Genomic DNA, 56724 nt, shown 5'->3' with positions numbered 1-56724 from the left:
GCTCCGATGCGTGGAAATAGCCAATGGCTTTATAGGTTAGTTTTGTTTGCACTCATGTAAGCTCCGATGCATTTGCATCAGGTAGATACAAAATCTGCAGCTTGAGTTTTCTCATATTGGGGCTAAAGATGTCCCTTCACGTGGCTATTTGAAGTATGTTAGCACGCGAAGAAGCTATAGGTAATGTTTCGACACACACATTTGAGAGCTCTATCCACTAAAGTGTTGAAGAGAAGATTGAGAGAATTAACACCAAGCTTAGGGTTCGATTAGAAGTAGTTTGGACCGTTTAGTGTATCTCTCTAGGTGGTAATGTTAGATAAGGTTTGCATACTCTTCAATCTATGGCCAAGTTTGAATTTGAAAGGACCTCAAGATACCTAGAGGGGGGTGAATAGGCTAATCTGCAATTTTAAAATATTTTTCAAACAATCAGTAACCCAAATATCCGAATACTTTGGATATATGTCCGGATACTCCGGACTTGAGGTCGGAGTTTCTAGATATTATATCCAGAATGTCCGGGTATGAAAGTTCAGTGACAACAATACGGGAGCAGAAAATTTAGATCGAGTAAATTTGCAAGTACCAGGGGTTCATTCTAAGTATTTCTCACAAGCTGGTTCAAACTAGAAGCTTGTAAATAAGTAGATCAAGTTGAAATCCTAGAAAATTAGTCTCATAAGCAAATAGATAAAAACTTAACTAAAGAGTACATGGAGAGATAGAGATTTGTTTCCCGAAGTTCACTCCCAAACGAGCTACGTCTCCGTTGAGGAAGAGTTCAAGAGACGGTGCTCAAGAACTCCTAAGCTCCTCACCCAAGGGCGAGACCAATGCTCAAACCCAAGGTTACTTACTATGAGTTTCCCAAGATTATTTACTATGGGTTTCTTCAAGAAGAAAGATGATTACAAACTTCCCATGATGCTCATAACTTCAGCTGAGCATTCACGAGCACAACTAGCCGTCTAGGAGCTCAAAGCTCCAAGAGTAACAGACTTGAATCCACTGGCTTGACGAAGATTAAGTGCTCAAGAGAATGGAATGGCAGCTCACTAGCACGAATTATTCCTCTTGCAACACTCTCACTTGAATCCCTCAAAGAAATCTATCAAGAAATGAAGAGAGGGAGAGGAATCTATCAAAAAATGAAGAGAGGGAGTGAGAGAGCTCTCGAAAAGCTTATGAGACAGTTCAGCTTGAAACTAGGCAAGAGAGTGCTGGCTGAAGGGGTACGGGGTTATTTATACCCTCACTTATAAAAACTAGCCGTTGGTGAAAGGGTACCCGGATACTTCGGATATATGTCCGGATACTCCGAACATTGTCCCGGACATTCCGGATAGAGACCCAGAGATCTGCCATTGGTGAAAGGGTACCTGGATACTCCGGGTATATGATCGGACTCTCCGGACTATGTTTCCAGACATTCCGGACAGGAACCCGGAGATTCCGGTTTTGGCAGAGATACTCTCAGAATATCATTTTGAAGTGGTTTTTTTTGCTCACAGGTATTTGTATGGATTCTCTTGAGCACTAGTTCTAAGTCAAAACTTGCAGATCAAAGTCTCTTATGGGGTTTCTATACTCAAAAATAAAACAAAAGTCTTCTTCGAGTAAATTTCAACCACCGCTTTTTTCATTTCCTTTTGAGGGGTCGTACTTCATCATATGTTTTGCTTGTTCAACTTTAGCACCTGCACACATGCTAGATAACGAGATTAAATATATATGTGTTTTGTCATCTAAATACCAAAACCCACTTAAGGGTATGGATATCTTTCAGAATTGAATTAAACGGGTCAAGTGAATGAAGAATTGCACACATCAGAGCATTGATTCCAAGTGGCAATGAAATAAATAAGATAGCATAAAGTCCTCGAGAAAAGCTGTTAACATGGTTGGATCATCTGAGGTCGACGAAATCGAACTATTCATAATAAAAGTTTTGAGCTAGTATTTTACATATTTATGATAAGAGGCACACAGACATGGTTGTTAAATTTTACAAAAAGTATATTTTATTACTCCGAACAATTCACTTTGTTTCTTTGATTCTCTGAATAAAATTTTAACTCAATTTACTTTCTAAACTATTTTAATTAGTTTAATCCATGAGATTTCTGTTTTATTTTTTCTCCCCAAACAAGTCGAGTTTTGATTTCAAATTCTATAAGTTATAAAACGCCAAGTGTAACCATACAAATGATATTTCTTTCTAAAATCGAAAACGTTCCAATTGCACCACAACGGATGAGTTGATTTTGAGAACAAAAAATTAACAAGATGCAAAGCTAACCCAATCTTGAAAAAGTTGTTAATACGGATGTGACACACAACAAAATTGAACTCACCAGAATAAAGGTTTTGGAGCTAGTGATTGAGATATTTGCCATTCAAGGCATGTGGTTGTTAATTCTTAGAAAAGGGTTCATTTTATTACTCAAACAATTCACTTTGTTTATTTAATTCCCTAAATAAAATTCTAGCCAATTTAACTATCTCAATTGGTTTAATCTCCTCCTAATGAGGCTTGTTTTTTCTGTATCATTTTAATTTCAAATTTCGTGAGGTGATTAGCCCTTTGAAACATTTCTATCGGTAGATCCGAATATTCTACTTTCACTCACACCACGACGAGTGAGTTGATTTCGAGAACCCAAAAATTGACAAAGATGCCAGTCCAGCCCTAGCTTCCAGCCATGGCTTTCAGCCTTTGGCTTTCCTGACCCGGATCGCCGACGCCCAGCTGTAATCGAAATCCATCACAAACCGAGCCCAGTCAGGGTCAGGCCAGCCACAGTGCGCCGCGCACTCGTCCCACCCTTCTCCCCTTCCCTCCGAATGGAAGCGGAGCCCCACCCGCGGCAGCTCCACCGGCGGCGCCGGCACGCCTAAATGCGTCGCCCCCTCGCCGCCGCCGCCGCCCTCCGCCTCCTCTCTTCCTCCTCCTCCGCCTCCCGGGCCCGCCTCCTCTCACCCTCCGCTTTCCTCCCCTCCCGCCGCGACGGTGACGACGGCCGCGAGGGCCCCTCCTCCTCGCCGCCGTCGCCCCTGCCCCCGCCTGCTGCCTCTGCATTCTCTGCTCGCCTGCTCCTCACCTCCGCGTCCGGCGCCGCGGGCCTCCTCGGCCTCCGCGGCCGGTGGCGGCGGGGACCGGGGCTCCCTCCCGCGGCGTCGCGGCCCACCGGTGCAGTCGCCGACGCGCCTCCCGTGCGGCTCACCATCTTCCGCAGTAAGAAAGGGCGGATTGGCCGCCTCCCCTCTTTCGTTTCCTCTTTGACCCTGCCTCGTGATTTGTTTGGTTCTTACCGTGCGTTGGCTGCTGCTGCTTTCCCGGTGCAGGTTATTCTCTACGTGTGGCCAAGCCTAAGAAGAAGGCTCATTTTGACGATGAGCACAGGTTATTCCCATTTCTTAATTCTCTTTCTAAACATTGCGTATCCATTCCACCACTAGCGTCTTGTCAACAGATTTACGATGCTTTGGTTTTTGGCCATCCCTCTTTGAGGTTCATATGTGAAAGGAATATAAGTAGGGGACTTATATACAAAACCTTGGGATAAGAAGGTTTCCAAAATGATCTGGCACGCAATGTCAGCTAATTAGAAGAGGGTTACAGAAAATGTGCTTCTGTGCTATGGTGGTAGAAATGCTATTGCTTCTATGCTGTGTGAGGAGATAACTTATTCTGCTTACCAAATGAGGAACAGGGTAATGTAGGGAGTGGGAGCCTTGAGATAATGCAAGCTTTAGCGGAAAGGATCGGTTACCTTTGTTTTCTAGACTACTAGTTCAAACGGTCACTTTGATTGTTTTGGATTAGTGTGGAGTTAAGTCAAAATCATGATGCTTCCTGACAAACTTTTATTGCATATAACACTTTTATTCTTTCTCACTGCGATAAATAAAAGCAATTGCAAAGGATATCCAGCAGAATATCACCGTCACTACTTGTTTGGTTATTTGCTGATGTTCATTTTGTTTGGTTGATTTGCTACTGGAATGTGTCCTCAGCCATCGAGCGGTTAATACTGCACTGTGGTGTAACTTCCTCGTCTTCTCCCTAAAGTTTGGTGTGTGGATTTCGACTTCAAGTCATGTTATGCTTGCTGAGCTAGTGCATTCTGTTGCAGACTTCGCTAACCAGGTATGGTTATGCTTTGCCATCGCAGTTGATGTTTATACATTTCCTGTCTATTTCATGACAGGAACAAAGAACCTGTGACCTTACTGCTTATCTAATTTCAGGCTCTTCTTGCATATGGTTTGAGCAGCTCAAGACGTGCCCCGGATGCTCTACACCCGTATGTATCATCAGTTATTTTGGAATATAGGCTTTCTCAGAAAATAAATGGAACTTTCTTGTGTACTTTCTTTATTTGATAAATTCATTTCCCTCCTTTTTAATGAAAGAGAACCACTCCTTTTCTCTGAAGTAAAATATCATGGATTGAGAATTAGGAAAAGCCTGTTGTTAGTTATCACTCCAATTTTATACTAGTCGTTATCTAAACAGTGATGAGATTACATGTTGTATACCACAAGCTGAAATGATGCCTTGTGTCTTGACAGATGTTAATCATAGCTTTCTCTTTTGCAGCTATGGTTATTCAAAGGAAAGATTTGTATGGTCACTAATTTCTGCTGTTGGAATATTTTGCTTGGGTTCAGGTGCTACCATTGTGCATGGAGTTCAAAACTTATGGAGTTCTCAGGTACGATAGGGGAGTGTCGTTTGAGTTACTGGAACTTTATACACAACAGTCCATTTTATTGTCAAATCTACCCAAGTGCAATGGTCACATCCTTATACTTCTGTTTGACAGCCTCCGGAGAATATTCACTGGGCTGCACTAGTGATTGGTGGTTCCTTCCTAATTGAAGGTGTGGCTCGCTTGCTTCTACTTCTCTCATCCTTCTCTCTCTCTCTCTCTTTATCTCTCTCTGGTTTATTCTAGGTATACTTGTTGAGAAATCCTGTTTTCTGTTAGGTGCTTCACTGCTTGTTGCTATTAAGGCTGTTAGGAAAGGTGCAGAAGCAGAAGGAATGAGTTTCTGGGATTACATCTGGCGTGGTCATGATCCAACTTCTGTTGCTGTTATGACTGAAGTGAGCAATATTACTACCTAACATTTTTTTTCCCATTTAGTTCAATCACTGCATCATACTGATTTTCATTTCTTCCATTGTAACGGTTACTTTAGTCTTTGATGTCTGGTTCATTTATCATTCATCTCCTATTACTTTCCTGACTTGATTTCGTTCTCAACTTCTCATATCCAATATTGTCCTACAGGATGGTGCTGCTGTTACAGGCCTTGCTATTGCTGCAGCATCTTTGGTGGCTGTTCAAACAACAGGAAATGCTATGTACGATCCAATTGGCTCAATCATAGTCGGGAATTTACTGGGAATGGTATGCTATTTTTTGTTGGTTCATAATTCATACTTCTTTCAGTTATGTGGCTCATAGTTCTTTCTAATAGATGACTAATTGCTGTAAATCCAAAATCGATTATTTTTGTCTGTGCTTGTGTGTTAAACTACTTGGCGTGCCAGTCTCATAACCCTGACCAAATGCAAAGCAAATTTAGTGAGTATTTCTGATGTTTTATCAGTGAAGCAAAAAACTTGGTCAGAGTTAAAACTAAAACGGCTTACATTTTAAACAAAGGGAGCATGACATAAAGCTAGTATAGCAAGCGCAACTCCTGTCAAAATGGAAAATTACAGTTTTTCTTTTGTGAAGAAAGATCATGTTCTTCATTTTAAGAGAACTCAAAGTAGAAATAGTTGAATAACTAAAATCGAACTGCAGCCAAATCTTTCATTTCTGGTCAAGACTGAAACAAAAGCATCGTTCCACGAACTTTCTAAATGTTTTTCATTCTGGCAAGTGTTTGGACCTCTGTATGTCTGCTGATGATTTGATTCTTTATTTTTCTGTTTTTGTCGTTGTCTTGTTGGAAAGCAACTGTTCAGTAGCTCTGTTCTCTTTGCAGGTTGCTATTTTTCTCATTCAGAGGAACAGGCATGCTTTAATTGGCCGGGCCATTGATGATCATGACATGCAGCGTGTCCTTGAATTTCTTAAGTCTGATCCGGTGAGCTTTGGCGTCATAGTTTTGGAACTGCTTAGAAGCATTTTCATGAAGAGGATTTCATATTTTCTTGCAGGTTGTAGATGCTCTTTTTGATTGCAAAAGCGAGGTGATTGGACCTGGATTTTTTAGATTCAAGGCCGAAATTGGTATAGCCCTTATGTTCTGGCATTTCTCCATTTCTAAAGCAGTTACTTCATTGTCATCACTTTCAGTTAGTATGTGTGATGGCGTGGCCAGTTCTGCACGAGGTGGTATTGAAATTTGTACACATTTCTAATCCTGTGATGGCTCTTTTTTGGATTTGATCTGAGCTAGATTTCTTTTACTAATAATCAGACTGTAATACTGTCGGAAGAGTAGGAAAACCACGAGTCAAGCTTAATGATTAGTGTGTTTCATGATAAATGGGTGAAGTTATCTAGCATGCAGTAAGCTATGACAGTATTCTGTATGATATTGGTGTTACTACTGCTGGCAGATGGTGCCAACCACCAGCTATACTGGCATCCGAAGCCCTTTTAATCTGTTAAGGAGACGGGCATTTTGACTACCCTTTGGATAATCGTTGTTATTGAACACTTCAGATGGGTAATCTTGATTTTTCAATTTGCTGAAGTGGTTTTGGATTTGTAATAGGTCAAATCTATTTTCATTAATCGTTTAAATATAGGTGGTGTTTAGTTTAGAGACATTCTGCAGTCAGCTAATTTATTGTTTTGGTTCTAGTTTAGTTGAATTTGCTGTACACATTTACTTGAGATTGGGGATGTCTACATTTGGCATGAGCAGCTTCCATGTTGGTTTTCCCACTGGATCCGGCTTTTCTGAATGCATGGTTATGGCTGGCTCTGGTATAGCTTATGGTGTAGTGGTTAGGTGATAGCGCTTCATTTTCATCAGCATCCTAGGTTACTTATTGCTGTTATTGTCTTCTATTGAATGGTCTTATGACCCTGTTACGCATCATTTTCCAGTTCAATACCTGTTTCCTTTTCCTTTAGGAAAAGAAAAGGCTCAACTTTTTGACATTTATTGTTGTTTCTTTGGCCTAATCATCTCACAGAGTTCAATGGAGATGTTCTGGTGCAAAATTATTTGGAAAGGACTGGACGTGGAACATGGGCAAAACAGGTGCCTTTGACCCCTTGAAAATACTGTATCTGCAGGATTTGCTTTTTTGTAGTCCTATTCTTCTGTCGATAATGAGTCAAATAATCATTTTTATTTTGTTTAAATTCTAGGTGAGTTTTTGCCCTATTTCTAATATGATCAAATTGTGGCTAAAATTCCAGCTGTCGGTTTATTGATGTTTGATTGCTTTACACCAGGATTGCTCTGATACTTCCTGTTGCTAACTAGCAACAATAGAAAATATGAATGAAAATCATTTCATTCTTTTTAAATGAATGGGGAAATAGTTGCATGGACTTTGCATATAAATTGTCTCAATAATCTGGGAAAGAATGATGTCAAGAAGTAGGGTGTGTCCAAGTTTTATCATGTGACAGTTGCCTGGCATGTGACTGTGAGCTTTGGTCTTGTACCCTTCTTTTACTACACCTTCCACAAAGAGCACTAAGACTACTCCAAGTTCCCAACACATTAGGCAACTAGAACCACCGTTTTTTGTGACTGCCAATTTCTTGTAATAATATAGATAATGCTTTTTTTGCTCCGACTTTTCATTATTTTCCTTTACAGTTCCGGGAAGCTGCGACGTCCAAGGATGATAAGGAGTTACTACGGGTCATGGCTAACTATGGTATGTGAAATGTATGTTGCTGTATATTTTATAGACATATCTGTGCTTGCTACCTTGTCTGAAACCACACTGCTTCGACAGGTGAGGATGTAGTCCAAGCTCTAGGATATGAGGTGGATCGGCTGGAATCAGAGATCCAGAAGCTTGTGCCTGGTATCAAACATGTTGACATTGAAGCACACAACCCAGAAGAGCTTTCTCTTAGAGCAGGAGTTTTCGAGAGTACCTATATAGACAGCATTGATTGATCACACTTGCTGATCACTGCCAGTTTGATTTGTTTCCAAAGGCATTTGATATGTTTCCCCTTGGTTGCTTTTCAATTGTTGCCAATGCAAGAATCAGATGGCTATTATTTGTATCAAAGAAGGAAAAAAGAAAATAGTAGCCTTTTACTCAGACCCTGTGTGGCTGTGTGGCCAAGTTTAGGCTGTAGGGCATGGTTTTTGGAGAGGCTAAATAGTGCAGCAAATTTGTCTGACTTGTGTTGACTCCTGTGACTAATTGTAGCAAGATCTGCTGATGATTTTGGAGTGTTTGACCAAGCAGCCTGTGTGGCCAGAAAACAGGAATCGTTCAATAACTTCACTGGGAAAATATTGTTTGGTTTGGGCTTCTGTGGTCCAATTGATGTATGCTGATAAAAAATAACTTTAGCACCAGCCCGGAATAAATATATAAACAGATCTGGAGCTATTATGCATTTATGCTATTCTGACTGGATGGCGCATCATACATTATGATGGACAATTCATTAAGTAGTTACAATTCATTCAATAACACGCCAAACTCCATGAGAATAGACTTCCAATGAACCGTAACTGAAGCTGGAAAGTGAAAACAGCACACAAACAAAGCCACCCTATAGGCTATAGCCTCAGTAGGGTAGGAATAGTAGCAATTTTCTTTTCGTTTTTCCGATTCCTAAGTTGAATAGAACTATAATCTTTAAACAAAGAGAGAAAGAAACAGAAAATAGATACCATGCCTCGTTTAGTGCCACTCTCTGAATACACGCAAAAAAGAACATGTATACACATTTCATTCATTGTTCAAAATTTCATGAAGAAACTAGATAACAAGAGCATTTTCCTACAAGGACTGGAACCTTTTGTTCAGGCACCACTAAATAGGCTAGCCCCTTCCAGTCACAAACACAAATATATGTACCTCTCCTAAAAATTTTCTTTAGTTCGATTTGTATGACCAGTACTCTTTCAAGAGACCGTGGAAGAGAGATCCTTCGGCTTCCATGAGCTTTATAGGTTTATCATACTCGACTACTTTACCTGGAAGTAAGTTGAACTCATGAGTCTGGACTGTGGTACTATGTGCTGCAAACTACCCTAACACAGATTTTTTTTTCACAATACAGAACAATTGAACTAGAAAGATATAAAAACCTAAATTAATAACAATTGAGCAGGAAAATAGTATCATTCATGGTGTGGCAATGTACAATAAAGTTAGTAGGAAATTAGGAATAACTGACGCAAAAAAGGTTGAAGCGGTATAGTGGGGAAAGGATTGCCAGTTCGGCACTTGTACCAACGATATATTTAGTTTCTGGCACATGCTCCATTTTTAGTGGTGACCAACCATTTTTAATTGATTATAATAGCATCACTCTGTTTCTCATAAGATGGTGAGAAAAGAACCTTACCATCACTCATTGAAAGTACCATACCGCACTCCATAACTGTCGGTATACGGTGCGCAACAGTGATTACAGTGCAGTCTTTGAATTCTGTTCGGATGATTTTTTGAAGGATAGCATCAGTTGCATTGTCTATAGAGGCTGTGGCCTCATCGAGAACTAAGATACGGCATCTTCTCAAAAGTATTCGTCCAAGACAGATAAGCTGCCTCTCTCCCATGCTCATATTCGACCCATCTTCGACAACTGTGCAACAAGAGCATAGTTGATACAATAAGAGAATTCACGATATCATGCTAGCAGGTAAAACAAAAAATCAAGGATACTTTCAGTGAACATACTACCAATCACTTTTGCGAGGCACAGAGGTAAACCCCATATTTTCAAACAAGTAAAAGAAAATTGTGCTGTTGAAAACATTTTCATAATTTTTTAAGGTTAAAAAGAAACCAAAGAACAGACAGATGGAGCAAGTCAGCCTCCTTACCTGGTGAATCTAATCCCTGTACCTTCTCCTGGACCGAGGCAAGAAGTTGGCATTTGTGAAGAACCTGCACCAGATTAGCAGTTAATCAATTTATTGGTTCCTTTTTAGTTTGAAGATGTTTACCATAAAATAAATTGATCGAGAGGATTTTTTACATCTGACAAGCACCTAAATAAGTTTAGTCATCTCATTTTGATTGTGTTCCGATTATTTTCTTCTGAAATTGTTAAGCATTACATCATTGTAACTCCATGGTAATTTGAACTAACATGAACAATACAATCGCCATATCTTCTCATTGTTCCAACAACATAAATATTTAAAAAAAATCTGAACAATGAATAGGGTGAGAAAACCAAAAGTAATAGCTGTATATATTATAGGACATTATCTTACCTCCCAAATTTCTTCATCTGAGAATTTCCCCATAGGGTCAAGATTGTATCTTATGGTGCCCTGAAAAAGTGTCGGATCTTGTGGAATGATACCTAAACGTGAACGCAGGTCGTATAAGCCTATTGTGGTGATGTCTATGAAGTCTACCTGTTGGAGTGTATTGTGCCCATGGGGCATTGTGGCCCATTGGGCCCATGTGTATTACAATACCTATACCCTGTTAGGGTTTGTGTTCAATAGAATGTATCTCTTCTATATGGTATCAGATTAGCTTGCTCTCCTTCTCTCCTTCTGCCCGCCGCCGCCGCCGGCCACCATGGCCGGCCGCCGGCTGCCGGCCCTCTCCTCCTTCCCTCCCCTCTCCTCTTCCTCTCCCTCCTCTGCTCCCGCTCCGGCCGCTGTGGGCGCCTGGGCCGCCGGCGCCGGGCTGCCGCCGCCCGGTTTCCCCGCCGCCGTGCTGGTCCTCGCGGGGGGGCCGGCCGCGGGCGCCGCCGCGGGCGCCGCCGCTCCCCTGCTCCAGGACGCGGGGGGGGGGGGGGGGGGCAGGCCGCGGGCGCCGCCGCTCCCCTGCTCCAGGACGCGGGGGAGGGGGGGGGCAGGCCGCCGTGGGCGCCGCTCCTCCTCTGCTCCAGGGGCTGCCGGGGCTGCCGCCGGGTGCCGCGGCGGGCACCGCCGTGGGCGCCGCAGTGGGCGTCGGAGCTCCTCTGCTCCAGGCTGCTGGCGCCCTGGGCCCCCTGCAGCCCGTCACCACTGCTGCCGCAGCAACTGCTGGCGCAGGCGCCAGGGCTGCGGGACCCCAGCCGCGCGCCGCCGTCGATCCGGCCGCCCTGCGGGCCGCTGCACAGCTGCTGTAGGCCGTGGGCGCTGATCCGGTCGCCCTGCGGGCCGCTGTGCGGCTGCTGCCAGCCGTGGGCGCTGCGGGCACGCAGCCCGTCATCGATGCCGCGCCTAGTGCCGCTCAGTCTGGCCTCGGGATGGCGCCCGAGGATGCACCGTTCTCCGGCGCCTTCCGAGGACAGCAGGCCGACGCCGCTCGCGCCGCGGCCCTCCTCACCGCCAAGTCGGAGGCTTCAGCCGCCCAGGAGCGGGTCCGTGTGGCTGCCCTCGCCTGGGAGCGCGAGCGCGCCACGGCCGACGCCCTCGCTCTCCGGGTCGTCGAGGAGGAGCGCTACCTCCGCATCTCCTCCGGCCAGCCTGTCGACCCTGAGCCCGGCACCTCCTCCTCCTTTCAGGCCCCGTCCGCTGGATCTGGAGCCTGGTACGATCCGACCGACCCCTCGGTCGCCCAGCTCTACCTCCAGGCTGCTGGTGTCCAGAACATCAGGGCCCTGGTCTCCGTCCTCCTCGACCCCGTGTCCTCCTCCTACAGCCGCTGGCAGGACCAGGTCCTCCTCACCCTCCGCCGCTACGCTCTCGACAACCACGTCCTCGTCGACTCGCCGATCGAGGTGCAGGACGTGATGTGGCTGCGTCTCGACAGTGTCGCCATGTCCTGGATCTTCGGGACCATCTCCCTAGATCTTCAGGACCTCGTCAGGACCCACGGCGGCACTGCGCGACAGGCTTGGGTGGCGCTCGAGGGGCAGTTCCTCGGCAACGCCGAGTACCGCGCCCTCCAGCTCGATGCCACCTTCCGCACTTTCGTCCAGGGGGACCTCTCCGTCGGTGAGTACTGCCGGCGGATGAAGAGCATGGCTGATGCTCTTCACGACCTCGGGGATTCGGTGTCCGATCGGGTCTTGGTGCTCAATGTCCTACGGGGCCTGAGCAGCACCTACGACCACCTGAAGTGCTGGATGACCCGCCAGAGGCCCTTTCCCACCTTCCTGCAGGTCCGGGACGACCTCGCTCTTGAGGAGCTCACCAGGGGTCTTGCGCCCGGATCCTCCTCACCCTCCGCCGCGCTTGTTACCGCTCCACCGTCCTCCTCCGCTGCTCCTGCCACCTCCCTCCTTGGGGCTGCTCTCGCCGGGCAGACCGGAGGAGGGGGGGGGGGGGCGTGGACGTCGCCGGTGACGGGGTGGTGGTGGTGGCACTGGTGGCCCTGCTCCTGGGGATACCGGTACCGGTGGGGGCCGTCGGAGCGCGTCGACCTCGGCTCCTGCTCCTGCCCCTGCCCCTGGAGGTACGCCCTGGCCATCCTTCAGCAACCCGTGGTCAGGGCGCATCTCGATGTGGCCGCTCCAGGGTCAGGTGGGGGGCCTTCGTCCTCAGCTCCAGCTGGCGGCCATGTTCACTGGTGCTACTCCTTTTTTCGCGCCGTCCTGGACCCCGCCCACTCAGCCTAGCCAGCAGCCGACCTGGCGGGGGGGGGGGGGGAGGGGTGGGACCAGGCCGCTCTGGCGCAGTCCTTTAGCACCATGGGACTGGCACCGCCGGTCAGCACCGAGTGGATCGCCGACTCAGGTGCCTCGTTCCACACCACTCCTGATGCCGGTATCCTCTCTTCTGTCCGACCCCCACACCCCTCTTGTCCTTCTTCTATCATGGTTGGTGATGGGTCTTGCCTTTCTGTCACCGCCGTGGGTTCTGCTCCTCGTCTTCCTAATGTTCTTGTTGCTCCTCGAATGGTTCACAACCTTCTTTCCATTCGCCAGTTTACTGCTGACAACTCTTGTTCTATCGAATTTGACTCCTCTGGCCTTACTGTGAAGGATTCGGCTTCCCGGCATCCTCTTCTCCGATGTGATAGCCCGGGGCCCCTTTACACCCTTCGGCTTCCTGCTTCCGCTGCCTCGCCTTCGGCTTCTTCGTCTGCTGCCTTTGCCGTGACACCTTCTTCCACCACCTGGCACCGCCGGCTTGGTCACCCCAGCCGCGACGTTTTGGCTCAGCTCAGCCGTAGTACCGATGCTCCTTGTACTAAGGCCCCTGCTGAGCACCTCTGTCATGCGTGCCAGTTAGGTCGTCATGTTAGACTTCCGTTTTCTTCTTCTTCTTCGCATGCTGCGCATGCTTTTGATCTGATTCACTGTGACCTGTGGACATCTCCTGTACTCAGCATGTCTGGTTATAAATATTATCTGGTCATTGTTGATGATTTTTCTCATTACTCTTGGACTTTTCCTTTGCGCACCAAGTCTGAGACCTTCCCCACCCTCCTCCACTTCTTTGCCTGGGTGTCCACTCAGTTCGGCCTCACAGTTAAGGCCGTCCAGTGTGACAATGGGCGAGAGTTCGATAACTCCACCTCCTGGTCCTTCTTCCTGTCTCGGGGTGTTCAGCTGCGTATGTCTTGTCCGTATACCTCTCCTCAGAACGGCAAGGCTGAGCGGATGATTCGCACGACGAACGACGTCGTGCGCACCCTCCTGATCCAGGCCTCTCTGCCCAAACGCTTCTGGGCTGAGAGCCTCCACACCGCCACCTACTTGCTTAACCGTCTTCCGTCCACTGCTTCTCCCGCTGCCACTCCACACCACACTCTCTTCGGTACCCCTCCTCGCTACGACCACCTTCGGGTCTTCGGGTGTGCGTGTTACCCTAACACCTCCGCCACCGCTTCTCACAAGCTGGCGCCCCGATCGACTCGTTGTGTGTTCCTCGGGTACTCCCCTGACCACAAGGGGTACCGATGCCTTGACCTCACCTCTCGCCGCGTTCTGATCTCCCGACACGTCATCTTTGACGAGTCGGATTTCCCCTACTCTACCTCCTCTACACCTTCTCCTGACCCCGAGCTGGAGACTCTGTTTCCGACTGACCCGGTGGTTCAGCCACCGTTCCCTGTCTGTCCTTTTCCTGCAGGTTTCCCTGGCACGCCGGCACCATCTCCGGTGATCCCTGCTGCGTCGAGCGCGGCCCCGGTGCCCGCGGTCGCACCACGCGCGGTTCCCGGACCTCCGGTCGTGCTGCGCGCGGCCCCAGTGCCTTCACGTGCACCTGCGCGGTACACCCAGCCGGTGCAGGTGTACCGGCGTCGCTCGGCGCCAACCCCGACACCACCGCAGTACACTGAGCCGGTGCAGGTGTACCGGCATCGTTCGGCGCCGACCCTGGCGCCGCCTCCTGCTCCGGAGGCTCCTGCGACGCCGACGCCGGCGCCGTCGCCGCTGCCGCCGAGCCGGAGGTATACCACCCGCCAGTCATCCATCAGGATCCTCGGCATATCCATCCCATGGTGACTTGGCGGATGGCCTCTCAGGCCGCGACTCTCTCCGCCGCCGAGGGAGAGCCGCGTGTCTCTCCTGTACCCTCCTCTGTCCGCGACGCCTTGGCGGATCCTCACTGGCGTCGCGCGATGGAAGAGGAGTATGCGGCTCTTCTTGCCAACCAGACGTGGGACCTCGTGCCGCGTCCGTCTGGTTGCAATGTGGTGACTGGCAAGTGGATCTGGACGCATAAGCGTCGGGCTGATGGCACACTGGAGCGCTACAAAGCTCGCTGGGTTCTCCGGGGGTTCACACAGCGGCCTGGTGTGGACTATGATGAGACCTTCAGCCCTGTCGTGAAGCCTGCTACGGTGCGCACTGTCCTGTCGCTTGCACTCTCGCGCTCTTGGCCTGTGCACCAACTGGACGTGAAGAATGCGTTTCTTCACGGCACTCTGTTCGAGACTGTCTACTGCTCTCAGCCAGCGGGATTTGTGGATTCGAGCCGTCCGGATATGGTCTGCCGGCTCAACAAATCTCTCTATGGGCTGAAGCAGGCTCCTCGGGCTTGGTACTCTCGGTTCGCCACGTTCTTGCTGACATTGGGGTTCACCGAGGCCAAGTCTGACACGTCTCTCTTCGTCTACCGCCGAGGGGATGAGACCTCTTATCTGCTGCTCTACATTGATGACATTGTGCTCACAGCCTCGAGTCAGCAGTAGCTTCAGAGTGTCATCTTCTCTCTGCGGCAGGAGTTTGCTATGAAGGATCTCGGTCAGCTCCACCACTTCTTGGGCGTCAATGTTGAGCCTTGCCCGTCTGGTCTTCTCATGCACCAGCGGCAGTACGCACTCGATATCTTGGAGCGGGCTGGGATGACTGATTGCAAGCCCTGCTCCACTCCTGTCGACACTCAGGCGAAGCTGTCCGCCGATCTGGGTGATCCGGTGGCTGATCCTACTGCCTACCGGAGTCTGGCTGGTGCTTTGCAGTACCTCACCTTCACCAGGCCGGATCTCACCTACGCTGTCCAGCAGGTCTGTCTCCATATGCATGATCCCCGGGAGTCACACCTTGCTGCGCTGAAGCGTCTCCTCCGCTACGTCCGTGGCACTGTGGACCTTGGCCTGGTACTTCACCGCTCGTCTTTTGCTGAGCTGGTGGTCTACACCGACGCTGACTAGGCTGGCTGCCCGGACACCCGTCGATCCACTTCCGGCTACGCCGTCTTCCTGGGCGGCAACCTGGTCTCCTGGTCGTCCAAGCGGCAGCCGGTTGTCTCTCGCTCCAGTGCCGAGGCGGAGTACCGGGCTGTCGCTAACGGCGTTGCGGAGGCGTCCTGGCTTCGACAGCTCTTGGCGGAGCTCCACAGCCCGCTCGCCAAGAGCACGATCGTCTACTGTGACAACGTCAGCGCCGTGTATCTCTCCACCAACCCCGTCCAGCATCAGTGGACAAAGCACGTGGAGATCGACCTACACTTCGTGCGCGACAGAGTTGCAGTCGGCGATGTTCGGGTCCTCCATGTCCCGACTACCTCCCAGTTTGCTGACATCTTCACCAAGGGGCTGCCCTCCTCGACCTTCTCGGAGTTTCGATCCAGCCTCAACGTAGCCGGTGGCTAGTCGTGGCTGCGGGGGGGGGGGGGGGGGTATTTGCCCCTTGTTCTCTCTTCTTGTCCAGTCTTGAACACCGCTGCGCCGGTTGTTCAGACTGCGGGGGGGTGTTGGAGTGTATTGTGCCCATGGAGCATTGTGGCCCATTGGGCCCATGTGTATTACAATACCTATACCCTGTTAGGGTTTGTGTTCAATAGAATGTATCTCTTCTATACTACCAATATTTTCCCTTCAGCTGGCTCAACAAGACGAAACAATGCACCGATTAAAGTTGTCTTGCCACTTCCAGTCCGGCCAACAATACCAATTTTATCTCCACCTTCAAATGTGCAAGTGATTCCATGTAGCACAAGGGGAGCATCTTGCCTGTACCTAATCTGTTTGATAAAAAAACCAGTCACACAAATTCGTTTTTTAGATAAAGGGAAGCATTCCAGCCTTTTGCATCAACTGATGCTCGAGGCCAAATCACACAATTTCTTTAGAATTCATGAATGATCTTGCCATGTAAGTAATACATGTAATTTTTTATTTTTGATTACCTTTAAATCTCTAATCTCCACCCTGCCAACTTGAGGCCAGTCTTGTGCCGGTCGATGTTCTTCAACAACTGCTGCTGCTTCACTTGGTATCTCCATGAACTGGTTCACCCTTTCCACGGCGACAATTTGATTTGCAAGGCTGCATTGGTTTTGTATAGAGAAAACAAAGGACACATTTAGGGACAGAGCATATGACAATGCCAGTCCTACAAAACCTGCGCAAGTATGACAGGAATAATCAGATGTAATAAATCAAAGGTCGTACTTGTTGCACGCTATTTTTGACTTTGTCCAATATTTACAACGATCTGGCAATACCAGCAACTACAATGAATTGCTCACCTGGGCTAAGTGTTCCAGGAGGAAGAAGAGCCATGGCACAGGCACAAAAGGAAACAATAACAGAACTCATTGTTTCCAGCCGTAGAATCAGCCATTCAATTGCTGCAAAATTATAAAAGTATGCGCCGGCATTCTTGTCAACAAGCTCCAAATATTTAGCAAAGAAATTATCTTCTTGATTGAAGGCCCGAATTGTTGTAGCCCCTGAAATCGCTTCACCCAAGCGATTAGCTAGACTGGACTTGGTAGTGCCATTGATCCGCATCAGTTCCTTAGCTGAGGCTAAATAGTACCGCTGCATGACCAAAAATAACAGGGACCAGTTACCAGCCGTACCTGGTTGTAATTTTGCATGAAAAGTTTTCATGGTTCAAATTTTGTCCAAAGTTTCACAAAATTTCATCAACGCTTAAGTAGATACTAAAATTGCCCCAAATAGGAAAATTCTTGCATGTAAAAAATCCTTGTTGGAGTAACGCAAAAAATTGAGTCCAGTCAACAAAGTCGCGCAAAATTACCTGCAATCTAGTTGCCAGAACTATCATTGGCACTGCGATAAATAGAATTTGCCATGTAACAATTACCAAGACCCCCAGATTGCTATATGCATTTAAGCTGGCACTAACGCTAAACATGAAGGTGAATGGAACATCAAGGTCAGCAATACTTAAATCTGAAGAAACCTGCATGGGGAAAAAAGCAGCAAGTGAATCCATCAATAATAATTATCTACATTTGTAGAAGGAATCTTGAATTTATAGTGTTTTTCACTGTCTGATCTTTTAAAGGATTCTTACACGGCTAAGTACCCTTCCAAGAGGGGTAGAATCATAGAATGACACTGGTGCACGGAACAACGAAACAAGTAATTGGGAAAACAAGGATCTTGATGTCTGGACCCCAAGAACAACAATAAATAAAGATCTAGATAGTAGGAAGAACATCATACAACCTCCAATAACAATGTACACCAAAATCAACTTCAGTGTATTAACACTAGGATTCTGGACATTTGCTGCCATCCATGAATTCTGTGATATTTGCCCAGCTAGGAGAACTATGTAGGAAATAGCGCAAAGAGAGGCATTCAAGAAGCCTTTGTTCTGGCGCAGGTAGAGTATATAAGGCTTGAGGCCTGTATCCCCAATTTCTCTTTCCTCTGTTTTAATCAACTGATTTGCTGGTGATGGCTTCACAGATCCTAAAAATATGTTTCCATGAGTATCATTTTTCTCCTTGGTCGATATTTCCTTTGCTTTGTGGGATAACACTTTGTTAAGGTCTGAAACGCGAATAGTATTTTCATGAGCCTTTACAAGGTTCTGAAATTCTTGACAAGACAGCATTAGATCTTGATAAGGTGCGGATCGAATAATCTCTCCATTTGACATTAACTGCAAAGAGCACTATTATTTTATCACAACAAACAGAACATACAATAAACAAAAAAAACCATGGGATTAGTGTGACATGTAAACACAAACCAGAATGGAATCAAATACTGGTAGAAAATCCACTTGGTGGGTCACCAAAAGAACAGTCTTGTCTGATAGAGCTCCCTAACATATTCCTGTGCAACAAGAAAGCTTTTGAAAACCAGTCTATTCTCAAGTAACAACATTGCTCTCACAATTGTAACATCGTTCTTACATTGAAGAGACTTGTTGCTGTATGGGCATCAACAGCACTGAAAGGGTCGTCAAGCAGATAGATGTCTGCATTTTGGTATAACGCGCGAGCAAGCTGAATACGCTGCTTTTGACCACCACTTAGAGTCACCCCTCTCTCCCCAATTTGAGTATGATCCCCAAACGGCAACATTTCAAGGTTCTTGACTAAGCAGCACCTTGAAAGCGTTTCCTGGTACCTGTGCTTATCCATTGGAGATACAAAGAGAATATTGTCTCGCACAGTTCCCGTTTGGATCCATGCATACTGAGAAACATATGCAATTTTTCCACAGACTTGGATCTGAATATTTCGATGATGTTTAATTAGTACAATTTAAATTATTATGGAAAAGGAATTAATTAACATAGTTTTTCTTTGTGAGGATATAAATTATACTGATTAATCATTGTCAAATCATTCAGATCCAAGCTTTTCTTGGTGAGGAATTAATTAACATAATCATAACATAAATTAGCAACCATGGTCTAAGGTTCTCAAGTGCACATATTAACGTCATATTGCTCAACTATTAGGCAGTAAACTCTATACCTGCAATTGAGTGATAGAGTAGCAAAGATTATAACTTTTTTTTCAATCAGATGATGCATAAGGAACTTAATCAAAGTAGAATTTTCTTGCATGAAGTGAGATACTTCAAAACCACACAAACTACAGCTGGAAGATTTTCTGTTCTGTAAATATGAAGGTAATATAGAAGCATACCATGCCTTCTGTTTTGAGGACTTCTCCTAGTACTGCAGCCAAAAGTGCTGACTTTCCCGACCCTACCTCGCCACAGATTGCAACCTTCGCTCCATTTTTTACCACCAAATTTATATTTTTCAGAGTTGATTTGAAGGGGTTCTCATCCCATGAAAAACTGCCAGAGTTTATCACTATCGGAAACTCGCCTATACAATGTTTGGTTCTTACTTGTCCACTCAGCTCAGGTGCATCAAGAAACCTTGCAATCCTACTGAAAGCAACTTTAGCTTGTATTACAACTCCAATAACATCTGGTATCTGCCTAATTGGATCTTGCACAAGGCTCAGAGTTGCCACAAAGGTGAAGACATTGCTAGCATCGAGGGGAATTTTCAGAAGGTAGCATGTGAAGAAGGTTGCAGCCGAAACAAAAACCGGTGATGCCCAAAACAGCACTCTGCTGTATGCTCTACTAAGCTGGTATGCTGACAACCACTTATATTCGATCTCCCTTAACCCCTCAACGACCATCTTGAAATGCTTCTCCCATGCATAAAGTTTCAATACTTTCATATGAGTTAAGGATTCGGACATGGCTTTCAGTCTCACGTCTTGCGCTTTCCTGAGTTCACTCTGAAATTTGTGTTGTAGTTTGGCCACTGGAGCATTGCAAAGTACAGTGATTATGATGACAACCAGCGATGCAATCATGGCAGGACCAACTGCATTATACAGAATCGACAGAGAAATGCAAAGTTGAAGACTTGCGGTCCATGTTTGATGGAACCGGTATGGGAATTCCCCTATCCTGTAGGCGTCTACAGTGACATAGCTCATGATCTCTGCAGAAGAATGCTTCATTTTTGCTGCGTTGGATAACTTCTGCTGTTTCTTGTAGATAGCAGCTGACAGGAATGACCTTACCTGGAGTCCCAACCTCCGAGTTCGGAAATACCACTGCCTCTGCGACAAAGATTCGCAACATTTGCAAAAGAGCAGTGCTGCAGCCAAGACATAGGCTTCATATGTAAAGGTCCCTTTCCCCAAGGAAACATTGACGTAAGCCTTGAGAAGCAGCGGCCCTGAAGATAGTGCGAGCACCTTGACTAATGCAAATACACCTGAGACCATGATCCCACTTTTGTGACAGGAAATGATAGTCCAAAATATCGAAGGCGTGCCGTTTCTCTGCAACTCCTTGCTGTTCAACTTCTCCAAGAGCATCAAGTACTGGTTATGTGCCCAATCTGTGGGGTCTAAAAGTGGCAAGTCTTTCTCCTCAAGGGGCTTCTCATAACCCATCTTCATCAAAGGGTTTAACCAGAGAAATGACATTGTACTGAAAAACCCGGCTTTTGCAAAAGGGGTCACCTTACTATCAGAATGATCCGTGTCGCTGCTGATCTCGATGTTGAGTGGCTCACGTAAATCATTGTCAGTTCCTCCATAACCATCTTCCTTGATGTGCCCAATTCCATAGACAATGAGGAGAAGCGTGCCTAACAGAACAGAACATCAAAACAAGCCTTCATGGTGATTGCCTTATCTGCGACGTCGATGTGAGCAATTGAAGAGTAAAAAATGAATGCAGCGCATACGGCCAGGAAAACCGACCAGAATCGAACAAATGCCACTCCGAGGAAGCATGGCCTGACGCCAAAAGCAAAGCCGGTAAGGATCAGACTGAATCCTTGAAGCAATGCCACCAGCCACCAATGTGGCAGGTAAGCAGAAGCATCCTGGTGGATGTTATCCACGGCTACCATCCACAGTCCTAGGCCAAGATAAACCAAGCCCATGCAGCCATTGAACACCACACCAGCAAACTGCAGTGGTGAATTCAATCTGAGTCTGACAAGTTGCCGCGCAGACGCTCTGCTCTTTCGAAAACTGAGAAGCAGCTGCACGCCAGGTATGATGACAAGGAGTGCAGCGATGCCAATCAGCAGCAGAGGATTCGCGCAACTACAGCTTGCTGCCGCACAAGAGACTGCAGCTTGTCGTAGCGAATTGAGCTCCTGCACATGTTCATCGTCCAAGGTCCTACTCATGACATACTACTACGGATGGTGGGTGGTGTGGGTCAGAAAGGCATTAGAAATGGAGATGACCCTGCAAACATGTAAGAAGATGAGAGAGGCGAGAAGCTACAGGACTCACTGGGTGAGGTAACTAAGCATCTATCCAACCAATCCTCTTCTAGTCATGGGAGACCCAGCAACGCCCAAAGAAACTGACCCACAGCTGCAATATTTCTTTCTTGTTGATTCCTTCAGCCACTTCAAGTGGCCCTCCTCATCAAGGAGCACCTGCAACAGCACTCCATCGCACTGGAGCATGTGGATACTACCTAATCGTTTCGTCAGGGAGTGGTATGCTTGGCCTTCTTGGTCGTATGCCCTTTTTTCATTCTATTAGTTGTTGTGTGGCTGGGTGGTCGTTTTTTCCTCCCCCCCGCCCCTTGATCACGTTGTGCTAGCGGTTTAGTTGTGACTTGTGACCACCTACCCCGCCGTGGTCTGGTTGTTTCTTTCGTTTCCCCTCTCTAATAAAATTAATGGCAAATCTCTTGCCGTCCTTTTGAAAAAAAACTTAGCGTTTAGAGAATACAAATATATGCACCAAGAATGGTCAATTACTTGCAGCACCAACAAAACAAAACATCTTTCTCTCGTCGGAAGAGAAAAAAACACCTTCCCTCGGATGAGGAAAAAAGGAAAAAAAGAGAACCATAGGTGGAGCTTTCAGTGGATAAGCTTGCTCAAGACAGGTACACTCCAAAAGGCAATATCGCCTAGACATTTGTTTGGAGACAGACTTGGAGAACCGTCCAAGCCAATTTGGAGGCCCACCTCGGAGAGCAGTCCACACTAAAATTGTCATCTAGGCCACGTACGAACTCCACTTTGGATGTTCTACAAATGTATGGAAAACTAAGTAGATAATCTTTCTAGTGCCACGGATCCCACAATGGGAAGTTCGAGTCAATGGGAATCGTCGAAACAAGTGGACGTACCGAAACTGTCAGGGTGTTGCGCACCACTTTTTTAGCCGTTGGCCCATGTATTATGTTGGAGTATATTAAAGATGTATCTAGGGCTACTTGGCCGAACTCAACTCTTTATAATTCAGTAGCCGCTGCCCAAGAGGTCTTGGATTTTGTTTAGATTAATCTGTTAGCAACAATTTCACCGTTGATTAGTTTGTAAGACCTGAACTCGAGTGATTAATCATTCATCTGCAATTTTTATTTTATATCTTTTTTATTCTTGCTTGTGTCTTTGATTCACAGGGAAGGATCAGCCTTTATGGCAATATCAGCCGGGCAGTGCATGTTTGATAACCAGAGTTCAGGTCTTGTTGATTAGTAGACCGATGGTTTGTGTCAAGTGGCCGCCAAATCAATAGTTACCCTCTCTTGACAGAAGATCGGGGACTTACGTTCCCATCAAAATCTCCATGAATATGTATCTCGTGGCAAAACTAGCTACAAAGTTCTTTGTATTACGAGGAACATTTCTCTGCAATAAATATGGATCAGAATCTAAAGGGTAGATGCAAAGCAGACTAGTTAGTGAACATCTTACCAGAGAGTTGCCACTCTCCCTACAAGTTCTTCCTGAATCCCTTGCAATGATTAAGCTCCCAGGTCCCTAACTCGTGTAAGTAATTAGAACTTTCTGGTGCCAGTGAGTCTCACAACGCCTACCCACATAAATTCTGGCTGTCTTCACTATCTTGCACTTCACTTGTTCCGGTGTGGCCTTTATGCAAGGTGCACTATTGCACTATAACTGCTAGTGTATTGTGGGCTGTAGTATCCTCTATCGATGGCATGTACCTTCCGGTGCACAATAGTGTCTTGCCCATGTCCTATTAATCACATTATCCTCTGATCATGTCTTGTCCTAAAAGGCTTGCAAACCATATTTTAACCATAACCTTTTTATCCAAACTCAGGTGTCAAACATCTTGAACTCTATTGAAGTCTCGTTGGAAGATCCATACATATCAACTTTAATTTTGAGCACAACTGCATGTTATCAATGCCATGGGACAAGGTAAGAGCAATACATTCCTCTTAAGAGGCTTTTACCAACACCAACGTAGTCGGCGTCTTAGGGCTGTAGTATAGTATTCTTGACATTGCTTCTCTTCACTTATTTGTTGCCTTGGATATTAGGACCTCAAATTTATTAAGGGGTTTATCTAAAGGATTTGTGTAAGAAGGAAGACCATTTATGAGTTAATTATACATGCCAATTTAATATTTTATATCCAATTATAAAATTCTATCACACTGTGACACCCCAGGTAATTAAGAAGACCATTCATGAGTTACTTATTTATGATTTGTTGTATCACATTTAATATTTTCTATCCAATTATCAAATTCTATCACACTGTGATACCAAGTAATTAGGATTTTACTTAATCCCTAATGATAATTAAGGTTTCATAAGCACAATTGGAATAAAAAGAATCATGTGATAAAAAGGAGTAAATTTGAGCCAAATTGGAGTAAATTTTGGTCAAATTTATAACTTGAAAATTTGGAAGGAAGGGTTGAGTGAAATCAGTGCAAAGAGGTGTAAAGAATCAAAAGTAAACCAAATGGAAGCAACAATTCAAATTCCATTAAAAAAGATTTGAATTTGGGCAAGATTCTTAAGGGTGAAATCATGATCATTTAGCCATGTTTGAAGACATCAAATTTGAAATCGGGTCAAACAGTAAACTTGTGGCCAATGTAAAAGTTGTAGTATGAACTATATACTTCATCATGGAAGAAAGTTTGAATGGAGTTTAGAAGGAATGGAGTAAGAATCAAACATCAAAAGTTTGAAAAGATTGCTGATTTCAAGATGAAGCAGAAAGTTCCAAGTCCGGAAATGCGTGGAAAGGGGCTAACTTGAGCTGGAATGTAAACTAATTTTTATGATTGGAAGTTGGATAATAACACCATCACAGTAAGTTTAATGTTTGGAAACACGATGGTATCATGTAAGATCCAAGAAAAGTTGGATAGGGCATTTAAATTAGAGCCCAACGTTTGAAAGTAGAAAGTTTATCTCTGAACTTGAATATCGACTTAATTTAGTGAAAAGGGCCAATGTTTAGAAGCAATTTTTGTGCGAAAGCTATAGATCTTTTGAACATGTGTTGAATACAAGGAATTTAGCCCTATGTACCGGCTACTCCCTTCATTTTTTGACATGCCACATTTGCTTTAATTTGTCCGAAGTCAAACTTATCCAACTTTGACCAAGTGTATAGGAAAATATATCAATATTTACATATATCAAATTTATTTTATTGAATCCATTATGGAATATATTTTGATAGTGCATATATTTGGTAGTATAGTTGTTATATATTTTTCTATAAACTTGATCAAAGTTCACTTAGTTTGACTTAGGACAAAACAAATATGACATGTAAAAATATAGAGGGAGTACAAATCTGACTCAGGGAGCGTTGAGCATTTACATTTGGAATTTGGAGGAAATTAAATCCAAAATCTGTTGTTCAGACAAGAAGAGATGGGAGGAAGAGCAAAGCCGAGCAAACACCACTATCGATCGCTGCACGGTGAAGTTCGCGCGTGCCATGCACTGGCAAGCGATGAGGACAACAGTAAGCAGCTAGGCAGGAGGCGAACGGTGCTGGGATGATGAAATTCAAATAAATACCGTGCCCCAGCTTTCTCTTTCTCTTCCCGCCATTTTCACCATCGCTACCCGCGGTTCGTTGCCAGCCAAATTCATCATCATCGTCGCAGCTCAGCCCAATTCCTTGCACCTATGCCTTCTTCCTCACGAGCTCAACTACTCATTTGATCCAATCCCAGCCATCCACAAGCACCACAAACCCTAATTCACTGTAATCGTCTTCCTCGAATCATCGATAAGCTCCATAGGGTACCTCACCATGGAACCCTATGCCTGAGTTAGTTTGTCAGCAATTGATGGTCATAGCAAGGTAGCTTAGGTGCTTGTGAAGCTCTAGCACTCATGTTTGGGCTAGGTATGTTGCTTGTCTGATCCGAACACGCATGTCGCCGCATTTCCATATCTCGGTCATGGCCGCCACCATGAAGTGCATAGGTTCGACCATCTAGGGCATCTTATGAGGAAAGCCTCACGTCTAATAGGTCAAGGCAGAGCTTAGAGAGCTGCTTGTTGTTGATGAGTCGTTGTATATCGGTCGGTCGCTCCAGCCACAGCTCGGGCTGCTGCCACGAGCATCGCTCTTTGCAGCGTCGCTCTTCGCCGGCGAGCCGTGGAGCTAGGCCAAGAAGGCCACCATGAGATGTGCAAGCTTGTGAGGAAGCTTGCCGGCAAGGTTCCGTCGCCGAAGACCTCGCCACCGGCAGGATCCACTATCAACCCAGCTCGGTACCAATGGTCGAGGTACAAGGTATTATGCTTGGGGCTGGGTCCGTGCATCAGTAAGAGAGGGGTATAGAGAGAGTGAGTGAGAAAAAGGTTTTTTGGTAGGTTTTGGGCAGGAAACTAATATTAGGATCTTAAAATTAGTTTTAGTTCATTTGATATTATTTTAATTATTATAAATAATAGAAATGTTCAAAAATAGTGAGAGCAATTTTGTTAGGTTTTATGTTATTTTCCTTTATGCATGATAATTATGAGACCATAGGTTTGATAACAAAATATAAATGTTTATTTAAATGCCTTATATTAAGGAATTTTAATAAATACTTATTCTTTTTTAAGTTAATCCTAAAATTTATTAGGGAAAAGTCCAGTTTACAATCTCGAACTATCGCAAAAGTCTGATTTTCAACCAGAGCCATCCAACTGTCGAAACCGGACAATTTGGCCCTTTGGGTGGTTTTGTATTTTTTTTAAAATAAAAAAAATTCTAATTAGATCTAAAGAATCGAAACTATTTCATTTTAAATCAGAAAAATATAGAACTAGTACCAAAATTTTTATAAAAATATAACCTATCTATTATTGCTCTATTTGAAACTTATTTGTTGAAAACTAATATTCATAACTATAAGTAATAAAATACTATGAACATAAAAAAATGAATCCGAATAACTAACAATAAGAGTGCAAATAGATAGATTATATTTTTAGAAAACTTTTGATACCTATTTTGTATTTTTTTAATTTAAAATGAATTACTTATGAATTTTTTAGTTTAAATTTGAATATTTTTAATTTTCATAAAAGGAAAAACCACCTCTGAAACCACCCAAAGGGCTAAATTTTTCCGATTTTGATAGTTGGATGGCCTATGTTATTCGGTTTTGTAGTTGAAGGTTGAAAATTGAACTTTTGTGATAGTTCGAGGGTGTAAACCGGTCTTTCCCAATTTATTAATGCATTACCCATTTAATAATAATAAATAGGAAAATAGGATTTTCTAGGGTAGAATAAATGATTAATCCCTAATAATTGACTAAAATGATTTAAGGTAACAATAAATTAAGAAAATTTGTTAGGGCTTCTAGATGAGGGCAGAATAGTGTTGGATGGCAACTTTTTCGTGAAGGAAACTAGTGAATCCAATTTTTTTGATTTTTGCAATTACTAATCCCTATATTTACCCTTCAACAAGAATCAGAGTCCGCGGAGGTCGACTACACGGAACTACCTTCGAAAGCTCCGCAAGGAGAAGAGGAGGTGGTCATAGTTGAACATGAGCTCAAGGTCATTGTTGAAGCTACTAACCCCTAAGCGACCGAAGGCAAGCCCCGAAGCATCTAAACCCATTACTTTTGATTCATTATTTCATGTGTTTTATTATTTAGTATGAGTGCATTAAGTCTTGGAGTTGATTGAAATCCTACATGATGCATCAGACATTCCTTGAATTAAGGACATCTTTACCACATGCTTGGAAAATAAAAATTAAAATCAACTGCTTAGATTATTCAGTCAAACATCTTACTTTGCAAGTTAAGGATCCTTGACCCTTCTATGATTGGATCAAGGAAATTCTTGAGTTTACAGGTTGTTGATAGATGGTTAGATCAGAGGAGGAGTTTTGAGTACGTCATCTCATCCAAAAAGTTTAAGAAATAATGATATATGGGTTGTTTGCCCATTGATCATGTACTGATTGCATGCTGGCATATGGAACCAATAAACCTACATAATCCTTCTTGTCTTTAAATCTAAAATGCGTGTTACCCTACTCGACGTGAGAGTTGGTGGGGACATAGTGGAGGGGGTTTCCATACGGGGTGCGAACCCGGGTTCGAGTAACCCTAGTTCTTCAGATTCTTTGATCACTTTGGATGAATGGTTGCCTTGTGTGGCTTGATGGGATGCGCACGTGTCGTGTGGTCATGTTAACTCCTACAGGATATATAATTCGGTTCAGATTGCAACGTGCAAACATTATTATACTACTAGAAAAGTATCAACACCGGTTGCATGACCCGGTAATAAAAGGACCCTTTAGTATCGGGTGATGTTTCCACCCGGTACTAAAGCATTTGGGTCAAAAGAATATTTTAAACTCGGGGAGAGGTCCGCAGGTCACACGATTTTTCATGTGAAATATGCGCGCGTGGATGAGATTCGAACCCAGGACCTCTTGCCTCGCGCGTACCTTCCTTACCATCTTACCTACACATTAGTTATGGTTGAGAAAGAGATGCTTTCCTTTTGAACTAACCCGTGAAGAATCTTTTAATATCGGATGGAAACACCAACCGGTACTAAAAGCCCCCGGACCCTTTGGTCCACCCCCAAATATCCTGGTAGGCATTAGATCCGGTACTAATGCTATTAGTACCGGGTCCAATTTCTACCGGTATATTTGGGGTGGACCAATAGCTGTTTTTTAGTTGTGTTAGATCATGTAGTAAAGGTTCGTAATGTCCGGCAGTTTGTACGTGTACAAACAGCACTCAGAATAAATTAGGCAGCAACCATCGTCTGAGCACTCCGATAATGGCTGAGGGCAATAAATCCTGGAACTCACAATTAGTTGCTCCCGCGAACTACATTGTCATCCAGATTACCCGATCATGCTGTGAATGCAAGATGGCTGTTGTTTTGCCACATTGACGACATAACGTCTAAGCATTCTAAGACGAAATTGCAGCAACATGTCAAAATTTTGCTCTGGTTCCACGCGACTTCCCCTTTTCCTTTAGTAGTATACCCGCATCAAGAGTATGAGATGATACGCGTGTTGTTCCTTGTAGTACTATTTATGCTTTAGTAGCTGGGGTCTTGGGTATATAAACTCCGGCACCTTATGCATCCTTTTCATACTTCTCTCAACCATCGTGCGCAGGAGAATGATATAAGTAACAACAATGTTTGGACCTGTTACCCGCTGCCCTTATCAAGTTTCATCAATAAAAATGTTCTGGGAATGAAAGACATGAGGAAATGGCACCAGTGTTCTACGGCAATACCAAGCGAGAATAGTTTCCTGCTCGATGCTTGAGGGCGCATCATGTCATCAGCCATTAGTGCTCATTGGACATTGGGTGATCACAACTCATTGCCGGTGCAAAGCAAAATAATAGTGTGGACACTTGTTCAATGCATACTTGGGTTAATTTCAACAGCTGTATGACTTTTCAATATTTTACTACTATTTGATTTGAGTAGGCAATGTATAATTACCATAATAAACATGAGTGCAGAAACTGTTGGCTTATTATTTTTGTATGATTTGAGTGGCAAACAAATTGTTTCTGTAGTTAAGCAAGCTGTGTTTAGAGCTTTCTTAGCTAATTTACATTATTTGCCTAACACAAAATCCTAGCTAGTAGGAATATGTGCACCCCGAGAACATATCCAGTGCTCCCATGCCATCACATGCTCCCGTGCTCCTATTTTAAAAGATGCATCAAAATGTGAACAAACAAATCAACCAAAAATACTTATGAGTAGATGATGCATTGTCATGTTCATGCAAAACTTGAACTTGAACAAAAGTTTGTGCAAGGAGAAAAAAAGACAAAATCAGCATGCAATTGGGTCGGGTATACTATTCATATGGGATCCGCAACCCGCATCAATTGCATTATGATTTTATTCTTTTTTTTCTAATTGCACAAGATTTTATTTAAACTAAAAATTTACGTGGACATGTAATATTGCATCATCTAGCCATACATATTTTTGTTTGATTTTTTTGTGCACATTTGATGTATTTTATTTCATCGGGAGTACTGGAGCATCTAATGGCATGGGAGCACAGCATACGTCTCTCTGCACCCCATTAGCCACCTTTTTTTTAACATAAACCTCATTACCCACTAGCCTTAACAGGTTACATTTTTTTTCGGGAATGGAAGGCTCAGGTCCTCAGGAGGCAAAATTAGCATCGTCTCTATGGTTTTGTGCCAAGCTATATATGAGACATGTGAACAGGTTCAACAATATGCATAAATACAAGCAAACTGATGAATTGGTCTAATAGGAGAAGGCGCAAGGCCTGGTCTCGGTCTTGGAGGATAAAAGAAGTCGGAACCGGTTCTGTGCGTCGGTTTTTTGCAGACGAGACAGACGGTAGAACAGCGACGCAAGGTGGCGGCGCTTCTATTTTTCCTAGCGGAGTCTAGGGTTCTGGGATCTCGTGAAGATCTTTGTATGGATGCTTGTGTCGGCATCTTTTGAACACATCTTCTATGCAATAAAGATTTAAGGTTTCGTAAGTTGATGTGTTGGTAATCTTGTTCCTCCATTTTGATCTTTGCTTTGCATGCTTGTTCTTGTCTACGGTTTTGGTTTTAGATTGATTTATTGACCAACGTGATTAGACTTGTTTTGATCCATCCAAAACGGTGCTAGGGCATCAAGCTTTTGATCTGAAAAGTTTGGTTGGTTAGCCTTAAATGGTTTTTGTTTAATCTCGAAATTAGGGCTTGGCTAATTCGCGACACTATCTGACAGGATCTACTTGTTTATTTTATATCTCTAATTGTAGACCCCTGGTTGACGTGATTCAAATTGGGTTGGTTTCGTAATTTCATCAGTTATTTTCTGGTAAAGTTTCACGTCAATAGAATTTATTGTCTAGGAACTACACACGTTTTAGTGGAGCGTCCAGAATCTGTTTTTAGGGCCCTCTGATAGCTAAATTAGAGGGCTTCGATCCTACACAATGCATGCATATTTCCCACCCTTAAAACTATCTAATAATTAATAGCTCGGCCTAATATATACTCCCTCCATCCCGCAAAGAGTATTCCTTTAGATTGTCATGAGCTTCATCTAATTAAAGTAATATCAAGTACCAAGAAATAATTGTATAGCCAATCAAATATTTAAGTAGATACTATTTCTATTTTCAATACATTTGTATTCATTAAGGACTAGGTAACCAAATAAGGCACAGCACAGGTACCTGACCACTCTCCTCCCTCCTGACGTGCATGTACATAAGCCAATGCAACACACGCTTGCATGAACCTTCCATGTACACGCACCATCAAACAAAACCGGCCACAATCAGGAGCTCGTGTCCCACGCGGTCACGACACCTTGGCCTGGCCCATAACCGTGTCCTACATGGACACAACACACGACCAGCTCGGCCTTAAGCAACGCGCCCGTGCACGTCTAGGCATCCTGCCTATGTATTGTTGGAATATTTGGGCTAGATCTATTTATTCAATAATAAATTAAGAATTAAAAGATCCACGAGTTAATACCAGAGAGTTATAATTTGTGAGTAACGGTTTTTCCGTTGGAGAGTAATGGCTGGTAACGGTGTTTATTGTGGGGAATAATAGTGCAAATTGATGACCATTAACGCAGTTTGGGACATGCAAACCTATATAAGGAGGCAGCCCCTCTCATTCCATATACGCAATCAAGATATTCCTGCTAAGGAGATCGCTCACTTCTCCCTTTATTCTTCTTCTACTGCTACACATTCATTCTCAACGCAACTCTCCGCATGCATAGAAGCTTGCGTGAGCAGACCTCGATTTCAGTCTGTTACCATTGTGTGTACTGTGACATGGAAGAATTCAGAGTTCGTGTTTCAGTTACCAATAAAATCCATTGTTAAGCGGCATGACTGTCCATTGTCTTAAATCCACCATAACGCTTAATGCCGTAGCAGAAAGTTAGCGTTTGTGTTTTATTGTTTTCACAGTTCTTCTATATGAAAGCAATGTGCAGAGAGATTGAGCTCTGAATTTTCCAGTGCACAGACCAGTGAGGCCCACGGCTCTAACGCCTGCGTTTTTATCTTATTTAAATTGCATTACCAATCACTCGTTTAAAAATCTTTGAAACCTTTTCCGCCGCTCGAGCTCCCGAAAACCGCCTCCCGATTTTCCACCATCCCGACATCGCGCAGTCTCTTCCTCTTTTTCCACGGAGCCGCCCGTCCCTTTTCCTTTTCCTTTTCCACCGGCCCCACCATCCCGTCGCATCATCATTGTGTCGTGGTCGGCCGCGTGCGCCTGCCCGGCCACGATCGTCGGTGCCGCGTGCGCGTCCCCTCTTTGCTTTTCTCATATTTTGTTCAAATCCATTTTATTTCTCTCTTTTAATTCTCTCGCTTGCTTATTTAAATTGTTGAGCTACTATGTAAAAATTTAAAATACAAAGATTCTTTTTCTCTTTTTCTTATTTAAATGAGCACATGCGTGCTGCCTGCTCGAGCTCCTTGCGTGCATGCGCGGGCGAGCGCACGACTCGCCGCTGCCCCCATTGCTGGCTGTGCACACGCGCTCGCATCGCGCCGCTTGCGTCATGCCATGGCCGCCGCAGCCTCTGCTGCTCGCTGTGCCGCTGCGTGCTTGCTGCCCGTGCACGCCAAGCTGGCGTGCGACCCGCTGCTGTGCCGGCCCGTCTCCATCCCGTCCCTTCGCCCTTGCAGCTTGCACCTGGTCCCCGAGCATCCCGGCAGGCATTAATGGTGAGGTTACTGTAATACCCATGACCCTCCCATACCGGCCATCTCCCCTCTCCCTCTCGGCCTATAAATCAGCCCTCGAGCCGCCCCTCACTCCGCCGCGCACCAGGGGCCGGCGCCTGTGACGCCCTGAAAATTCACTTAATAAAATCCTGCGCTAGAGTGATTCGTAAAAACGGTTCGACGTCAAAACCCTAACCCTAACCGGAGCGCTGTTCCGTTCCGCATCGCCCGCCCACGCGCGACCGTCCGCCGTGATTAACGCAGACGCGACTCCCTTCCTTTTCTTTCTCTCCTCGCGCGAATACCGCGCGCGTGCCGACCAGCCGCGACCGCTGCCGCAAGTAGCGCCGGCGCTCCTCGTGCTGCGCGCGAATACCCGCGCGCGCGTGGCCGACCGGCCGCGGTCGCCGCCGCGACCGGCGCCGACACGCCCCCCCCTCTCTCTCTTTCTCCTTTTCTTTCTCTCTCCCATTTCCTTTCTTTCCTTTCCTTTCCTTTTTCTCTCTTCCCTTCCTTTCTTTCTTCTCTTCTTTCCCTCCTCCTTTTCTTTTTCCCTCCTCCTCTCCCCAGCTCCCGAGCGCCGCCCTGCCACACCGGCCCTCCTGTTTGGCCCCGAGCCGCGGCCCCTCCCCTCCTGTGCGCGCGCCGCGCGTGGCCGCGCGCCGCGCCACGCCAGCCGCCACTCGCGCTCCACCCCGGGCCCGCGCCACGCCACGCCCCGCGCGCACGAGCGCGCTCTGTTCCCGCGCGTGCCGCGCCGCCCGTCGCTGCCCCGGCCCGCCGCGCGCGCGCCGTCGTCGTGTGCCGCACAGCGCCGCCCCCTGTGCGCACAGCACCCGGCCCTCCCCACGTGCTTGACGCCGCCTTGACGGCCGCGCCCCCGTTGCACGCCGCGTCGCGACCCCGGGCGCCATTAATGGCCGTCCCGAAGCCGCTCCGCCGGCCACCGCCGCCTACCCCCTCCGGCCGCCTTTAGATAGACCCCGCGCGGCCCGCTACCCCCCCCCCCACAACTTCCACCGCCGCCTCTGCCCTCTCCCCTAGCCCACAGCACCGCCGCCGCCCGTGACACCGCCGCCGCCCGCCTGCCCCCGTGGGCGCGCCTCCTTGCCCCACCGCAGCCCGAGGTGAGTTGGGGGATCGGTTCCTCTCCCTCCCCTTTCCCTTTTCCCCCCTGACCCGAGTCACCCCTGGGCCTCGGCCGGCCGCCGCCGCCGGCACCCCCGCCCCTCCTCTGTTTCGTGCGGAGGGAAGGAGGAAGAAAGGGGCTTTTACCCAAAGCCCCCTCCCCTCTTCCTGTTTTTCCAAAGAAGCCCCCCCACTCTAACACCCCTATCCACTCCTTTTTACGAAAGGAACCCCGCTCTTTTTAATATTTCAAACCAAGCCCCCCCACCTAAACTTAATTACGCCCGACACCCTTTAGCATGCCCTGATTAATTCTAGGGTTCGCAAATAAACCCTTACCCCCTTTAGATATTTACGAACAAGTCCCTGGACCCCCGTCTAAGCCCTGAAACCACCTTTAGCGCGTCATTTTATGTGCGAAACGACCTTTGATTGACCTGAAACTTTACCACGACCTTTCTAGTACAGTTCTAAGCACGCTATACAGAAATTACCCAAAAATATTGCCCCTACCTCCGTAACTAAGTTATTTCCGATTCAAGCCTATCGGTAAAAGCTTTTAGTTCGTTCGCTTGATCGTGTGCCTGTTTGTTTACGTCTTAGGAGACGGAGTGAACGAGGAAGGTCCCGACTGCGATCAAGTGAACGAGGACCAGTTCTGCGACCCCGAACCCGAAGGACAGTGCTTCGACCAGGACTTCCCGCAAGGATTTGACGATGGCAAGTTCAATTCCACCCTTTGATGCATGTTTCTATCCTAGTTTTTATAAACACAACCCAGTGGCCTGTTTTATAAAATTGCATGGTTTTGCGTGCTGGAAACCTGGTAGGATAGCCACCCTTGTTTGAAATAGCTATACTTTGACCGCCTGATTTATAAAGAAAGTACGTGCGTGTGGAAGGGATGAAATGTGGTTTTGAAAAGTGAGTTAGACGGGATGGATGACATTTCTGTGTGAATTGCCGTTGGTGTGCTCGTACCTATGTGGTTGAGCGAGGAAGGGAGATATCCATCTTGTCACCCCTAAGGACCGAGTTGATGTGACATCTCACCTAGCTTCTTGTCGTGCGAACCACTTGACCGTTGTATGGGCAACGGCTTGGCCTAACCCCACTAGTTGGTCTGATAGCCACCAGGAGTGCTGGGAGCAACGGGTGATCAAGGAGACGGGATAAGCTCTGTGTGACTTATGCCCCGGTTAAACCTTGGTGTTAGGTCGAATGACCCCTTGATTGATCCCGTGGTGGCTAGTCAGGTCTAGCTAAGGTGGGTAAGGGCTTCGATGGGATCTGCACCGGCACTAAGGTGTTCGTGCTGTGGTACCCCACCTGTGGGTAAAGTTGCACACCTCTGCAGAGTTAGAATCTATTCGAATAGCCGTGCCCACGGCAATGGGCAGGTTACGGTGTGGTCACATAACTAGAGTTTCTCTCTGGAAATGGATGGGTTGGTGTGTGTTGTTTGGGAAGTGTCCGGCAGTAGTGCCGTGTGCTACGGCGGACGGGGAGTCCGGTAGCAGTTTTGCACTGGATCCGGTGTGGATCACCACCGTGTATTCCTTGATGTTTAACGACTTGATTTGAAAATGTTTTGAAACGAACCTTTGCATGAAGTCAAGTTTTCCGTAAATGAACCATAACCTTATCCTTGGATTACCCTGTGCATGTAATTCTGTCATAACCCCCCCGCGGGTGTGATTGGACTTGCTGAGTACGTTTGTACTCACCCCGTTCTTACTTTACAGTGGAGGATCCCGACTACATCCCCGAGAACGACGAGTAGGGCCCCGTCCTGCACCCAGTCTTGCCTGTGGGTGAGGTCACCGTTGGAGCTCCGCATGGCGCAAGACTCTGATGATCCCCTGTTCGTAGTTAGTGTAGTAGTATAGGTTTTTGTTGTAATCCTCGCGATAGTGGCGCTTCACTGCCCATTACCGCGAAGAGTTGTACGGTGATGTGCCATCTAATGTAATAAAAGTGTTATCAGCCTCCTGGGACTGATAAAGTAACACTTTTAAGTCTTCCTTGATGGGGGGACGCTTCAGGTGGTATCAGAGCCGTAGGCTGGCCGTAGGACGTGACCCTAGGAGCGAGACCCCTTTTCAGACCCTAGAGCTTGTCCGGAATTAGAAACTTTCTGCACAAACACTCACCACTGGTCTTTGCCTTGTTCCAGATGGCTGGCAATGGATGGGTTAGCGGAATCTGCCACGCAGAGCCCGGCCTCCCCAAGTTACTATTGCTCAGCCTGGAACGCGTCGGGGTCATGGAACCACCGGAGTATGCCTACCGTGTGTACATCGCCGGAGGCACCCTTCGGTGCGACACAATGGTTTTTGTGGAGAAAAGCACCCGCTACCCGGATGTGGACCCTTGGTTCATCTCCACCACTGGTTTCCGTTTCCCCGACACCTATCGAAAGGCCGCCCGTAAAGCCCTGCGACGGCTGCGTGTGCTCTACAGGCACCACCTTCAGCGGACTCCTATGGGATTTTTCCCACCCGCTGAGGGAAGAGGGCGCACTTGGATTGCCCGAATGAGGGGACTTGGACGAGAAGAAGAAGATCTAGAAGATACGGTCTCCCACCTGTCTATTTACCTTACGGGCTTGGATGCACTCTGCAACGAGCAGGCGGCACAACTGAAGAAATTAATCCAGGGGATTGAAAAGATAACCCAGGAGCTGGAGGAACAACGAACTAGAGCCGCAAGCGCCGAGTACTCCTTAGCCGCCCTCCAAGCCCAGATGCAAGAATACGAGAACCACAATGGGATAGGTGGATGGATCGAGGAAGAAGAAGAAGAACCCATGGAAACCCATTGGGATAAGGGTACTCAGACCGAAAATGAGATGGATCGGTTCCTTCCAATAAAGAAGCGCTCTATCAGGACCGAGGAAGAATCCCCATGATAGGATTAGCACCCCTAGCTAAAACCCTACCCAATGACTACGCATCCATGAAAACTGTACCATCCTTGTTGTAATAATGAATGTCATCTACTCCCGTTTGCACATGTACTAGGTTTGTTTACCCTGTTTCTATTTCAGATGGCTGAGGAAGGATGGACCCAGGGCGATTGCCAAGCTGCACCTGGATTCCCCAGCCTCTTGATCGACACCCTGGAAGGCCTTGGCGTTGCAGAGCGCCCAAGGTACTATAGCCGAGAGTACGAGCATCATGGTACCCTCCGCTGCAGGGTGATCCTGGTCATCGCCAGGAGCAACCGCTACCCCGACATCCAGTCCTGGCGGGCGACCGCCACAGGGTTTAGACACCAAGACGCCTACCCCTTGGCCATCAGAAAAGCCCTCCGTTATTCGTGCCGGATTTTTGAAGAACACCTCGCCCCTACACCAGCGAAGTTCTTTCCGCCGGCCATCAGAACCCCAGTCTGGGAAGCGCGCATGAGAAACCTGGAGCGACGTCGCCACGAAGAAGGCCCCCTGTACCAAGTGGCTACTTACCTAGCCGCCCTGGACCAACTCTTTGACGAGCAAGCCAACCTTCTGAGGGAGCAGACTCACCGAGCCGAGCAAGCAGAGCTCGCGGTAAGGATACAGCAGATCCGAGCCGCCCATGCCGAGGCGAGAGCCGCAGCCGCGGTCAGTAGCGAAGCTGTCGCCCAAGAAAGCCTCAGGCAGGCTCGAGACCGGCGTATGCAAGATTGGACCCAAAGTGGAACACCAGTCCCGGCGATAGGGGAAGACCACGTTTTACTCGGGACACCAGTCATAGGGTGGGGATCACTCTTTGGGAGCACACGAGCCCCACCCGAGAATCCTGAAAGTTCTGCTGCCGCCGACGAAGGGGATGCTGCAATGCAGCCCCTGACCGATGGGAACCCAGAGGACGGCGACCGAGAACCTCTCATCCTGTCCGCCCCGGAAGAAGACACACCATGCAAGTAGAGTGACCGACGCCATCCCGGTGATGCCCTCCCCAGCCTTTCTGTTTACGCCGTACCCTTAAGACAAGACCCTGGATGAGTAGCACGAGGCCTAGCCTTACCCTAAGTTGTACCCCCTCGCAGTAATAAAATGGTTCGTACTTGTTGTTTGTGATGTTGTGTGCGGGTTTGTTGTGTGCTGATTATTTATATGAATACAGGCAGAAGGTAGATTCTGCCCTATATACGAATTAAACAACTTAAACATCACATAATCGTAACCCTAATCAACAGGTGACCCCCCGGAACGTTGCGAGGGCCTCCCGTGGCCGGAACCCCGTAGCCGCTAGTGTCGGAGCACATCCCGTTGAACAGGATCTTCCCCAAGGAGAACAAGAAGTAAGCCAGAACCGAGGGGGAAGCCAAGAAGGAGAACAACTACCACCACCCCCACCCCTCGGAGACCTGACGCAGATAATCCATAACCAGACCCTCATTCTGGAGACACTGGCGAATGCCCTCATTAACCGGCAGTCACGAGGGCAGAATATGAACGACAAGCTGACGGCCTTCCTAAGGACCAAGCCACCTACCTTCGCCGGATCCTGCAACCCGTTGGATGCTGACGACTGGTTGCGAGTAATTCAGAGGAAGCTCGAACCATTCGAATGTCAGGACCGGGATAAAGTCCTTCTGGCAGCCCACCAGCTCACCGGAACAGCATTATCCTGGTGGGAAAACTATTGTGCCGCAGCCGAAGATGCCTCTACCATCACCTGGGGAGAATTTGTAAGGGAGTTCCGCCGCTACCACATCCCTTCGGCCACCATGAAGCGCAAGGCGGATGAATTCCGTGCACTACAACAAGGGAGCATGACGGTGGAAGAATACACCCACCGGTTTATAGAATTGGCCCGATATGCGCCGGAAGAAGTGAACGACGACGACAAAAAGCAAGACATGTTCAAGAAGGGATTAAGCCCAGAGCTCCGAACCTTGCTTACTCCCCAGATCTATCCGGACTTCAACACCCTAATGAACAAGGCCATCCTCACAGAAAGGGCCAAGGCCGAAGAAAGAAAGGACTATAAACGCAAATTCCTGGAAAGCAAGGCTCGCCAACAGGACCGCTTCCAAAAGTCGAGGAACTCCAACTACACTGCACCAAGATCCCAGGCCCCGATGCAGTATAGGACTCAGTCCCAAGTGACTGGATCACGAGCCTCTGAAGCACAGCCCAAGAGTCAGAATACCATGAGGGCCCCGCAGAGCAACCCAAGTCTGGCCGCCTCCGACAACAACAATGTTAGGGCCTGTTTCAACTGCCGTGAGACGGGGCACTTCATCGCCAATTGCCCCTACGCCAAGAATAAGCCGGCCACGTCAGCCTTCTCCAACACGGTGAATGGGCCCAGACTAGCCCTGACCGGTGCCAACCGAGTGCCCGTCCGCAACAACGATGGCAGCCAGCAGGGGAAGCAGCAATCATTTGGACGAGCCCGCGTCAATCACATCGACGCGCAGGAGGCTCAAGAAGCTCAGGGCGTAGTGCTCGGTGAGTACCTAGTCAACTCAGCCCTGGCAACAGTACTATTTGATTCTGGAGCATCGCACTCGTTTATATCCTCAAGCTTTGTGGATAAACACAGAATACCTACAGTACTACTAAAAACACCCCTATTAACCCGGACGCCTGGAGGCGACATCAAATGTCAATTAGGATGTCTACGGGTAAGGATCAATTTAAGTGGGGTAGACTTCCTAGCGGATTTGGTAGTACTTAACTCTGGGGGAATAGACGTAATCCTTGGGATGGATTGGCTAAGTCGGCACAATGGTCTCATAGGCTGTACTGACAAAGTGGTACACCTAACAAACCCTGAAGGAGTACAAGTGATCTGCCATACCCGGGACAGTAAGTTTGACCCAATGGTGTTTAGCATGGAAGCCAAGCCCTTAGAAGGAGTCCCGGTAGTAAACGAATACCCCGATGTCTTCCCCGAAGAACTACCCGGTATGCCACCGGATAGGGATATAGAGTTCGTCATTGACCTTATCCCTGGAACCTCCCCTATAGCCAAAAGACCCTATAGGATGGCGGCATCCGAGTTGACAGAATTAAAGAAGCAACTAGAGGAACTGCAACGAATTGGTTTCATCAGACCAAGCTCATCACCATGGGGAGCCCCAGTGCTATTTGTCAAGAAGAAGGATGGGAGTATGAGGTTATGTGTAGATTACCGGGCACTGAATGAAGTTACCATTAAGAATAAGTACCCCCTCCCCAGGATTGATGACCTGTTCGATCAGCTAAAAGGAGCCAAGTACTTTTCCAAGATCGACCTAAGGTCAGGATATTTCCAGCTCAAAATTAGAGAGAGTGACATCCCTAAGACAGCTTTTGTCACCCGCTACGGGCAGTTTGAGTTCACCGTAATGTCCTTCGGACTAACCAATGCCCCTGCCTATTTTATGAACCTCATGAATAAGGTATTCATGGACGAGCTAGATAAGTTTGTCGTAGTCTTTATCGACGACATACTTATTTACTCCAAGAGTGTTCAGGAACATGAACAACATCTGCGGGTAGTGTTGGAAAAATTAAGGGTACACAAACTATATGCAAAATTTAGCAAATGTGAATTCTGGCTGGAGAGAGTAGCTTTCCTGGGTCACATCCTGACCGCGGAAGGCGTAGCTGTGGACCCAGAAAAGATCGAAGCAGTCTCCAACTGGCAGCGACCAACTAACGTTAGTGAAATCAGGAGCTTCCTTGGGTTAGCCGGATACTATCGGAGATTTATCGAAGGATTCTCTAAGATAGCCCGACCCATGACGGAACTTCTTAAGAAGGAGAAGAAGTTCGCTTGGACAGAATCCTGTGAGAGAAGTTTTCAAGAATTGAAGCAAAGGTTGACAACCGCTCCAGTGCTGACCCTACCGGATATTCATCGGGGCTTTGTCATTTATTGTGACGCATCCCGACAAGGATTAGGGTGCGTACTGATGCAAGACGGGAAAGTCGTTGCATATGCCTCCCGCCAACTCAAGACTCATGAGCAGAACTATCCGACCCATGACTTGGAACTAGCAGCCGTAGTGCATGCCCTTAAGATTTGGAGACATTACCTGATCGGGAATAAGTGTGAGGTTTACACCGACCACAAGAGTCTGAAGTATATCTTTACCCAGCCGGATTTAAATTTAAGGCAGAGAAGATGGTTGGAGTTGGTCAAGGACTATAATTTGCAAATTCAGTATCACCCCGGAAAGGCGAACGTGGTAGCCGATGCCTTAAGCCGAAAAACCTATGGACCCAAGGATGACCACCTACGCGAGGAAATGGCACGATTAAACGTGCACGTTGTTCCTCGAGGTTCCAGCCAGGTGCTGAACGTCCGATCAACACTAGAGGATAGAATCAGAGAGGCTCAAAGCTCGGATCAGGAGTTAGTAAAGATCTGCAAGCAAACTGGAGAAAACAAAGCGCCAGGTTTTAGAGTGGACGATAAGGGAACATTATGGTACGAGGATAGGATTTGTGTGCCCCAGAATGGAGACTTTCGGCAGATAATTATGGACGAAGCCCATAACTCGGCCTACTCCATCCACCCAGGATCCACCAAAATGTATATGGACATAAGGCAAAAATATTGGTGGAGTGGAATGAAAGCGGATATCGCGCGATTTGTGGCGCATTGTGATACCTGCCAAAGGATCAAGGCCGAACATCAGAAACCGGCGGGATTATTGCAACCCTTGCCTATTCCGGTGTGGAAGTGGGATGAGGTAGGAATGGACTTCGTAGTGGGACTACCCCGAACACAGAAGGGACACGATTCCATATGGGTAATTGTGGATCGACTCACTAAATCGGCACATTTCGTACCCGTAAGGACCACTTATGGTGGAGAAAAGCTGGCAAAACTTTACGTGGAAAATATAGTAAAGTTACATGGAGTGCCTAGCAGAATTGTCTCGGATAGAGGGACCCAATTTACATCTAGGTTTTGGAAAAGCCTGCACAAAGCCATGGGCACGAAGTTAGATTTTAGCTCCGCATACCACCCACAGACGGATGGTCAAACCGAAAGGGTGAATCAGATCATGGAAGATATGCTGAGAGCATGTGTACTAACCTATGGGAATGATTGGGAATAGAGTCTGCCCTATGCGGAATTCTCGTACAACAATAGTTACCAGGCCAGCTTGGGCATGTCGCCATTCGAAGCCCTCTATGGAAGAAAGTGCAAAACCCCCTTGATGTGGTCGGAAGTTGGAGAGCGTGCACTAGTAGGACCCGCGCTCATAAAAGAAGCAGAAGAAAAGGTAGCGGAAATCCGCGAGAAATTGAAAGCAGCTCAGTCCCGACAAAAGAGCTATGCAGACAAGAAGAGGCGGGAAATAAGCTTCAATCCGGGAGATTTTGTTTATCTCAAGGTCTCACCCATTCGAGGAACACGAAGGTTTCAAGTACAAGGAAAATTGGCCCCCCGATACATTGGACCGTATCGAGTTCTGAAGAGAGTCGGAGCCGTAGCATACCAACTGGAGTTACCAGAAGAAATGTTGGATATACACCCCGTATTTCATGTTTCGCAATTAAGAAGGTGTTTAAGAGTAACCGAGGGAGAACATGTGCCGGTGGAAACAATAGATCTACAGCCGGATCTGCGATACCAGGAAGTACCGGTCAGAATTCTGGACACAGTCACCAGAAAGACAAGAAACTCCGAAGTACGGATATGCAGAGTTCAATGGAGCAGACACGGAGAAGAGGAAGCCACCTGGGAACGCGAGGAGGCTCTAAAGAAAAAAGAATTTCCCCATCTGTTTAGGAGCCAGCCGAATCTCGAGGACGAGATTCATTTAAGTGGGGTAGGTTTGTGACGCCCTGAAAATTCACTTAATAAAATCCTGCGCTAGAGTGATTCATAAAAACGGTTCGACGTCAAAACCCTAACCCTAACCGGAGCGCTGTTCCGTTCCGCATCGCCCGCCCACGCGCGACCGTCCGCCGTGATTAACGCAGACGCGACTCCCTTCCTTTTCTTTCTCTCCTCGCGCGAATACCGCGCGCGTGCCGACCAGCCGCGACCGCTGCCGCAAGTAGCGCCGGCGCTCCTCGTGCTGCGCGCGAATACCCGCGCGCGCGTGGCCGACCGGCCGCGGTCGCCGCCGCGACCGGCGCCGACACGCCCCCCCCTCTCTCTCTTTCTCCTTTTCTTTCTCTCTCCCATTTCCTTTCTTTCCTTTCCTTTCCTTTTTCTCTCTTCCCTTCCTTTCTTTCTTCTCTTCTTTCCCTCCTCCTTTTCTTTTTCCCTCCTCCTCTCCCCAGCTCCCGAGCGCCGCCCTGCCACACCGGCCCTCCTGTTTGGCCCCGAGCCGCGGCCCCTCCCCTCCTGTGCGCGCGCCGCGCGTGGCCGCGCGCCGCGCCACGCCAGCCGCCACTCGCGCTCCACCCCGGGCCCGCGCCACGCCACGCCCTGCGCGCACGAGCGCGCTCTGTTCCCGCGCGTGCCGCGCCGCCCGTCGCTGCCCCGGCCCGCCGCGCGCGCGCCGTCGTCGTGTGCCGCACAGCGCCGCCCCCTGTGCGCACAGCACCCGGCCCTCCCCACATGCTTGACGCCGCCTTGACGGCCGCGCCCCGTTGCACGCCGCGTCGCGACCTCGGGCGCCATTAATGGCCGTCCCGAAGCCGCTCCGCCGGCCACCGCTGCCTACCCCCTCCGGCCGCCTTTAAATAGACCCCGCGCGGCCCGCTACCCCCCCCCACAACTTCCACCGCCGCCTCTGCCCTCTCCCCTAGCCCACAGCGCCGCCGCCGCCCGTGACACCGCCGCCGCCCGCCTGCCCCCGTGGGCGCGCCTCCTTGCCCCACCGCAGCCCGAGGTGAGTGGGGGGATCGGTTCCTCTCCCTCCCCTTTCCCTTTTCCCCCCTGACCCGAGTCACCCCTGGGCCTCGGCCGGCCGCATTGGCCGCCGCCGCCGGCACCCCCGCCCCTCCTCTGTTTCGTGCGGAGGGAAGGAGGAAGAAAGGGGCTTTTACCCAAAGCCCCCTCCCCTCTTCCTGTTTTTCCAAAGAAGCCCCCCACTCTAACACCCCTATCCACTCCTTTTTACGAAAGGAACCCCGCTCTTTTTAATATTTCAAACCAAGCCCCCCCACCTAAACTTAATTACGCCCGACACCCTTTAGCATGCCCTGATTAATTCTAGGGTTCGCAAATAAACCCTTACCCCCTTTAGATATTTACGAACAAGTCCCTGGACCAACGTCTAAGCCCTGAAACCACCTTTAGCGCGTCATTTTATGTGCGAAACGACCTTTGATTGACCTGAAACTTGACCACGACCTTTCTAGTACAGTTCTAAGCACGCTATACAGAAATTACCCAAAAATATTGCCCCTACCTCGGTAACTAAGTTATTTCCGATTCAAGCCTATCGGTAAAAGCTTTTAGTTCGTTCGCTTGATCGTGTGCCTGTTTGTTTACGTCTTAGGAGACGGAGTGAACGAGGAAGGTCCCGACTGCGATCAAGTGAACGAGGACCAGTTCTGCGACCCCGAACCCGAAGGACAGTGCTTCGACCAGGACTTCCCGCAAGGATTTGACGATGCAAGTTCAATTCCACCCTTTGATGCATGTTTCTATCCTAGTTTTTATAAACACAACCCAGTGGCCTGTTTTATAAAATTGCATGGTTTTGCGTGCTGGAAACCTGGTAGGATAGCCACCCTTGTTTGAAATAGCTATACTTTGACCGCCTGATTTATAAAGAAAGTACGTGCGTGTGGAAGGGATGAAATGTGGTTTTGAAAAGTGAGTTAGACGGGATGGATGGCATTTCTGTGTGAATTGCCGTTGGTGTGCTCGTACCTGTGTGGTTGAGCGAGGAAGGGAGATATCCATCTTGTCACCCCTAAGGACCGAGTTGATGTGACATCTCACCTAGCTTCTTGTCGTGCGAACCACTTGACCGTTGTATGGGCAACGGCTTGGCCTAACCCCACTAGTTGGTCTGATAGCCACCAGGAGTGCTGGGAGCAACGGGTGATCAAGGAGACGGGATAAGCTCTGTGTGACTTATGCCCCGGTTAAACCTCGGTGTTAGGTCGAATGACCCCTTGATTGATCCCGTGGTGGCTAGTCAGGTCTAGCTAAGGTGGGTAAGGGCTTCGATGGGATCTGCACCGGCACTAAGGTGTTCGTGCTGTGGTACCCCACCTGTGGGTAAAGTTGCACACCTCTGCAGAGTTAGAATCTATTCGAATAGCCGTGCCCACGGCAATGGGCAGGTTACGGTGTGGTCACATAACTAGAGTTTCTCTCTGGAAATGGATGGGTTGGTGTGTGTTGTTTGGGAAGTGTCCGGCAGTAGTGCCGTGTGCTACGGCGGACGGGGAGTCCGGTAGCAGTTTTGCACTGGATCCGGTGTGGATCACCACCGTGTATTCCTTGATGTTTAACGACTTGATTTGAAAATGTTTTGAAACGAACCTTTGCATGAAGTCAAGTTTTCCGCAAATGAACCATAACCTTATCCTTGGATTACCCTGTGCATGTAATTCTGTCATAACCCCCCCGCGGGTGTGATTGGACTTGCTGAGTACGTTTGTACTCACCCCGTTCTTACTTTACAGTGGAGGATCCCGACTACATCCCCGAGAACGACGAGTAGGGCCCCGTCCTGCACCCAGTCTTGCCTGTGGGTGAGGTCACCGTTGGAGCTCCGCATGGCGCAAGACTCTGATGATCCCCTGTTCGTAGTTAGTGTAGTAGTATGGGTTTTTGTTGTAATCCTCGCGATAGTGGCGCTTCACTGCCCATTACCGCGAAGAGTTGTACGGTGATGTGCCATCTAATGTAATAAAAGTGTTATCAGCCTCCTGGGACTGATAAAGTAACACTTTTAAGTCTTCCCTGATGGGAGGGACGCTTCAGCGCCCCAGCACCTCCCCCCTCTACCTCGCGCTGCAGCTCGCCGCCGCCGTTCACCATTGCCGGCCACCACCCATCTCCGTGCATAGCCCTCCGTAGACCGTCTCCGCACGAGGTGAGGGCCGGAATCGGACCTCCTCGGCCTCCTCTCCGTTTCCCCTCCTCCCCGGGCGTCGCCATGCACCAGGGGGCCGGCGCCCATGACCTGGCCGCCCCCCCATCCTACCATTCCCCTCCCCCTCCCCCTCCTGTTCTGTCTCGAGAAAGAAGAAAGGCAGACTTGTGCATAACCCCCTCCACTTTTGCTTCTTATGCAGTCTGCAACCCTCCACCTACCTCTCTCAAATATTTAATTAGAGCTCCTTCCATCTCTTTATTTTATTACAAATAGGTCCTCATCCTTTTAAACTACTCCCTAAATGACCTTTAAGTCATCAGTTCATGCGATATTTTATTCCGAATCGATTCTAAACTCCACCATGCATCATCTCTAAATATTTTCTCCAAGTCTCAGGATCCATATCTGACAAATATAATAGTATTCTCTATTTTTTAATCGAAACTCTCTATTTCCCTCTCTTTTTAAGCTCGTCGGCGAACTTTATTTTTATTGTGTGATTGTTTGTGTGTCGTAGCCGACGGTGTGACCGAGGAGGAGTAGTACCGCGAGCCGGAGCCCGAAGACCCGTACCTCGAGGAGGAGCTTCCGGAAGGCTTTGAGGATGACAAGTCCAATCCCATCCTTTGATGCATATTTATCCTAGTTTTATAAATACAACCTATTGGCCTATTTTATAAAATGCATTGTTTTATTGCAAGACATGGTTGGATAGCCACCCCTTAATTGCTATGACTATTTCTTGATGATCTAGGTTAATATCTATATAAGATTTGCTCTGTTGGACGTTAACTACTGCTAGAGATGCTTAGGACCATTTATTTCCTTTATTATATTTTAATCTTGACCACAACGTGCTTTATCAAAAATAAAGGTATGAATGTTTTAAAGGATAAAACGGGATTTCGGGAAAATAAAAGAAAGATATAACCTGATGAGATGGACGGTGTTTGCTGTGTGAAATGCCACTGGTGAGCTTGTACCTTTGTGGTTGAGCATGGTTGGAAGATGTCCGTCTTGTCAATGTAAGGATGAACTGAGGTGTCATCTTGCCTAACCCACTTATCGTACAACCGCTTGTGTGGGCAACGGCTTAGCATAAACCCCACTAGTTGTTCTGCTAGCCAAAAGGAGAGCTGGTGAGCAACGGGAGATCATGGAGAAGGAATACGATCTGTATGAGTTATGTCCCGGTTATGACTTTGTTGATAGGTCATTAATCCCATGGTTGCTTTCGTGTTGGCTAGTTAGATTCAGCTAAGGTGGGTAATGGCTTTGTTAGGATCCGCAGCGACACTAAGGCGTTCGTAGTGTGGTACTCTACTTGTGGATAAAGTGTACAACCTCTGCAGAGTGTAAAATCTGTTCGGATAGCCGTGTCCACGGTATTGGACGAGTTAATGCATGGTCACTTCAATAGATATTTTGGGATGGTTGGTTTTGTGGCGTGAGTTGTTTTGAAAGTGTCCGGCAGTTGTGCCGTGAGCTACTGTGGATGTGGAGTCCGGTAGCATTAAAACTTGGATCCTTTGTGTAGGATCAACCCTACTTATTATTCGATTACTACAGAAATATTTTGAGAAAACTCTTTTATTAAATGAACCCTTGCATGTGTAAAACCTTACTTTATCGCAAACGAAGCCTAGCCTTATCCTTTATATATCCTGTGCATGGTCTTTATTATCCCCCTCCGTGGGTGTGGTTGGACTTGTTGAGTACGTATGTACTCACTCTTGCCTAGTTTTTACAGAGGAGGATCCGAACTTCGTTCCTGAAGACGTCGAGTAGGTCGCCGTCCTGCACCCAACCTTGCCTGTGGTTCAGGGTCTCCACAGGAAGCTTACCATGGCGAAAGACTCTGATGTTATCTTAAATTTTGTTGGTATTTTAGTTTGGCTTTTAGTTCTTATGTTGTCCCTCTTGATAGTGGCGCTTCAGTGCCCGCTACCTCGATGGTTTGTACGGTAATGAACCATCTGATGTAATAAATATGTTATCAGCTTCTGGGAATAATATTTATATCACATTTAGTCACCTCTGATGAGAGGATACTTCAACGGCCCACCAAAATAATTAACAGTAACTTGAAAAGTTACATAACCAATTCCTATCCTATATATATGTCAAACAGCAAGCTTTGGTTCCTAGGAGCAATGTAGTCAGCACGAACACCAAGCATTGCGCTGGGAACGGGAGGCCCTAAGCTAGGAGAACCGTTGTTACGACCAGCACAGATTTGGGCCCGACCATATACTGCAAATCACGAGGCATGCATGAGTGTTCTCTTCGGTGCAAAATGGGGTTTATCTTGCTAAACTGCTGATACATTTGGTTCTGAACATGCTGTCGATTTCATCATGTCACCACGTCGATTTCATCATGCTTAGTAGTTTGTTAGGCCTGGATTTGTGCGTGTTGTATGTGTGGCGTAGGTGATACCCAGACCCAGGCAATACAGTATACCCAGAGTCCGACACCTAGCAAGTAAGGAGGCATAAAACAAGGAATTAGCCAAGAGAAGCCCTAAAGCCATATTTCGACCAACAAAGATACCAAGATAGGCACAAGCAAGGGTGCTCCTATATACTTTCCGGAAGGTGGATATTAATGTTTAAAACCCACCAAGACCCACTAAAGCCCTCTCTCCTTCCTCCTCCTCCCCTCCGCTGTTCGCCCCCGCCACCGCCGCCGTCTCGACCACGCCGTGCTCCCGCGCGAAGTCACCGCCGCCGTCCACCGTTGTCGTCATTGCCCCCGCCCCTACCTAGCGCAACCGCCCTCTCCCACCGCCCATCGCCCGCCACCTCCGCCAGGCAGCCCCCTGGCCTTCCCTCTAAGGCTGGGAATGGAGCGAAGCCCCACCCCAGACCCACCCCTGGTAACCCAAACCCTAAAACCGCCGCCTCGACCACCACCGACGACCGGCGGCGAGCTCACCGCCCACCGCTCCCGCCCACCTCCCACCCTTCCGTTCCCAAGGTGGATCACGCAGGGGTGACGGGCGACGCGCGGTGGGGAGCAGGGAGCGCTGGACAACCGTGGCGGCGGCACGCGGTGGGGAGCAGGGGCGCGGGGTGGCCGCCACGGCAGCGCGCGACGGAAGCATGGGGTGCCGTGCGGCGGGGAGTACGACGCGAGACGAAGGAAGAAGGGGATCGTGCGGCCTACGGGGGCCGCACGAATCTCAAACATCGGAAGGTGGGTGAGCTTAGGTTTGGCGCAACCAGGGGTGGTTGAGGGCCTAGATAATCTAAGAATCGGGTCCTAAAAGAGTCGGGCTTTAATCTTATATAATTTTAAGTAAAAAATATATAAGAGCCAAATTGGATTGTGAATACATCATTAAGGCTATGATCCATTACCACCTCTAGGCACAACAACCGGAGAGAACAAAAATTCATTTCCAATGATAATAATACAAACGGAACATTGAAAGAAAAAAGTAAAAAAGAACTAGAAGAAGCCTGGCCTGGCAAGTCCCATGGGATATCTGGATGGTAACGTTTTGGTGAATTCATCTCAACACTCACTACAACTTGTACTATTTATGACAAAATATTTGATTTCTTTTCTAAGAAGGATCAATTTGTTTGTTCTTAAGACCCAGGATCGCATCACAACTATGCAGTGCATGATCTCAAGCAAATGCAACCATGCCGTGCAGCTACATATCACATAGAAGTAATACTGGACAAGCATTCTCTCATTATCCCTAGGATAAGTGAAGACTAGTAAGTTCCAAGAAAATCACAGATCAAGTTCTACAAGTTCAGTTTCAAGCTCTAACGGGATAGTGATTAGAAGTTCCAGAGCATGCTACATTAAGGGCACGGATAGGTAATCTGCACATCATTCCCTCCACCGGTGACCACAATCAGGGCTGCAGCACACAAAAAACAGGGTCATCCCCTCCTCCCCTCTTGCCGTAGCCTGCAAAAGATTAAAAAAACAGCAATAGGTTTAAAATTTTCTCAAAACATTCAAGCAGGATCAGTTAAATACAAACATCACTCAACTTTAGATGCATTAGTTCTGAAGAATACAGAATGAGACATGAATGGTACGCTCTAATGGCATTTAGTAGCATTACTGCACAAAAGGGGACCCTTATTCTGGCACATAACAATTATATCTTAAGGCCACATTTTCTTGGGATCTGACTGCAGACTTGTTGCTTAAGACATGTTGATGTCAGGGATACAGATGAAGGCCTCAGCACGAGATAGAAACAGCAAAAAAAATGAGGGGTGCAATATCCAACTGTAACGTTAACAAAGTGATGCATTTTGGCATACTGTTTTATTTAACAAGTCATTCAGATAGCATCACATGGAAATCAGACGAGGCAAAACAAGAAGAAAAAAGACCTGGAAGAAAACAGCCTCTCCGTGCCCACAGAGAGCGCAGCGGACGGTCTTGGTTCTGGGAAGAGTTGGGTCAGAAGCTACATCCTGCAAGACCTGTGTTCGCTCCCCAGCAGTGTGGTGCACCTCGTTCCGATAGACGCAGTTATTGTCAGAGACCTCCTGAATCAAACCAGGATTAGTAATGTTAATTTTAACTTGTAGCCGGAAGAAAGGAGATTTGAGGAAATTGCAAATTCTTCAATTCCCCATTCATTAAAGCAGAACACAACCAACATTGAAAGACGTAGAGTACTAGAATTTTCAGTGTGTTTTTTCTTTCTGCAATGAAGACATGTGCACAATAAATAAAACAGAAGCAGGGATGAGTTTTTTGATAAACGCATAATAATCATATTGCTCTTCCAGTATGTTTAGCTTTTGCCCTGCATTGATGCAGTGAATGAGGGAATTCAGTAGCTGCAAAGGTTGCACTTAAGGATACATGGCAATGGTATGGCCAAAATCCTAGAATTTGTGGAAAGGAGAACAACCAAGCCACCCCATGAGCATTGTAGTGCTCATTCCACCCAATCATGCAAGTTCTGTGTGCGAACACCATTCTTGCAGAAATGGACTGATGAGATGGTAACTTAACATAGGGGTATATAGCAAGCAGATTGTTGGTGGAGCAAAGATAGAGGTTGACGGGTTGTACCTGGTGCTCACAGTTGCGACATGCAAAGAAGAGGGTGCGCCTGTCCCTGTCCTCCTTGGGGTACAGGATGTTGTTGCTGCACGTCCATCCATCATTAGTTAATTATATTATTTGAGCCAGTGAAAGAGAGAGAGATAGAAAGAGGATCAATGTAGGAGGGGACATACCACTCGCGGCAAAACTTCATGGTACTCATGCTTGCAGAAGTAGCGTCTTCTTGAATCCCTGAACTGAAACAAAGAAGGATTTCATATTGTCAAATGGTACAAGCCGAACAGCTAAACTTATCATGCATCCCTGTAGTGAATTACCATCAGATTATTCATGGGACAGTATAATACAAATCACATCACACTGCCATGTCAAAGCGCAACTAGTAGATTCGACAATAATTTAAAAAAAATAGTAGCTAAACCTACAATAGAGAAACAAAATTCTAAATCTATGAGTTTGCTTAAGATGCGGTATCTGATAATTAAAAGAAATATTTATCAACTTTACTGCATCTAGAAAGGGCAAAATTTTCCCGTACTACCACCTCCTCAAAATCCTGGCATTTCATCCTCACTAACTACTGCCTCCGTACGCCAACAGTTGATTGAAGACTTCATGCTGCCGGCTACCTACCTAGCCCCCCATCAGTACTAAGTGGATAATACTAGTCTTTGAGCAATGGTGCACATGTACTGATTTTTTTCATCATTATAAAAAATTGAACTGAGCTGATCCCCTGATATCAGTATCACAATCAGCTAAAAAAGGAACTAGAAAAACCGTTACAATGTGCGAGCGAATCGATCTGTCCTCGCTGAGAAAACTAACAAACAAAAAGTCCAATCCGGTCTGATAGCCTTCCCGAGAAACGGTTTCAATTCCCACCCAAGATCTGGCCGGCGAGATCACAACCTGGAACCGCCGCCTAGGACCTCAAACCCAGAGAGGAGGAAAGGAGTGGGACGGGCGGAAGGAGTGGGGCACGGTCTCACGGAGCAGTACCTCCAACTCGTGGATCGCTTGTCGGGGCGGAGAGAGAGGAGCAGGGGCCTCGCCGGCGAGGGAACCGGAGAGGCGGGCGGGCGGTCGGAGGAGCGGGGCGGTGGCGGCGAACGGGAGAAGGGCTAACCGGGGGCACCGCCACGGGAACAGGAGTTGGTCACGGTGACAGGTGTCAGGTGCGGCTTTTGTTCCGTCGCCGCTTCGGACCCCGGGGTCACGCTTATTTTATTCTTTTTCCCTTTTCCGACTCCGAGTGGATTGGATGGGTCACGTTTCGATGGATCCTATGTGCGTGAGTGCGTCGTTTCCTCCTCGTGGACGCCCGTCCCGACGAACTTGTGACAGTCGACGCAACCTCAAAAACAAAAGTATTTGTCTCAACCTGAATCCGACTAGAACATCAGGTGGGCTCGGCCTCGATTTTCTTACCTGCTGTGACCATTCAACCAGACATTATCCACGCGAATTTCATTTCATTACTAGAAAGAAATGAAATTATAAAGCTCAGTCTGGCAAGAACGAGTTTTACGAAGATAGCACAGGCACGCCAGACATGCTTCGATGTTTAGCCGCAAAATATAAAAAATATAACAACTCCCTCCGTCCAGCCTAAAGTTATTATTGCTGGCTTGCCCTCTAGCCTAAAGTTCAAGCCTTAAGTTATGTCCAGACTTGCGAAACAATGATCGGAAATCTGATCCTACTCAATAGGCCATAAAAGTTAACCATTATTTGGTTCAATTATTTTGGAGCACATGTGTCGGTGTTTCGAACCGCCGACTAGTAAATCTCGTGAGTGCGCGTCTGGTCCGGATGGTGAGCAAGAAAGACACGAGGGTTTATACTGGTTCAGGCAGAATGTCCCTACGTCCAATTTGAGCCACTAATGCTCTTGCACTAAGTTTGCAATAGGGGTTACAAATAGGCGAGAGAGTGACTGGGCTCCCAAGTCTATGGTGGAGTGAGCCTATGCGATTGTGAGTCTGAATGTTCCGTCGTCTTGGCGGGGGCCTCCCTTCCCCTTTTGTAAGGCAAAGGGAAGGGAGTGGACACAGGGAGAGAGAGAGATCCCTGGGATCGTGCAGCCTCTCCTCCCCTTCGCATGGGCCCCACAGGCCCTGTAGATGATGATGGAGGCACTCCCATGCCGCGTCCTGGTGCGACGTGCAGCGTGCGCCCCAATGGAATGGGCGGCGTGGGTCTGCCAGGCCGCAGCACGGGCGACGTGTGCCCCGCCGAGATGGGTGACGTGAGCCCCCTGGCGTGTTTTACGGCTTGACCCCCAGCGCGGTGGACGGCCGGGGCTTGCCATAGTGGTCTGTCTTTTCCAGTGGTCATATCACCGCACGTCCTTACCTAGCCTTACGCTAGAGGTTCATCCTCTGGCGTGGCCCGTCACTTCGTGAGGTCCCTGGGGGCCCATGCCTCTAGGGCGGACGTGCCCGACCCCTCATCGTTGGGGTCGAGCGAGGTGGACGCGCCCGATCCCTTACCCTTTGGGTTGGGCGGGCGGCCGTGCCCTTCTCTAGTGCTTCGTGTTGGGCTGCCGGTGCCCCTTCTCCTGGTGGGCCGTTCTGCGGCCTTTTGATGGCCCAGCGTACTTTGAGGGAACTAATCTGTGGTCAGCTTCCTAAGGTACGTTCTTTGGAGGATCCTTGATATTTTCCCCCAACAGTAGCCCCCGAGCCTCTACGCGGCTCGGAGAGCTGTGTTGAGGTTTCGCTTTACCCGGGCAACGAGTCCCGCGCCGGTCCGAACGTGTTCCCGGCTTGGCGTTTGGGCTGACGTGACTCGGAGGTGACTTGTCTTTGTCAAGCTCATGTGGGTGTAGCCCCTGAGCCTCTAGGCGAATCAGAGATTCGCGCAGAGGGTTCTCCTAGCGTGCTCGTCTTCGTCTCGTGGTTGATGCGACCGCTGCGAGCTTCTCCCTCTTTCTGTCTCGCGTCGGTGTGCACAAGCGCACCTAGTGGGTGTAGCCCCCGAGCCTCTAGGCGAATCAGAGATTTGCGCAGAGGGTTCTGCTGGCGTATCCAGGGGGTGCCCAGCGACGACACCGTGGCTCAGGCACCCTCTCGTCGGGTGTCGTCTTTGACGCCCACCGATTGTGGCTGGTGGCAGCTTTGGTGATCACTGAGTCGCGTGGCGCACGCTCTTCTACTGCGTCTGTGCTCGCTCGCCTTGGGGCTCACGCGACGCCTGTCACTTGCTCCCATTCTGGTCTGTGTCTGCCTGCCCTATCTTATCTCGTGCCATCCTGTTCGGCTTGCAATAGCTGACGGGGGCCGGGGTAGGTGGACCCTTTTAATGCTTGCTGCTTGGTCTCCTGCCTGTTCAGACCTGCGTCGTTGCCTTGCTCGGGCACAGCTATAAATAGCGGTGCTAGGTTCCTGGTTGCGGCACAAAGTCTGAGCAGCAAGTCCTCCAAGAATGCATTGTAGAGCTAGGCCTCCTAAAGCCCGGGTTCAGCTCGTTCGAGCTGGATCCCGTCCCCCCATCTGTTGCTGTTACTAGATTGACTGTGAGCGAAGGAGCATGAAGAAGGAGAACTCAAGCTTCCGGATCCTTGGCTTCGCCTTCTTGAGGCGATTGCCTTGGATTAGGTACTGGTTCCTCACGAGGGCGGAGGCGGGTTTGTCACCCTTCGTGAAATCGTTCAGTAGGTGGTGACTCACCCGCAACTCCCGACTTCCTTCCCGTGGGGAGGCGGGGGTGAGTTTTGCCGCACCTGCCTCGATTTCGCGCGGAACTGCCGCCTCTGTCCGGTGCCGCGCGGCCTCGCCAAGCCTCCCCGCTACCATTGCCGAAGTCGCCCAGCGGCGGCTGGGGGGGGGGGGCATGTCTAGGCAGCACGAGATGTACGCGCCGACGGCTGGCCGTGTATGGCTCCTGCTTCCGAGACAGCCTCACTATTAGGGGATGGACTGCGACATAGCCGTCCATCTTGGCCCTGTGTTAGCCGAGGCAGACTTCGGGCAACCTTCAACGTTACCTTGCGTGGTAGTGCTTAAGTTGTTTGTATCCGCACACGGCCCATGGCCGGCTACCTTCTCCGTCTAAAGCATGGGTCATTTTGGAAATCTAGATTCCATGGTTTTCGTTACGCACCCGGAGTGCACCATGTAATCGTTCCCCCTAATTTTGGAATTAGAGAAGGATGTTTCTATGTTTGGTTTTGCACCCCGGGGGAGCCCCCGAGCCCACGAAGGGTCGGATGCCATCTTGGGGTTTTTCCTACTCGGGAGGGGCCCGAAGGGCAAGATAGGATTTTCCTTTCAACTCTCGCCGCTACTTCATATGCGACTGCGCATTTGGTCTCCTCGCGAGTCCAACTCCCGAGGCCCCGCACATTGGTGGGAGACCGGTCGGGTGGCCGTCTTGTCTTATGATGATCTCCCTTCAAGCGTCCTTGTTGTTAGGATGGAAAGGCTGAGCTGTGCCATGTTTTTCCTCGTTTGTCAAAATGCGATGCTTGGTGAGCTGGTAACGGGACAATTTGATTGGGGCCCCGGCTCCCGTTCGAGGGGACCCGGCTTGGGTCAGCTGGTGATCGACTCCAAACTCTCGAAGGCCAATCCGTATAGTTATGAGGTCCATTCGATTGGTCCCGATGGCTCGTTGCCTTTCTTTGGAGAAAAACCATGGATTGTGTCCTAGTCAAGACTCGGACACTGGTTAGGATGCCCGTGGCGCTTGCATGCTCGGGTGCTGGCCGCTAGCGGGCCCATCCGTCCTCGCCCCTTACTCTGGTGGTGCCCTGGGCGGTTGTGAACCCATTCGCAGGCCAACCTTCGAACCCTTGGGCTTCAATGGGCCGTCGGGGCATTTTCAGCCTGTATCCCTCCTTACCTGTGGGGCCCTTGGCCCCTTTACTGCCAGGCGCGTCCCCCGAGAGGTCGCACTCGGGCGCAGAGTGCGAGCACCTCCTGATATGATGGGGCGACATGACATGATGAAAGCGGTCATTATGGCAGTCATGGGGGTCGAGGTGCCGGTTCACCTTCCACTTCCCTAGCCTATAATTGGGGCTCTCGGCCCCTTCGCCGCCTCCATGCTCTTTCGTCTTCCTACCCTCATCGTCTCCTTGTTGCCACCTTCCCAAGCTGCCCCCTCCTTTGCGCTCTTTTCCCTGCAAGAGCTCCCGACCCTATTTTGCTACCCAACAATGGCGTCGTGGTACCACTCGGATGTGAGCTAGTCGCGCTTAAAGGGTCTCATCAAGTGCGGGCTTCTCTGCCTGTGGTTCATTGCGGAGGAGTGGCTCGTACCTGGCCGTAAGGAGTTGGCGGCGCCGCATGATGGCTACATCATCTCCTTCACGCACTTCCACGAGCGCGGGTTTGGGACGCCCCCTCATCCCTTCTTCTGGGGGCTCTTTCACCACTATCAGTTAGAGCTGCAGCACCTCAACCTAAATGGGATCCAGCCGATCGCTGCCTTCGTAGTGCTGTGCGAGGGATTCTTGGGGATCGAACCTCACTTCGGGCTCTGGAGGTACTTCTTCACTGTCTCGCTGGTCAAGAAGAGGGACGGATTGGCGCCCTTGATAGGATGCGCTGGGATCCATCTCCGTGGGGCTCGGGCCCAGGAGTACATGGCCATCACCACCACAAAGTCCAACAAGGGGTGGCACTCATGGTGGTTCTACATCAAGAACTATGATGCCGCGCCCCTCCCGCTCTTCACCGGCCGCACCATTGCGGTGGCTCCGCCGGTGTGGTCGTGTGGGCCTGTGGACAAGGAGAAGAAGAGGCTCGCCCCGCTCCTAGGCTCCATCGCACACCTGAAGGGCCATGGCCTCTGCGGCGCTGGAGTCATCGGGGCTTATCACTCGAGGCGGGTGGTGCCGCTGATGGTGCGTGTGCCTCTACTTTTTGGGATGGTGCCGGGAGTATGGATGGAGGGCACGGCGCTTGCCCACAGCTCGCTCCAAAATTCGGAGATCCAACAGCGCATCCGAGTGGCGCTGGAAGAGCCCGACGCGACCTTCCTGGTCGAGGGTCACCCGGCGATGCTGCCCGACACCGGCTTCATCGACCTGGTGAGTATTCCCCAACCTCCTCATTGTGTTTCGCTCTTTTTTCTTGATTCTTACTCTCGACTTCGTGGGTCGCCGTTTGTAGGGTCAGTTCAGCCTTTTCCGCGATTCCCACACGCCGCTGTCGGAGGACAAAACCGCGTGAGCGGCGAATCGTGCAGCCGATAAGGCACGCAAGAAGGAAAAGGACGTGAAGAAGGCGAAGAAAGAAGCGTGGGAGCGCGCAAAGTTTCAGCGTGGGAAGCGCCGACAGGGGTCAGATGAGGAGGCGATGAAGGCAATAGAAGATGATG

General features: G+C 48.2%; 2 protein-coding genes and 1 pseudogene across 4 annotated transcripts; 1 reads left to right on the top strand and 2 right to left on the bottom strand.

The window, feature by feature from the left end:
* Window positions 1-2747: 2747 nt before the first annotated feature.
* LOC112900344 (metal tolerance protein C4) lies at window positions 2748-8418 on the top strand. Its single transcript, XM_025969168.1, has 13 exons — window positions 2748-3238; window positions 3349-3406; window positions 4021-4153; window positions 4255-4310; window positions 4607-4721; window positions 4833-4890; window positions 4998-5116; window positions 5304-5423; window positions 6010-6111; window positions 6185-6257; window positions 7175-7242; window positions 7813-7873; window positions 7955-8418. Exons 1-13 carry the CDS (start codon window positions 2902-2904, stop codon window positions 8119-8121), a joined length of 1467 nt encoding a protein of 488 aa, XP_025824953.1. The 5' UTR covers window positions 2748-2901; the 3' UTR covers window positions 8122-8418.
* A 290-nt stretch (window positions 8419-8708) lies between these two features.
* On the bottom strand, window positions 8709-32304 carry LOC112900555 (annotated as a pseudogene).
* Window positions 32305-48976: 16672 nt separating this feature from the next.
* On the bottom strand, window positions 48977-51630 carry LOC112900451 (DNA-directed RNA polymerases II, IV and V subunit 9B-like). Of its 3 annotated transcripts, none has more exons than XM_025969316.1 (5): window positions 51397-51630; window positions 50568-50625; window positions 50401-50476; window positions 49707-49865; window positions 48977-49269 (listed from the first exon to the last, which is right to left on the bottom strand). In XM_025969316.1, exons 2-5 carry the CDS (start codon window positions 50594-50596, stop codon window positions 49189-49191), a joined length of 345 nt encoding a protein of 114 aa, XP_025825101.1. In that variant the 5' UTR covers window positions 50597-50625; window positions 51397-51630; the 3' UTR covers window positions 48977-49188. The 3 variants fall into 3 exon arrangements, with proteins under 3 accessions (XP_025825101.1, XP_025825099.1, XP_025825100.1); XM_025969314.1 differs by having other exon boundaries at window positions 50568-50630; window positions 51397-51628; XM_025969315.1 differs by lacking the exon at window positions 51397-51630 and adding an exon at window positions 50712-50804 and having other exon boundaries at window positions 50568-50630.
* Window positions 51631-56724: the final 5094 nt, after the last annotated feature.

This window comes from Panicum hallii, chromosome 7, assembly GCF_002211085.1.
Source record: "Panicum hallii strain FIL2 chromosome 7, PHallii_v3.1, whole genome shotgun sequence".
In the NCBI taxonomy this organism is placed as follows: Eukaryota; Viridiplantae; Streptophyta; class Magnoliopsida; order Poales; family Poaceae; genus Panicum; species Panicum hallii.
The sequence above is the reverse complement of the archived record's forward strand: the minus strand, read 5'-3'. Positions and strand labels throughout refer to the sequence as shown.

Excerpts from the sequence above, each read along its gene's own strand:
- LOC112900451 (XM_025969316.1), bottom strand. The coding sequence starts at position 50,596 with ATGAGTACCATGAAGTTTTGCCGCGAGTG. Across the intron at positions 49,866-50,400 it reads GTCGCAACTGTGAGCACCAG|GAGGTCTCTGACAATAACTG; the intron begins GTACAACCCGTC and ends GGTTTGATTCAG. Across the intron at positions 49,270-49,706 it reads GAGAGGCTGTTTTCTTCCAG|GCTACGGCAAGAGGGGAGGA; the intron begins GTCTTTTTTCTT and ends AATCTTTTGCAG.
- LOC112900344 (XM_025969168.1), top strand. The coding sequence starts at position 2,902 with ATGCGTCGCCCCCTCGCCGCCGCCGCCGCCCTCCGCCTCCTCTCTTCC. Across the intron at positions 4,154-4,254 it reads TTGCAGACTTCGCTAACCAG|GCTCTTCTTGCATATGGTTT; the intron begins GTATGGTTATGC and ends ATCTAATTTCAG. Across the intron at positions 5,424-6,009 it reads TCGGGAATTTACTGGGAATG|GTTGCTATTTTTCTCATTCA; the intron begins GTATGCTATTTT and ends TTCTCTTTGCAG.